This window comes from Setaria viridis, chromosome 9 (genome assembly GCF_005286985.2).
Source record: "Setaria viridis chromosome 9, Setaria_viridis_v4.0, whole genome shotgun sequence".
NCBI lineage: Eukaryota > Viridiplantae > Streptophyta > Magnoliopsida > Poales > Poaceae > Setaria > Setaria viridis.
The window spans coordinates 16532596-16593543 of record NC_048271.2 but is presented as its reverse complement, the minus strand read 5'-3'; the positions used below and the strand labels follow the sequence as shown (position 1 = coordinate 16593543).

Here is a 60948-nt window from a genome sequence, read left to right as displayed (position 1 = left end):
TGTATACGCGTGTATATGCAGGATTTCTATAGATGCCAGGAGGGGTTCGAGGCCAAGGCGAAGGCCGTCTGTGATGTAGCCGCCAAGAAGCTCATGAAGGACATGCATTACGAGGCGCGCATCCAGGCCATCATCAAATTCCACGCTCAATACAGACAGATGAAGGTTAGAAAAGAGGAGGCAAGAACGATGAACATGACTAAGGACCAATTCATGAGGGTAAGTAAAGAACGTTGATGCTTACTATTTAAGATTAATTAGGCTCATTTTCTTTTTCATATGTCACACACTTGATGATGTAGGTGCCTCCGTGGTGGTGTCGTGCGCATATGCCGTGCTGGGAGAGGATGGTCGACCTGTGGTTGGAGCCCGGGTGGTTGGAGAACCACCTTGCTTGCCAGCAGCGACGTTTGCAGATGCTGACTGCACCACACCATCAAGGTAGCCTAAGCCTTGATGAATATAGAGAAAAATGGGTACGCAACTTCAATTCTTTATTGTAATGTTCAGTTCTATATAATTCCTAATCATTTCGAATTTTTTGCCGCAGTCGGCGTCACATGATGGCCGACCTTGCTCCCAGCTCAAGGCATGGGTCCTCTCAGAAAAGGGCAAGGCGACGGCCGATATCGATTTCAACCCAGACGACCTGTCCGAGGCGTACAGCCACCCTAGCATACACAGCCGCGTCAGCGAGTATACAAAGATGGCTAGGGAGGTTCACGGGCCAGACTTCGATCCGAGCTCCGAGGACATTGATGGAGAAATCGTGATGAGGGTGGGAGGAGGCAAGAAGCATGGCCGATATTGGATTGGCGACAGTGTCATCGACACGGCCTCTACTCCCACTCTCTCCCAGATCCGAGCTAGGAGCACGGACTCGAGCCCGGCGATACGGCCACGACCCACCGCTGCACAGTTCCAGATGGAGGCTCTCCAAGTTCTTTCTCTTCCATTCATCGTTTGTTTGTTGTTATACTTTAGCTTTGCATTATAACATTGCAATGAAATATTGTAGGCCCAGGTGGAAGAAGCAAGGAAGAAATAGGAGGAGATGGCGGCGCAGATGGAGGAAATGCGGCGGAGGATGGAGGAGGAAAACCGGATTAGGATGGAGCAGATGTTCCAGTACATGCAGAACTTTGCTTCGAGCATGGGACAGTCTTTGCCTCCGCCACCGCCGATCATGTTCCCTTCGCCTCAGCCACCCACGACTACTCCTGTGAGTCACTTGACACATTGTGCTTAAGATTCAATACTTTAAATTTGACAACTTCAGATGTTAGCTCAGAATGTCCTATCCTATGTGCAGAATCAATCGACAGCTTCGAATAATGAAGATCAAGATTTGTCGCAGTGGTCTCCTTGGCCTCCACGGAAGTAGACTTGGTTGTGAACTTGGTTGAAACTAAATTGTGACTTGAACTTGGATTTATGTGCTTATGTTGAATTATGCCTGTGGTGTTTATGAATTATGCCTGTGGTTATGAATTATGCATGTGATTGTTTATTACAAATGCCTGTGATATGTGTATTGTGAATTGAGAGGGTTCCGTTATACGTAGCAAAATATGAAAAAAGGGGGGGTTCTGGGCACTTTGCCGAGCGTTACACTCGGCAAAGAGGGGTCTTTGCCGAGTGTTTTGACTTTAACACTTGGCAAAGGTGCATTTCCCAGGTGTAGGATAGCTTGTTTGCCGAGTGCCTTGTCCCTGGCGCGAGTGCCAGGCGCGAGGCACTCGGCAAAGGCCCTAATTCCCAGCTACCCGGGCAGGGTTGTTTGCCGAGTGCCCACCCTGACACTCGGCGAAGACACCATGTTTGCCGAGTGCCAAGGGCAAGGACACTCGGCAAACAAGCTGGCTTTGCCGAGTGTTGGCACTCGGCAAACGCCGGGTCTTTGCCGAGTGCCTCCCATCTGGCACTCGGCAAATCCGCCGTTACGCCCGACGCCGTCAGCGCGTATTTCGCCGAGTACATCTTTTCGCCGAGTGTTTTTTGGCCGTCGGCAAAATGTTTGTCGAGTGCTCGCGTTTTGACACTCGGCAAACTAGTCTTTGCCGACACAAAATTTGTCGTGTGCTGTTTGCCGAGTGTTACACTCGGCAAAGCCTTTGCCGAGTGTTTTTGGGGTTTCGCCGAGTGCCTGTGGCACTCGGCAAAGTTTCTAGTTCTCATAGTGAATACTCCCTCCATACTCGCAAAGGAAATCGTTTTGGACAAGGCTTGGGTCAAACATTGGGAATATAAATCATGAATAACTTTTAAGTTGTTGAGTTTGGAAATGTGAAAGCCATATAAATAGATTTGTCTTGAAAAATACTTTCATAAAAATATACATATATCACTTTTTAATAAATTTTTTTATAAAAATAAGGAGTCAAAGTAATACTTTGGAGACCATGTTGCTGTCCAAAACGACTTACTTTGCGAGTATGGAGGGAGTATTTCTCAAGCCGTCATGTTCAACTATTTGGCGTGCTCTTGTTAGTTTGAGCACATCTCTTTATTTCTCTCACGCACCCTCATGACAAATCATTTCTCATTAACTCTTTCTCGAAGATGCCAGACATCCAAAGGTATATATTTTCATGTGTAGGTCAAGCCTGGCTCTGTACATGCTGACCGGTGGTTGGACTTGGACGGCACAGCGCCCTTAATTGGCTTCTCTAGTCTTCTTGTATCCATCTCAGTTCACATAAGGGAAGAGTAATTTGAGCTTCTAGTTCTCTCAAGTTGATTTCTTTCAACAAAATAATTTAAGAGCTAATTAGGTGAATAATAACGTGTTTATAAAATTAAAGCACCACGTGTATTCAAAGATCCCAATAATATATATACAAGGAATTCATGGGAAGAGAAGCTATACCGACCCATTTTTTCATGGTTTCGTTTTTTTTCTTTTATCTTGGTAGTCATTTTCATTGTTAATCGCTATACATCACTTACAACCGGTAATGCTAAAAGTTACTGGACATAATAATATAGCTATACATGTGCTTATATATCATCGCTCTAGCTTGGTCCCTCCTGCATGCACGCGCTGGGGTTTGCGGCGAGCCACACGCTACTGATTCCTTCCGCGCGTGTTCATTCACGTTGCTAATCGCGTCCACGTCGATCCCCCGGTCGTTGATTGCGTGGCCGTCCGGGCTAACTGATCAAATCGTGGGCCAGAAGTTTGCGATTCGGCTGTTGGGGCCGCCGGAAAGCCGCGCGGCGGCTCCGCTTGATCACTCGACGGCTCGATCCGATGATCCCTCGGCTAGTAATATGTTTGACTGCCAATTGAGCATAGTTCAGTGATCGATAATGTTACTCGTAGTGGAATCTATCCAGCAGGGTCTAAGTTCTCGACTTAGGTACTTGTATTTTTATTGGATTTATTGGATTTACCTAGAGTTTAACTGATGCTACATAGATTATTTCAGTGGTAGACGACGTATTTCATTAATAACGAGGTGTGTTTGGTGACTTCATCAATCTCAAGTCTGCCAACAGTAGGGATGAGTGTATATGAACATCTACGTCTTTACTGTGTTTAGTAAAAAAATAATATATCCGATTAATTGCATGTCTCGTGACAAGTAACTACTTTCGCAGCAGTGCTGAGTGCTGATGGTCGTCGGTCGATGGTGGGATAGCGGAATCTGTAGTTTAATTAGCTCGTCACAAGCTGCATGCTGCCTGTGATCGGTGTGCGTGTTCGTTATGAGCACCATCAAGATCTCTGTCAGATCTTTTGCTTTTGTTTGTGTTTGGTTGTATAGTTTGCAAGCGGCCGGTGCGGTTGCTAGCTCGGAAAATCAAATAGTACTAGTAGCATTTAACGTGCTTCCCCGTGACTAGCTTGGTTGTCGCATGCAAACATTCTCTCACACGTAATAACTACCACCTTATAAATCTGAATATAAATTTGTATGATTTGGTCATCTGGCGTCACAGCCTTCCACGTAGAGGCAAAGGATTCTTGTTGTGGTCTAGTCACCTTCTCCATCCATGTCTCTGTACATGACTACTGCCTTGGCTAATCACTAGGTGCACACGTTCACTCGCACACGCCTACACATATGCTCCTACTACAACTCTAGCACTAACAGTGCAAGGATTATATATATTGATCGCGCGTAAAAAGAAATGTGACCTTGTAACCATCTCTAAACTCGTAAATTTTTGTGACCAAGTCTAATCTCATCTCGTCTTACTTGCTATGCATGCTCCAGACGGCACACCTTCATATCGAGAGGAACCCATACGTGGTTGTATGAGTGGAACTACTCCCTCCATTATAAAATATAAGAAATTTTAATTTTACTTTAATTAAGTCAGACTTCCCTCTTTTTGATTGAGTTTATAGAGCATCAATTTAGAAGTTTTAATAAACCTACCATTAAATAATTTATTTGGTATGTCAGATGTCGTTGTATTTTTCTATAAATAAATTTAATAAAGTTAGAGATTTGTAACTTAAGATAAAACTAAATTATTTTATATTTTAAAACTCAGGAAGAAGTATTTCCTCCCTCCCGAATTGTAAATCGTTTTGGCATTTTTAGATTCGTAATTTTCACTATGTATCTGGATAGTGTATATCTAGATGAATAGTGAAATCTGGGACGGAGTGAGTACTTAGTTTCCATAGTAAAGTTAATGGATCTTAAATGATCACTAGGATTGGATTCGTATCCTCCTTATCTTGTTTCTTTAAACGCCGGTCTAACGGCGGATGGACCCGAACTGTACTGTTCGATCGATCAAGGTGCAAAAAGGTACATCCATTATGTCTGTAGTCTTCGGTGGTCCATGCTCCTTGGTGCCCCGAAGCACAGGCAGTGTTGTGACCTTGTTGAGCTTTCTTGCCACAGTGGGCTTGTGAAACTTCTTCCAAACACAGCAGGGAAGCGTGAGGCGCTTAGCCTGAGCATGCATTATTATTTAAGCTCTGTATATCTCATGACGAGATAGGTGCCGAGTTGCCGACAGAGGACACATTTCATTCTCCTACGGTTCTACCCGTCCCAAAGTCACCAAGAAAATATAATCAATTTCTTTCGCAGAAGTAAAAAAAGAAATACAGTTAACTAACTCCACGTCATCTAACGACCTAGCTCTTCTCTTAGCGGTCTTAGCCATGTTGATTAATTAGCCAGCTTGGCATGGCGACCCGTGTGCTTCCTCCCTCTCCGGCTCTCCCTAGCTATATATGAGCCGCCACTACTTCGCCTCCTCGTTCATTCTTTACACTTGCCATTTTCACGAAATAAACCACCCAAAGAGCGGGGATCATATCGGAGGATTGGTAGATGGGGCTGAGGGAGATGGACTCGGCGCTGCCGCCGGGTTTCCGCTTCTACCCGAGCGACGAGGAGCTGGTGTGCTTCTACCTGCGCAACAAGGTGGCCAACCAGAGGGTCGCCTCGGGGACCTTGGTCGAGGTCGACCTCCATGCCCGTGAGCCATGGGAGCTTCCCGGTAATTAAGCTCCTTTAACTATATATAATCATCATTGCATTTTCTATCTTCACCGGCATCGTCTTCACTTTTTTGGCTCATATGTAAGAGGGCCACTCTACTTTGCTGAACATCATTTTACCGCCTGTCCTAAATTATGTGACCGTCTCTTGCATACTACTACTCCCTTTATCCCAAATTGTAGGTCGTTTTGGCATTTCTAGACTCATACATTTTGTTATTCATCTATATGTACACTATATCTAGATATATAACAAAAAACTGCGAATCTAAAAATCTCAAAACGACTTACAAGTAGACAGCACTATCTCTTCACAAGCGCTGTATATGATAAGGTTCTTGCCGTTTTACCCAAAAAAAAAACTCTAGAAAGCTTACTGTATGCATGTGTTAGTTGCATGATTGATGTGCCGGAAAACGGTTTCACCATGAGTGCCATAGAGAAGTGCACAAAGATACGTAAGTTACTAATTACTACTTCCTCGTTCCCAAATTACCATTCGCTTTGGCTTTTCTAGATGTATAACTTTTGCTATATATCTAGACATAATATATATCTAGATGTATAATAAAAGCTATGTATCTATAAAAACCAAAATGAATAGTAGTTTGGGACGGAGGGAGTAAACATATGATATTTAGACAAACAAGCTAATTAGTTCAAAAATAAACTAAACTATTGTTTGTCCTAAACGTCATAGAAGTATATGTATGTAGAATAACCAATTTATTCATGTGAAGAATGCATTATACAATAGTATATATGCATATGTAACATAACTAATTTCCTTAAAAATCAACATGTTCGTGCTTCATTTTTTTTTCTTTGAAGGCAATTCTAGTTTCTTGTTTCTCATCATCTTTGCTACCGGCTCCTGATTGATCACATCATCATTGGCAATCTTTCTACCCACTTACGCGCTTAGCTATACGTATAGTTGCTTTCTTGATTCTTAGAATCTCTCTGCGTACAAGTATAGTCACTTTAATTAGCCTTATTAAACAATATAGAGTCTATTCACTTTAGAAATTAAATGTATAATACATGTGTATCTCTCCTCTATGTACATGGGTGTATGATCTTCTAGCCTTAATTAATTCGAAGATACTGGGGAAATTTCTTCTGTTCATATGGTCTGATACAGACATATATGTATTATTCGGCTTACTCGGAGCACAAGTACTATCATGCGCGGTTGCTAGCTAGCTTGGCACCAATAATTTGTGATGGCGTCTCACAGAACTCCAGCACGCGAGGGACCAACGACGGAGTCCACTTCTAGGGCCATAACAGCGTCACTATATTCGCACTGTGCCAACTCATATGTGTGCATCCAATCACATCCTCTTATGCTTATAGGCGTTATTGTCAGCTATGTGCTTCTTCACTAGGGACACGATCATGTGACATGCTGTCAGCTCACAAACAATTAATTAATTAGAACATGATCAAGCTTTAATTTGAGCATATCCTAATAAAAAAAGAAATAAAAGAAAATAAAAAAATGTATGATATATATGAGAGGTGATTTTGACATGCAATATATGTTCTTGTAACAAAATTTCAGATGTGGCTAAGCTTACCGCAGAGGAGTGGTACTTCTTCAGCTTCCGGGACAGGAAGTACGCCACGGGCTCGCGAACGAACCGTGCAACCAAGACGGGTTACTGGAAGGCGACTGGCAAGGACCGCGTGGTCCATGAGCCGGCCACGCGCGAATTGGTTGGCATGAGGAAGACGCTGGTGTTCTACCGTGGCCGTGCTCCCAATGGGCAGAAGACCGGCTGGGTCATGCACGAGTTTCGCCTCGAAACACCTAACTCGCCACCAAAGGTACACAAAATATAACTTAATTTACCATAAGAGATATATCTTCGGCACTAAGATAGCTAGCAGCTTGGCTGGTAGCTTCCTCAGGACATATCACCCAAATGATGGCAAATAATACTCACTCCGTTTCAAATTGTTATAGTCGTTTTGGCTTTTTTAGGTTTATAGAGACATACACTTATATTTAGGTGCATAGCAAAAATTATGTACCTAGAAAACCAAAACAACCTACAATTTGGGACCAGAAAGATTAATAAGTAATGATCTCTAAAGTTCGTCAAGAAACAAAACTAAATAATATCGAGTGCGAGGCAATGTGCAAATAGTAATGTGTACCACGTATATATCTACAATTTTTATGGAATTCTTAAACTCTAACATGTTGGTTTAGCGTATTATCATGCTAATGGCACGCCTTAGACCCTTGGGTTAGCTTAAATCGTTTGTCTCTGACACAAAATTATAAAAGTATACTCCATTTTCTAGAGTGGTATTTTGTCCGTAGCGTCGGTGGAAAATGACCTGCAGAAAGGGTGGCAATATGCATGCATGTGTGTAAGCTCGGATTTGAAAAGTACTCCGAGCCAAAGATATACAAAACACATTTTTCAGTTGTGGCGGCTTCATCATGCACATATACATGAATAATGTTTATGCATAAAACAAACAAAGAAGAAATCGTCATCTGCCGTGTCCTACATGCAAACCTTATCCGCAGAAGCAGCTGCAAGCCAAGTGCATGGACCTGCCATTTCCTCACGTGCCAATTAATGTTATTGGACATTGGCATGCAGGAGGACTGGGTACTATGCAGGGTGTTCAACAAGATGAAACTCTCGTCAGAAGGCGAAGAGACAGGAAGCAGCGGGATCCACAACGGCCACACCGCCACCGTCTCTGCTGAGCCCTCCTCGCCGCCGCCGGCGTTCCTCGGCTCGCTACCCAACCCGGCGGCGGCTCCGGCGGACAGATTCTACCAGCAGCGCCAAGTAACCACGGGCAGCGGCAGCTCGTCTGGCACCCTGCTGATGAACCTGCAGGCGATGCTGCAGCAAGGCAGCAGCTGCTTCCTGGATTACTGCAGTCCGGTGGTGCACCATGGCGCGGCGGTAGGGGCGCCCCACAACGCCGGCTGCGGGGACGATGCCGCCGTGGCCATGGCGCTGGGGCACGTGGGGTTCGAGGAGCACGGCCTGGGGGAGATTGAGATGGAGTACGCGCAGGCGCAGGGTGGCTGCGGGCTCTACTTCTAGCTGGCTGAGAGAGTAGTGGTGCTATGAATTATTAAGTTTGTATGTACAGTTTAGTAGTTGCATTACATGCAGTGGAGAAATTGCAGTGTAGTTCAGAAGATTTGCTAGTTTGGGTTAGAGCGAGAAGGGAGTATCAAATTGTGATTGTGAATTTGTGTCTACATAGTTTCCAGAAATACAAATTAGTTATCTTCTTGTACTTAAAAAATGAAGTTGTAAGTGGATGGCTGGCTTATTCGGAAAATAAAAGTGGACGGCTGACTTCAGGGAGAGCGATTAGTTGGCATATTCATTTGATTAGCCCATTATTAAGACATTATCAATATAAGCTAGTAAAGGGAACCGAGCATAACTCAGCTGGTAAGATTTCTTGTGGTGGAACTTACCCATCAAAGTTTGAGTTCTCGACTCGGTACTGGTGCTCGCATTTTTTTCAGTGGTAGTCGACGTGCCTGTCGACAGCGAGGCGCCAGTGGTGACTTCATCAATCTCGAAAATTATCGGGTTTAATTTTTCGAAGGTGATCATAAGAATAAGGTTACGTGCGTATATTCGTAGGAGCAAGTATGCATGCATGTATGTGAGTGTCTACGTTTGTACGGTGTGCCAGGGAAAGATAAAACGATAACTCACATTTCATCTGGTGCGTGGCAGGCCGCCGACTGCCCGGCCCTGAATTTCACATCCTTTTTTACATTTGGCCCGCCCAAATTAAGAAGTGCGTCGATTCCAGCCTAGAGCGTAACCCAGAGCAGAAAATAAAATAAATTAAGTTAGTCGATTCCAGCCCAGAGCGAAAACTGGCCCACTCAAAACGAAAAAAGCCCAGAGCGAACATTGGCCCACTCAAATCCAGCGCAGAACAGAAAATGAAAAAAGCCCATACTTAATGAAAAATTGACGCTAGAAGGAGGGCTCGAACCTCCGACCTTGTGGTTAACAGCCACACGCTCTGGCCAACTGAGCTATTCCAGCTGTTTGATGTGGTGTCTTTGCTTATTTATTTGAATATAGAAACTGTTTCCATTCTCATCTCACCAACCGTGCTGTTGTAGCTGTTTGTTAACCATAAACTTTGTGCGCATGTTTGCACTGCAAGAGCATGTGCACTTTTCTCGTGCACACCTGTACAGCTACACCTTCCAATCTCCTGTGTTCTAAGCATCGAAGATGACAAATATGCAATGATAACAAGTAAACACAAGAAACTGGAAAAAAAAAATTGTGCCACACCGTAAAAGGAGGGGGTTTTGAAAATAAAATTTTGCTTCATATACGTAAGAGAGGAGAGGCAAGAGCAGTGCTCTTTTTGTTTGAGAAAATAGGGAAAATAACACCCTTTTATTTTTCTTAATGAAATAACACATACACAGTTACACACAGTTGATGTTTGAATGATTTCACCATGTCACTACCAAATTTGATTTTGCGACATGGCTTGTGAACCTTGCTCTTATTATCATATCATGAGGGGTTTACTGGTTGCTCAAGTCATTTTCTATTTGTTGTGGGAGAATTCATAAGTAGCAACAATACACTGATAAAAAGATCGAATTTTGTTGTATTAGCAGTTTGATGTTACCTGATTATTGTCGTAGTCCGCAACATATGCAGCATCCTATGCTCTCAACTAAAAGCAATGCTACGAGCTTATGATTTGTTTTCTTTTCTATAGGATGATTGAAAAAATGTTTTTGTGAGGAGATGAGCTCCATCACGAAAGTAGGTTTACAAGAAAAAGAAAAAGGTTTCATTATGCAGACTCAAGATGAAGACGAAGTTTTTTTTTTCAAGCCTCTCATCTGGGTACTGCTGTTCATACACACAAACACATCAACTCCTTACGCACGCACACTCCATTCACACCTCTTTTTTTTATGTTTTATATTTGTGAATGAATCTATCCTTACTATGCGCGATAACCTTCTATAAACCAGTGTATGTTGCTATTTTAAAATTCGTTGTATGTTTTCATGAATACATGTATAAGTTACAAAAGGAGTGTAAATGATTGGTTGGCAACAATCAATCACTATGCATACGCATGATTGAGAAAACATCTGTATATTTTATTCCTTTCATCACATAATCAACATCAGACATCACTTTTCATGATGCAACAAGAGTACCGAACAGCAAATCACCTCAAAATACCCCACAACCAGAAGGAACTCGATGAACAACCCCACACAACCAAATAAGCTCCAACCATTAGCTCAGAGCCGGGCCTACATGCATAGGCAGGACGACAGCTCACCCCCCAGCATCACAGCGAATGTTAACGCGCAAAAGCCAAACAAAAAAAAAGAAGAAAATTTAAACAAATCCGTCTGCATCTCCATCTGGACTAGTCGAATCCCGCACGGACGCGCAACACAAAGCACGGACGGGCTCGTCGGCTCCCTTTCTACTACTCACCCCGTTTCAAATTTTCCTCTGTTAAACCCTACCCACCCGAATCTCCCCGGGCAGATCCAGTCAGCTCGCCGGAGGAATCCGCCGGAAGATTGCATCAAGCGGCGGGGAGGGGAGGAGGAGGCGGAGGCGGCTTCGGGAGGGTTAGGGCTGGGCGGGGTCGTCGCCGCCATGGAGGCTCAGGCGACGGCGACGGTGAAGGAGGCGCTCGCCGCGCTGTACCACCACCCGGACGACAGCATCCGCACCGCCGCCGACCGTTGGCTCCAGGAGTTCCAGCACACGCTCGATGCCTGGCAGGTGCGTGCATGCTTCTCCATTCGATCCGCCGCTCCCTGTTGGTGCCCTGAGCTGGGTTGGGGTTGGTTCCTGTGTTGCGGCTATTCTGGGAGCTGGAGGCTGCGATTTTGAGTCTGCGCGGGGTGGGATTTGGGTGCTCTCGTCTGGATTCAGCCTCACTAGGGCGAATTTTATCAGTATTCGGAGCGGCTCTGTAACTCTAGTGTGTTATTATTAGGGCCGTAGGAGTGGGGGGATTGCGACTAGATTTCTCAGATTGGGATTTCGTTCTGATCCTCTGGTGACTGCACATTTTGGCTGCTGCATCGCGAGGCTGCTGGTGGGATGGGTAATGCAGGACAGTTTTGGTCTCTGTTGGTGTGCATTAGTTTGGAAAACTCAAAGACTGGGCTTTTAGGTAGTGTTTAATTTCTTAACCATGTCAGCTCCTTCTACAGTGTTTAATTTCTTAACCCTGTTAGCTCCTTCCACATTAGGTTACTACTTTCTAGTGAATGTTGCTGATGCAAATCTGCACATTAGCTTCATTCAATTGTATTTTATGACTTCTATGCAAGTTTTTTGGGATGGACATGCAGATGCCACTGACAGAATGAACTTAGTTCATCTCCTGTAATGGGCGGTTGTGATGTGTTGCTGTGGCTATCCAGGCATTTGGGCTGACTGCTGTTAGGAAGTGATTGAAGAAGATGGAGTTTAGAGTTTCGAATCGACAATGCATGCATTTGTCACTCGTGGGGAATTCACCAAAGTTGATGCTTGCTTCAGTGTTTTCTAATTTCTTGTTCTATTGTGGGGACATTGTGTATTTGTATAAAATTTAGAATTTCATTTTGGCTTGGATCCTATTCTGGATTATGTTAGATGATTTTTTCTTTTACATTTTAGCTAGTCATTACCATTTTATACGTGGTTGTCAACTCGATCATATTTGAATGTTTTTCCCATCCTCCACATGCAGATAGCTGACAGTTTACTTCATGATGAAAGCAGTAATTTGGAAACTCTCATCTTCTGTTCTCAGACTCTCAGAAGCAAGGTAAAAAGAAGGGGCATAGCTATAATTTGCATGAACTATTTAGGAATGTCAAACTTAACTTAGTTCTCCTGGTGATTCTTAGTAATCTTGAATACCATTCCATGATATTTGTAGGTACAAAGGGACTTTGAAGAGTTACCCTCTGGAGCTTTTCGATCATTACAAGATTCTTTATACGTAAGCACCGTCTTGTGAAATTTCTTTTACAGAGTATCAATGTTATGAATTGTGAAAAGCAGTTAGCTAGGCCACATTGTAGCTCTAATGTGGTTTGCAACCTTGAAAGTGGCTTAAAAATACCACTTGTGTTTTTTACAAAGTAAACCACATATAAGTATTTTTGTATCATATTATTTTTCATATCTTGAAATATTTTGGAAGTCCAGTCATTAGTTTGACTTTCAAAAGAAAACAATATAAGTGATTACAGACTGAAACAGTGAACAGAAATCTACAAAGACTCTATTTGCATCTAACCATGCTAATTTACAGCTACAGACTTCGAAACTAAAAACTATTTCTATTCCAAAGCCCTTAGTACTTTTGCTTGAATACGCAGGAGTGCTGCGTATCGTTGCATTAAGAAGAAGAAACACTGGACTACAACACACCCAAAGCACCCTCACATAAAACTAGACTAGAACACAAAAAACATATGCGCCTGTCACTCAAACACAACACAACCCAACCTGAAACAAGCATCCTGCCGATCACCTGACAGCGACCTCTAAATGAGCCCTTAGTAAATTAGTTATTTCCCTCACTCCCAGTAGGGGGCAACACCATTATTGATCATCAAGCCAAGACTTAGTGAATTAGTATCTACTACAAGGGCACATTTATTTTTTTGGGCAATGAACACCTTTCTATCACTTTAAGGCCTGCCAAACAGACAAACCTTGGAAGTCGACTGCTGTGCATATATCGAGGTAGACCTACCGCTACCTTGGGTGTGATCGCTAGAACAATGCAGGGTATAATTTGTACCTCTTTGTGTTGTGCTATCAAGTAGAATCAGCTTTTGAAGCTCCATTGCAATGTATAATTGTATACTATGTTCTCGTATCTTGGCCTCGCGATTTCTTTACCTTGTAAGATCTGGCTGACCTTTTCAAGAGATTTGCTACTTTCCATTTTAACTTGGTGTTTTTGCAGGTATTGCTCAAAAAGTTTAATAAGGGACCACCAAAAGTTAGAACACAGGTAAAAAGATAGAATTAAGCAGATATTGTTTATGCTAACACAATTGTTGTGACACTACCACTCTTTGGATCATCTTCAGATTTGTATTGCAATTGCTGCTCTGGCTGTTCATGTACCTGTTGAGGACTGGGGAGCTGGTGGAATTGTGAATTGGCTAAGCGATGAAATGAAAACTCATCCAGAATTTATTACTGGATTCCTTGAACTGCTGATAGTTTTGCCACAGGTCTGTAGATGTTCTTCATCTTTTTCTCAAACACGAACACTCTTATGCTACAGAATGGGGTTTAGCCACAACCCCCCAACCACCACTGCACCCATAAAAATGATTGTAGGGAAAGTAAAAATGGTGGCCCTTTTTTTTCTTGTTTTCTCACCATTTTACATACAAGGAGATTTAGTAAAGAAGAATCGATTTTTGCAAAGTCTTCTGGTTTAAAAACCACTGAAAGAATACTTCGATAACGTTTATACTGTTCCCGTCAAAATTAGCCTGCCCTCACTTCTGTCATCTCTTGCCATCTTTCCCTCCCGTCCTCTCCAAATCCCTACACTCTTCTTCCATCCTCTTTGACACTGCCATCTACCGCTTGCGACATGCTCTGCTCTAGACCAGGCTGCCACCACTGTACAGCTCCAGGGATCATGAGTCACGGAGATCCACAGATCTATGGCCACCCATGCCAATAGTGTGATCTGGGATGCACTTGCAACCAGTGCACACCCAAACTGGCACTGCCAGCCTTCTATCTTCCTGCATTTGAGCTTTGGTACCTTTCCAGCCACCTTACATGGATGGCTAGATCTGTTGTATCAATTCTGGGCTTTTGTGGAAGATAATCTTCTTGCTCATAGCATTATATTAAACGAAGGTTTATTCATGTAACTTTTAACTTACCTACAAAGACTCGTGCATAAGACTAATATTGTTATGTAGTGTGTTGGTCTTGATAAAACTGAACTTTCTCCATTGTTTGTGTTTACAGGAAACTTCTAGTTATAAAATCGCGGCTCGTCCTGAACGGCGCAGACAATTTGAGAGTGATCTTTGTTCATCTGCTAATGTTGCTATTAATTTATTAACTGCTTGCATGGCTATTGACCAGCTGAAAGAACAGGTTAATCTCCTCCTCTTCAACATTTCCTTATGATACTAAGCCCTTAGTTGTCTTCTCAAATACCTAAGCCCTTAGGTGTTATGCTGCATAAAGCAAGTTATGCTTGCACATTCAAATTTTTTAGTGAGAGCTTAGCTATTGATTTCCTACCTGCTCTCGTACATTCATCTACAGGGTGCTTCCATGATTTGGTCCTTTAGGGGCTAACCCTCCTTGCTTTCATGAATTAGTACTTGTCCTTCAGTTCCTTTGGTGGTTGTCTATGACAACCACCAAAGGAAGTCTCCCCTAGGAACTTGCAACCTCAATAACTTGGGAGCCATATTCTAGTTGCTGGTCCTTACTGTTTATATATATTCTGGCTGCACCACTAGAACTCTAGGAGACAGTGTCCAATCAAGAGGTAGTAACATAATGTGTTGTCCATTTATTTGTATGTGAATGTGATGCAACGATGTATATAAATTGAATGTGATGCAACGATGTATATAAACTAACTCAAATGTTAGTTTACAGACCTTTCTATGTTACATACAGCAAATACCACATGTTCATGTTATCTTTTGCGAGTTGCTGCATCCAATTTGGTATTTTAATGAGCTTTTTCAGGAACATAGAAGTAAACTAGCAATTCTGACATACATTTCAGCAGTGAGACGACAACCTGCATTTATAGTTTATCTTTGATTGTTCCTTTGCAGGTTTTGGAGGGTTTTTCTTCTTGGCTTCGTTTCTGTCATGGGTATGAAGTTTCTGGTGTTTTGATTATGACGATTCATTCCTGTAAAGTGTAGCTGTTGTAGTATGTTTCATTCTATTCTTACGCTACTGCTGGTTAGCAGTATTGGCTTCTGGAATTGATTAAAATCTCTTTTCTGCCAGGATCTCTGCTTCTGAACTTGCATCGCATCCTTTGGTCCATATGGCACTCTCTTCATTGAACTCTGATCAATTTTTGGAGGCAGCTGTAAATGGTATTGTTTTGCATATGCCTGTAATTTCTATTGTATCCTGGCTGTTCACCTTTTGTCCTCTTGCCACATTTCCAATTGAATTTTATACACAATTGACCATTTTCTGGTGTGCTCTTGGTGTCATTATTATACTTAATTCAGTTACTGAGAACATCAAAACCTGAGATATCTTTTAGGTTATATTCTTACTGTTTATTAATTATTTCACGATCAAGATTCTATGCACCAAAACATTGCAGTGCTCGTATAATTATTGTTCTTTTTGGTGCTCATATGTCCAAGTGCCATTGCAGACAGTGACAGTCTTTAAACTGCGACTTCGTAAATTTCAATATAATATACATAGACATCCTAATAAATTTACAATAATGTGAAAGTATTTTCAACTTTCAAGGTGAACCAACGCATGCCAGTTTCATATGGTGATTAGATATCTACTAGAGAATGTTGACCAGACCTGAAAAGATCTTTTTTGCGAAGCAAGCTTATGATAGTTTGTCTGCATTCAAGGACACCACCTCAACATTTTTTTGCTGCCTGGAGGGTGTATATGAATAGTCAAGTGCAAAAGGAATAGTCCTTTTTATTTGGATGCAACCACACAATAACCTATTCCGTAAAATTGCTATGTAACTTGTACCAGGTATCTGGTTCCAGATATTCCCCGTTTAAGCAGGATTCCTAGAGCAGGTTCCAAGTTCGTAGCCAAACCACTGCATGATGTGTTGGTTTCGTGTTTTAACATGAGTTCAATGAGGGTCCAAGCTTCCATAACCAAATCAACTTCAACATGTGTCTCAAGAGGGTGATAAAGCTGGGAAGGTTTTGGCGCAGGTTTCAGATATGCATAGTTAGATAGGGCTCAAAGGTGGTAGCCTGCTTCACATATTGGTTCAAGGTATTAGTGACCCATTGGTTGGACTGTCGCTGTGGCAGTGTGCATAAAACTAGTAGGGGTTCAGTGATGGAGCACACTTTAGATCCAGCTCGAGGATATACCGTGTCTGCCTGTGTGCACATACTCACCTTGTTGCATCGTCATGAGCCTTGACTTCTTGTCTGCTTCCTGTGCAATACTCTTCTTGCATATTGCTTTTTGCAACATCATGTCCTCCATGTTCTCACGAACATAAAGCTACGCAGCCTGGCACACCAAACCCTTGTCCGTCCTCCCTGTTACAGAGGTCACAGAGAACAACTTCCAGCTTGAGCTTCTCTATAGGCGTAGTTGGCTAAAACAGGCAGAACTTTTCTTACTTAGACGATACTGACAAACTGCACCCTTGGAGGTTCTACATGCTCCGTTTTTCTATTTTTGTTTCTATACAACATGGGACGTTAAGGCTACTGGTCATGTCGCCCTCATCGCTAGAATCAAAGATTGTGAGCAGCAGTCCTGCAGTTGCTGCTTGCCAATGAGTTGGTGGCTTCCCAGGGTTATGGAGTTGGTGTGCTCATTGGCAGTTGCCAAGATTGGATTCCACAAGCTGGTTTCTCCACGTGCCATTTTCGCAAAGACCTAATTCACCTCCCCTGCAGCTGCTTCAGTTATGAAGTATCCTGTTAGCACTGCTAGCATGCATATGATGTTTGGGATTTCTTCAGCTTGGTTCTTATGATTCTGTTGATGAGGTTCACTCAGATCATATTGAACTGGGGATGGTTAGTAATCTGCCTTTCTTTCTTAATAAAAGGTGGAAAAATGTCTGTTGCCTGCCCCAATTTGTGTGGGATTAAAGAGTCACTGTTATTTGCTCAGAATGCCTCCAAACAGCTTCTCAAGCTTATTTGTTTTGCTAGATTTTCTGGGCTTATAATGTAGTAAAAGCTGGTTTATGTGATAAGCTAAGCTTGGCCAAACCAACACTCGGAGCTGCTATAACTGTGAATGGCCTACTGGCCGTAGCTAGTGACTCCTAAAGATGACTAGTCAAGTAATTCTCATGTCTTTGGTTTTGTTGAAAGCTCATTAATATAGTTAACCTTCTAATTACCAGTTACATCTGAATTGATACATGCTACTGTATCTCATGGCTCTGGTACTACTGCTGAACAAATGCCGCTGATTCAAATTCTTGTCCCTCATATTATGGGTCTGAAAGAGCAGCTCAAAGATCCATCTAAGGTATGGCATATCTGACCATATTCTGCACAGATGATCGGTATATCTATTTGCCAAATTTCCCGTCATCATGTTTTGAGTTTTAATGTGTCTTCAATCTTCATACTTAATGCTTGTACCTATATTCAGTTGGACTAATGTACTTGCTTGGTGATTCAGGAAAATTCGAATTTTCTGTTAGCACTCTTATTTAAATTAGTAATGAGTTGCTCTAGCTCTCTTTTGGTTATCTTTCACTGGGATGTGCCACTTCGAATTAGCACACATAGAAAAAGTTAAAATGCTTTGTTGTTGTAACTGGGCTGATAAAGTTATTTTTCCTCCTTAATACACAGTTTCCTGTCTGAACCATACTGCTTTGCCGTGTTTCTTAGCTTCTACTTTTTATGACCCACTGGCTTATTTTCAGGATGAAGAAGATGTAAAAGCTATTGCACGTTTATATGCAGACATGGGTGAATCCTATGTTGACTTAATTGCAGCAGGTAAGTTTCATGAATATGCTGATTACCATTGATATTTGTCTCTTGCCACTGACCCATTTATTTTTATTGTTTGAGCTTTAACAGGTTCAGATGACTCCATTCACATTGTGAACGCACTGCTAGAAGTTACTTCTCATCTGGAATTTGACATCTCCTCTATGACATTTAATTTCTGGCACCGTCTTAAGCGTAACCTGATCAGGAGGTAGTTCACTATCCTCATCAAACATCATGTTCTTTACTTGAGAAATAATGTACTCAACGCTTCACATATTTTAGGGAGTCTTATGTATCTTTTGGATCTGAGGTGGCAATTGAAGCTGAGAGAAACAGAAGATTGCAAATATTCCGTCCTAAATTTGAAACTTTGGTGTCTCTGGTATGTGTTTGAGGACTGCGGATTGTTAGTGTAATGTTCTCCTTGTATAACGTGTCATGCAATGGAAGCAGCAATGTCCAGTTGTCCACTGAGTTATTTTAGTTCACATGCCTTATTTCATATATTGTTTTGATCTCTGGATCAGGTCAGTTCTCGAGTTGAATACCCCGAGGATTACCACACCTTTTCAGAGGAAGACCGCAGGGATTTCAGACATGTTAGATACGGTACAGTACCTGATTCGTTTAGCTGGTTTCATCAGTCATTTTGCCTATTTTGTGCAGCACAGATGTAAAACATAATTAGGACCATTTGTTTTCAGCTGTTAGTGATGTATTACTTGATGCAACCGATGTTCTGGGAGGTGACTCAACACTAAAAGTACTTTCCACGAAGCTAGCTCAGGTGACTTTATTTCTTTCTTTGTTAACTTTGCATTTTCCTATCTCAATGAATTTTGAAGTTTGTTTATTTTCTCGTTCTCGGTTACTTTGGCATCTTGTGCTCATTAGCACTATCAAGTTTCTTCTCTAGAAGATTTTTTTTGGGAACAATGGTGTTATTATGTCGCCATATCTAGTTTTGATAGAATGACTGTATTCCAACATAGGTTCCTCTGGCCTCTTTTTTGGGGTGGATATTGGGTTGGTGGACCTAATTGCTACTCAGTAGCGCTACAAGAGCTTGCAAATAAAAATTAGTATTTGTACCCCTCTGACATCTGATTTTAGATGTTAATAGTACATTGACCACACCATGCATGGGCTGCTTGAATGATGTCTAAGCATTTATCAACCATTCTATATCGTATACAGTTTCTATTCACCTATAAACATTTATAACTACATAATTCATGAAGGATGTTATGTAAATGAGTCTCTTCAATAAAGACCGACCCTTTCATAAGTATGTAAACTTATGCATCTCGTAAGTATGTAAGATCTGATATTAATTTTCTTATTCATTTTCAATCCAAGTGGCTGTAGTTTTAAATATTAATGGTCACATGCATACTGTGGATGCTGCATTTCTTTACTATCTTAAAATTTTGAATTGGTGGTGGTAGGCCCATCCCCCCTCCCTGCCATACTCTGCCGACAGGTGGGCACGCCCTCGCGCTCGGTGCTCTGTCCCCACGGCTCTCTCTCCCTCAATCTTTTTCCCCTTGGTCCTTCACTCTGTCCTCCTTGTATCTTTCTCTCACCCGCAGGGTCACTATAGAGCTAGAGGCCACCCACAAGCACTACAGTGAGAGCATGGTTACAGGTGCTTTTTCCGGTGGCTCTAGGCTTTTTACAAATATGGGAGGATCCATAGGTTCATGCAACTCCATGTCGATCCGATGACAGTCTTGTTACTCATGACACCCAGGAAGGCAATGGCTTTTGGCCTTCATTGGCCAGATCTGGCGGTGGATGTTGGATAATTGCTTAGCTCTTGTTTCACTCTTCCATTGACTATTGCCGTATATTAGCCTAATCTTTAAATTCTACTTTCTAAAATTTGTGGAATCTACTTTTTGCAATCCTTTTTATGTGAGTTCTGTAGTATGTCAGCTAGTAGGAGTCAATTTACAAGTAAAGAAGGAATTTCGATTTAGTTTCCTGAGCTAACTTTAGTTAAATGATGAAACGTTTGAATTAATTCCAACATTTATAATTTGTTCAACGCCACTCTTTCCTGTTCCTTGTTTTTTCATACTTGCCTAATTTTTAAGACTAGTAGCCTTACAGCTGTGTGCATGAGTGCATCATGTTAGTCACAGGAAATCATTATTTCTGGCACCTATATAATGCAGATAATGTGGAGTTTGTCCGTCCAGTTAATCTAATTTGGGATATAATGAATAAACATTACTTGGGGACACCTCTTGCTTGTGTTGTTGATATCGGACTCATACTCAGGAGAACATGCAATAACAAAACTTTTGGTCACTCGTCTTTTGTTCTTGAGTTTCAATGCATCTCTCCTTTCTGGATAGTAACAACATAAGGATTATATCCATTAACATCAGGCCTCAGTTGTCTTTCAAACTGACTACTGCCTGCCCAGATTTGTATAGAAAAAAAAAACTCTTAAGCTCTCAATAATAAAAGTTTTGCACTTCTGTATTTTAGGCATATGGAAGCTGCAGCAATGAGCAGAACCCCAAGTGGCAACCTGTAGAGGCTGCCCTGTTCTGTATACAAGCAATTGCGAAATCAGTCTCAGTTGAAGAGAGAGAAATTTTACCACAGGTATGGATAGCATATTGAGTGTTCCATAATGCTATTGGTTGGTGTTCTTTCTCAACTAGATTATGTACATCTTCCTGTGGAAAGCTACCTTCTTCCGTGCTTGGAACATGAACTTCCTGCTGTTGTTTGCACTGGATTCATATTTGGTGTTGACCTAGTGCTGTTATTGTTTTCTAAAGGTTATGTCACTGCTTCCCTGCCTTCCTCAGCATGAGCAGTTGCTGCAAACAGGTATCTTTTCACTCTGCAGATAGTTCAGAAATCCTTTATCTCACTATTTTTTATTTTATTTTATGCTGTGCCTGCCCTGTAGTTTTTTATTAAGATGCTAGTGTTTATTACAAGATAGGGCTGCTTGTTAATTTTTGTTACTGAGTTACTGGTTGTTAACTTTGACCCTACTAATTACCTGCTTTTGAATAATAACCATGCGAGAAATGGTTTGCATGAACTGCTTCTGAAATATACTTGCAGTCTGTTCGACCATTGGATCATTTTCAAAATGGATTGATGCTGCGCCAGCTGAAATATCCATTCTCCCACCTTTAGTTGATATTCTCAATAAGGGTATGAGTACATCAGAGGATACAGCTGCGGCTGCTTCTATGGCGTTCAAGTATATATGTGAAGGTATGTATCAGCATCTGCCGAGCAGTGTCTTTTCTTTGCGCATCTGTTTCAGAATCATCATCTTTATTAATAAGTCTAGCTTGGTATTGCCTGTTACTGTAGTAAAAATTGAGATGGGCCATTTTATTAATTGCCACTCATGATTTGTCACACCATCGCCTCACTGACTTGTGATCACATCTGAGGGCAGATCCTGAAGTGCCATTGAATAGTGTGGGGAGACCTAAAGTTTGTGCTTGTTCTGAAATTTTTCCCAGACTTGTGTTTTTATGCCATAAATTATTTACTGTTTTTTATTCATCCTTTTTTGGCAACAAGACTGTAGGAGAAAGTTCTCGGGATCCTTGGATGGCCTCTTCCAGATATACCATATTGCAATCAGTGGAGTTGGTGGTTATAAAGTTTCTTCAGAGGACTCGTTGCATTTGGTTGAAGCCCTAAGGTTATAATTCATCCAATCCACTTTAGCTATTTTGTAAACCTTTTTGGTTTTCTCAAGTACTCACGGTACATGCTATTGCATTTTGTTACATTTCGATCAGTGTGGTTATTACGACGCTTCCACAAGAATCTGCTAGAACGGCCCTGGAGTTAATCTGCCAGCCAGTAATCAATCCCTTGCAAGTAAGTAGAAAATTTTGATAGTCAATTGGCCCTGGCTAGTGTACCCATTCTAATTTGTTTACTTTGATAAAAGGAATTAATCCAGCAAGGTGATCAAGTTCTTCAACAAGTCCCTGCTCGGCAGTTAACTGTACATATAGACCGCTTATCAAGCATTTTCAGGTGGTGGCCTTCCATTTGTAAATTTCTTCCATCGAAAAATATGTTTGTTTACTAAATCCCCCAAATTGTTCCAGCAATGTGAAACATCCAGAAGTAGTTGCTGAAGCTGTAGATAGATATTGGCCAACACTCAAAAGTATCTTTGATCAGTAAGTATGGTACCATGGAGTTGTTGACAGAAGTTCCTATTACTGTTACATTCATGAATGATCTTGTCAACTCCTACTTTATCAAAATACTCTTTTGCACAGGCGAGCATGGGATACGCGCACCATGGAGTCAATATGCCGATCTTGCAAATTTGCTGTAAGTTTATAACTTATTTATGCATGGATATTAATTGTTTGATACAACTTCTGTTAAAATCTAATGCAAGTAGTATTAGGAATGTGTGATGGAAGTTATCTTTTATCAAACATGTAGTTTGAATAACTCTGGTTCCTAATGTTCCTTGATACCACATGTTATGAACCCTAGTTCATTAGGGTTAAACACCGCCAGGAAGATAGTTGGGTGGAGTTGGCTTGGGGGGAGACTAGACTATTAGGGGGCTCGGGATGATGAATTCTTCTTCATTGATTGATTGAAAGGAGATACAATCCCATCCTTATATAGATGATAACACTTGAACCTTAATAAACTATTCTCTAGAATCAAGGAAATAATCTGATCTAATCTAATATCTACGTGAGGGGTAGATGGGCTGGCCCTCCAGCCACCCATAACACTTAGCCTTACTAGTTTCAGTTTAACATGCCCAATGCACCAGGGTGCTTGTCATAAAGGTGTTTTATGTAGTTTGTATCATTTGAAATTCTGGGCTTTGTAGACTGCTGTTTCAGTTATTATTGCGCACTAATATAGCTGTGCCCATAATATTGGAGTAGGAGGAGATCACAAGCTTTTCACTTCTAGGAAGAGCACTAAAGCAGATCACAAATATCTCATGTGGTTACTTCAGTACCCTCCGGATATTCACTATGCACTGGCTAATGCTAACATGTTTTTTCTGGGTGAAGGTAAGGACATGCGGAAGGGCCATGGGAACGACGATCGGTGCAATGCTTGAAGAAATCCAAACTCTTTACCAACAACACAAGCAGTCTTGCTTCCTTTACCTGTCCAGTGAAGTTATCAAGGTTGATTTATTTTTTTAAAGAGTCAACTAATTAATTTGAACTGTATTTTCCCCTCTCTGACAATTCTTTCTTTGCAGATATTTGGGTCTGATCCATCTTGTGCGGGTTATCTTACTAGCTTGATACAAATACTTTTCAGCCATACAGTACAGCTTCTCAGAACAATTCAAGTAATTATTCTTGGTTTTCATTCCTAGGTCACAGTAACATATTGGCAACACAAAAGTTGACTTGAGTCGCATTATATATTTTCAGGATTTTACAGCTAGACCAGATATAGCTGATGATTGCTATCTGTTAGCATCAAGATGTATACGTTACTGTCCCAATCTATTTGTACCTACAGAAATGTTTCAAAGATTGATTGACTGTGCAATGGCTGGTATAACTATACAGCACAGGTAATGGCCTGAAGATAAAGTACATTTGAGGAAGACTAAAATGCTTGAGTTGGCTCAACTCTGAAATGCTCTATACATAAAGCAACAAGTCCCTTATTGTTACATATCAAAAACATTTCAGATTTGATCCATGTTTGAGCATCTAGCAGTCATGCTCAAATGCTTTATCTATGAAAATGATATTTATGTTCCCTGTGTTCTATTTTACTGCATTGAAGTCTAATATTGCCTAATTTTTATGTAACAGGGAAGCATGTAAATCGATATTGTCTTTTCTATCAGACGTCTTTGACCTTCCAAACTCATCTGATGGGGGGAATTACCGAGAATTTATTAACACAATCGTACTTCAGCGTGGTGCCACCCTTACTAGAATAATGATTGCTGCCTTAACAGGGGCATTGCCATCTGGTCGTTTGGAAGAGGTATGTTGTAAGATCGTGTGGTGTTTTCTTTTGCTATACCTTAAGGCTTCTGGAAACTTGCAAAGGCATGAACCAACAGTTTCCTGTATTATCAAATATTTTATAGTAAATTGATACAGAGGCAAATATAGCTCTCCTGTTTGAAGAAAGTATTGTCAAAACATATGTTTCTTATTTGGTCACAAAATCAAGGGGAAACCCTTCTAACCACGGCGCAACATTTTGGATCAAATCGTCAGTTCCTTGCTGAATTATCTCATCAGATTCTATTTAGTCACTATGTGTTCGTCATTATAAGAATATAGGAAAAAAATGAGTGTACAAGCAACCCATGAAGGCCTTCCTGCTAGACTGGTTTACTACTTTACATGCAGTTTGTGTTTATTTCTATACTATTATAGTGATTTTTGCATTCGTGCCACCCAGTTGTAAATAAGTTGCATTACTTTTACTTTCCGTCATGACATTTTTTAAAAGAAATTTCATTCCAAAATGTGTACACTCTACTGACTTGGTCAGTCTGTCCAAATGTCAGAGTTGTACTGCAGGAAAAAGTCTTGGTCAAGGCCTGGCCATGAAATCACTAACTGCACTATGGCATGCAAGCGACCATTGTGCATAAAATTGACATGCAAATACCAATTGTAATGGCCTTGAACTCAACCGCACCATGGACCTTACTATTCTGATATTGGTTTGTTAGAACTTGCCTTGATTATTTTTCTTTTGCCAAAGTTAGGCATTTGTTCGCCCTGCCATGAGTAAGTGGCCGTAGTTAGGTAGTTTCTTGTATCCCTGCTAAAAAACTCAGAGCAAAGCAAGGTAACACGATGATAATTGATGAATGGATTTATATCTTTTTTCATGGAATTTTGCAGGTATCTTATGTTCTGCTGTCACTTAGCAGAGCGTTTGGTGAGAACATGCTGAATTGGGCAAGGGAAAGTATTAATCTTATACCACCACAAGCCCTAACAGATGCAGAACGCTTGCGTTTCTTGAACATTATATCTGATGCTGCATCTGGGTCTAGTCTTCATACCATAACAGACAGATTTGGGGAAATCTCTGATGTTTGTAGACGAAACAAGACTGTGCAAGACCTAGTTCAAAGTGCCTTGCGGCCTCATGAGTTGACCTTCATGGTGGTTCCACAACAGCTGTCATAACTGGATATCTCTGCAAGGCAGGTTCAGAATGCCGCTTCATGCATGTTTTCAGTTGAGAAAGCCACTTTGATTCGGTGTTGATGCAAGACTCACACATCATCTCGGGATTTTTTTTCCAAGTTCATACAGGTTTGAGTTGCGGCACCATACAGTTGAGATTTGTTCAGAGCATAGATAGGTCAGTAGCCATTGTAATTCTTTCGTGTTCCGCCTTTGTACATGTGCCGTACATTGTGTATGCGGGGGATAGAGGTCGTGTTGTATTATCTCGAAAGCAGTGTTATACTGGGTGTAACAGGCAGATCACGCAGAATGGTGATCTTCCGTGGGCCTGATTTTACGTTGGCCGGTCAGCTTCTTTTTTGTAAAGTGAGGTGGCCATCAATTTTATTATGTATACTTATACCGACTGTTGAAGGGTGTCAGGAAAGAGCATGTTTCCATTCTCTTGATCGCTGGAGATCTTTATGGGCCCAAATGTGATGGCCTTCTGGCTTGATGAATACGTAAACACACCGGGATTCAGTGTCAATTTAAGAAATTTCTGCGGTGGCCTTGAACCAAGGGCAGATGTTTGAACTAATTAGCAACCTGGCAGTGCAGCATGTTATGCCCAAAGGATCAAACGATAACTACCTAAGCAAAGCCTCTCGCCTTCAAATTGAGCTGCAGCGCTTCATGGTCAAGTGGCCCAAGAAAAGCCCGTTGTCTGAAACGAGCCGGCCGTGGCTCTCCTGTTTTCATTCTTTTTTATTTTTTCTTTGAAAATTTGCCGTGACTCGAACCAAGCACAGGGCCACGCATCTGGAGGTCGACGGCAAAGAGTGCAGGGCTACGCCTACGCATCACCATTCAACAGCTTCGGATCCTGTATCGCTGGAGATCTGGTACCTTGTAAGAACGGACATGGCGAACTCAACGAACAATCACTCGATCAGTTCAAGGAACCAGACAGGCAGGGCCGCAAACAGGCGCACGTGCTACCTAGCAGTAGAAGCAAGCAGCCTACGATCGAATCCTGACTGGCTGACCCTCTAAACCGGGCGAATAGAGAAACAGCCGTCCATGCTCCCCTCCCCTCATGTTTTTTTTTAATTTTTTTTTATAGAATCAACGGGGCAAGAAGCCCATAACTTTTCGTTACACAAAATGGACAAGTCAGAATTCCACGAGCGGATTGGTGCTCGGAGATAGAAGAACATGGGGAGGGAGGAAGAGAGAATAAGCTTGGAGGGGTTCTACATCCAGGCGGCTTGGAGCATGGCAGATCCAAAGCTTGACGTGTTCGCAGAGCTGCCTGGCGATGTCGCGCGGCGAGAGGCGGTGGGCATAAAAAATCATCTTGTTGCGGGCCTTCCAAGTCACCCAAAGCACGGCGAGCGCCGCAGTGTGTCCGATCGGCGGCGGCGAAGTGCTGAAGATCTGGGTGATCGATTCTGCGGTCTCGAGCGGAGACGTTGGGGGAGCGTGCGAGGGCAGAACCGCTGCCCACAAAGGCGCCAGAGACGAGGACATGCGGCGAACAGGTAATCGGTGTCCTCCGGTATTCTAGTGCATAACGGGCAGTCTGGCGAGTCAAGGGCGCCATGGCAATGCAGGAACGCGCGGGTGCGCGTGCGTCCATGTCGGAGGATTTAGAAGAAGATCTGCACTTTCTTCGGCGCGAAGGTGTCCCAGTCGAATTCTGTCATGGGCGGAGCTCCAACCGGGGTGCGGATGGCGTTGTAGAAGTCCGTTGCTCGGGGTGTTCGCAATCACGCTCCGGGCACCCATCGGCCGTCTAGCCGTTGCTGCAGCTCCAATTCAGCGATGGCGCCGGTGAGAAGCCCAAGCTCCGTGCTGATGGCAGACGTGAGCCGGGGCTGCGGGCGACAGGGATCCCGCCCGCCGCGGCCACCTCCGCCACGGTGATGTCGACGTCGAGGCAGTGTGAGTAGGGCGGGGAGAGCGTTGCGGAGCACACCGATCTCAGCCCAGTGGTCATGCCAGAAGGAGGTCGTCGCTCCATCCCCCACCGATACCATGGTGAGGGCACGGTACCGAGGATCAACGCTTTGATCGCGCCCCAGCACGGCGTCTCTTCGTCAGCATACCCGCCGTCCGTCGTACCAGAGGCGCATCCAATCCGTCTACGGTTACTTTCTCCAGCGAAGAGCCTGTGGACGTGCTTCATTAGGAGGCTCCTGTTGAGGGTCGTCAGATCCTTCAGCCCCAGGCCGCCGTCTTGGATTGGAACGCACTCCTAAAACCAAGACGCAGGCGCATGGTGCCAGAAGAGAGACGACGCTGTTGCAGCACAGGAGGACGGTCACGCTCCATCCATCCATCCACGCAGACATGTCGTGCGTTACGCCAGAAAAGATTTGTTTGTGCTGTCACGTTAAAATGAGTGGGCTGGAGGGTGGAATTGGTACCTACCAGCACAAAGGTGTTACTGGTGCTCGCCAGCACACATGCCGTCCAGATAAAGCTGTGAACAGCTTCTTCCCCAGCCAACCTTCCATTTGGAGAGCTTGCGTGAGAGGAGCTCAGAAAAAGCTTCAAAAATACCTAATCTAAGGGGGAAGATTTTTCTCCTGTTTTCTTTGGAGGAGGTGGCTACAAAAGGTAAGTTTGTGCCATTCCAACCTTCTTTTTCAACTTCTATCCATCATTTCTAACTTCATTAGGTTGTCATCTAGATCTAGACCTAGAAGAGAGAGGAGGAAGAGAGAGAAAATAACTAGAGATGGATTATTTTTTAAATAAAATTCTATGATCATATTATAACCATTACAACGCTATGTTTGTCATTTTAATGTAATATAGAATTGAGTTTGATTATATTCATTAATTATTACATCCATAGTTTTAATTAATGAGTTTGATTGAGTTTAATATATAATTGAGTTTAATTTTTTTCTTCTACTTATTAGTTATTACATCCATGCTTTAATTGAGTTTCATTTAGGATAATATAGAATTATTTTTTATTATATTTCTTCCTACTTATTAGTTACTACATTCATAATTTAATTGAGTTTATAGAATTGCGACCCATAGCTCATTAAATTAGTTAATATAATATAGAATTGTTGTCATAGGTTGTTAAAGATGGATTATAGAGTATGGATGTATGGCATATGGAGACATTCGCATACATTCATGTCAGAGGTATCAAAGTTTGTGGAGGCTGTGGAGAAGCATGCTCGCATTTGCAAGACAAAGCAAATACATTGTCCGTATTTTGACTGTAGCAACAATATTGTATGGGAGGATACTGATGTCATCAAGAGGCATTTGATAAAGCGAGATTTTATGGATGGATACACAATTTGGTCCCAACATGGTGAGGTAGGAGATACTTTCAACAACATAGACATCGATACTGGCTCTGATGAAGTGGGTGGTGATGATGTAAACGAAAATGATCATGTTATGATGGATGGTGATTATGACTATGGAGATCAAAATAGTGATCAAACAGATGCGCGTGTGGGACCACAAGTGGATGAGGAACGTGATATTGATATGGAGGACATGTTACGCCACATTGAACCGGAAGTGTTGCTAGGGAGTGCTAAAGGGTTAGAGAATTTCGAGACACTCAAGAAGGTAGCAAAGAACTGTATGTATGAGGATGTGGGAAGGAGTGGACAGTGTTACATTTCGTCCTTCATTTTTTGATCCTGAAGGCTAAATTCGGCTGGTCAGACAATAGTTTCAATGATTTCCTTAATCTGCTTTGCAAGTTGCTCCCGAAGCCTAACTTTGTGTCAAAAAACACATGCGAAGCAAAGAAGATTATCAATCCATTGAAGATGCGTGTGCAAAGAATACACGCGTGCAGGAACCACTACATATTGTACCGTGGTGAGTACGCAACATTGGAAAAGTATCCAAATTGCGATGCTAGCCGTTACAAAAGTAATGCCGATTTCTGTGAGGACCGTGCCGGTTCCTCCATCGGGAATAAGAGGAAGAAGGGTGCAAAGAAAAGTGTTGGTGCTCAAGTGGAGGACGAGTCCTGTATAGGTAGTGACACAATGACTTAGCGCAAAGTCCCTGCCTTGGTGATGTGGTACGTGCCGGTGGTGGATCGTTTGAAACATTTGTTCTCAAACATAAAAACCGCTGAAATAATGACTTGGCATGTTGATCGCCCAGTAAAGGCTGACAGAAAGGTTCAACATCCTTTCGATGCTCACCAGTGGAGGACCTTCGATGCCAATCATCCAGTGTTTTCAGATGAAAAAAGAAATGCACGGTTCACGTTGAGTACAGACGGCATGAATCCGTTTGGTGAAAGAAGCAGCACGCACAACACATGGCCAGTGCTGATGACCATATACAACCTTCCCCCATGGCTATGTCACAAGAGAAAGTTTCTTTTGCTAATCTTTCTCATACAATGCCCGAAGGAACCTGGCATCGACATAAATGTTTTCCTTGAGCCATTGATGCAAGATATGCAGAAGCTTTGGGAAGATGGGGTTCGGATGTGGGATGAGTACGGATAGGAGCACTTCACACTAAAGGTCATTATCTTTGTTACCGTCAATGATTATCCCACCCTATTTGCCTTGATAGGTCAAAAGATAAGACAACATGCGTAGTTTGCTTGGATGGAACATCATATGTGTACCTTAAGGGATCTATGAAGACAGTGTTCATGTGGCATAAGCGCTTCTCATTGAAGACACACAAATATCGCAGGATGAATGACTTTTTTTATGGCACAATGAGAATGATTTTGCTCCAAAACCAGCTACGGGTAAAATAGTATTTGAAATGTATGAGAAGGTCAAGTTCAAAATCGGTAAGAAGTCATTAGGTGGTGCTGGAAATTCATAAAGGGGAAGGAAGTAGGCTGAAACTACATACGTCACAAACGTGCCGTTTAAGAAGATGTCTATCTTCTTTAAGCATTTGCCATACTGGCAAGAGCTGGTGGTGCGCCATGCAATTGATGGGATGCATCTTCAAAAGAATGTGTTGATAGCACCATTAGATTCCTTGGCTTATCAGGTAAGGCAAAGGATGAACTAAAATCACGTAAGGATCTAGTTGACCTTCAAATGAGGCCAGAGCTCCACCCGCAAGAACTTCCTAATGGTAAGCAATACCTTCCACCGGCTAGCTACAACTTAACACCAGATGAGAGATTGACTATGTGCAAGTGCTTGCGCGGGTTGAAAGTGCCGACCGGATTCTCATCAAACATCCGGTCAATAATCTCATTGAAGGACATGACGCTTGCCGGCCATAACTCTTATGATTGCCATGTGAGAATCATAGTTTTTCTTGCTATTGTGATCCGGGCAATCAAACTAGTATTCGTAAAGATGGTTATCACACGAATGTGTTACTTCTTCAATGTGATTTCGCAGAAAGTAATCGATTGTGTCGAGTTGGCTAGGCTTCAGCTATTTGTGTTGGAAACTCAGGCCCAGCTCGAGATGTACTTCCCTCCGTCCTTTTTTGATATCATGGAACATCTCATGGTCTAGCAAATAACTGAACTAGATCCTATGTACTTCTATCAGATGTAGACATACGGACGGTCCATGTTGACTCTCAATGGATACATGAGAAACAAGACCTTTCCAGAGGGTAGCATGATCAAGAGCTACCTTATAGAAGAGAGTGTTGATTGCTGCATAGATTACATAAAAGATAAGAGAGCTATTGGTTTACCGGAATCTCGACACGAGGGCAGATTGTCCAGGAGAGGTACCATTGGAATGAAAAGATTCGTCGACAAGGACAAGCAACAATTGGAGAAAGCGCATTCAAGCGTTCTACAACAACTTGAGGAAGAGGCGGCGCTAGGGGAGGTGGCCCGGCGGGGACAAGGAGGCTCGGCAGGGATAAGAGGCGGCTCGGCAGGGAGCAGGTGGCGCTCGGGAGGAGGCCGGCGGCGCTTGGGGGCCACGGCGGAGTCGAGCAGCCTAACAGCGTAATTTCCGTTCACAACGCCAGGACTTAGAAAATTTCAGGTGCTCCCCCACCTTTGTAGGGAGGCATCAATGCTAGCGCTCCTCTGTGCTGGCGGGTGACATTAGCACCCGCCAGCACAGACGATCTGTGCTAGCGAGTGGCATTAAGTACCTGCCAGCACAAAGTTTTCACCAAATTTCAAACAATTTAAATACTTGCTAAATAAGTTCAAAATTGTTTCAAACTTCTACACCTGGACATAAATGTTGTATAGTGAATGTAAAAAATATATTTTCATACATAACACAAATGTTTTGACTAGTTAGTTCACATGTCACTATAGGTTGAAACACCTCATGAGTTATAGGGTGATTATGACTTGGATATCCATTTGGGAAGGACGCTTGATCCATGTTGGTGCACTGGTAAAGTGGTTACATGCCAATTATCATGATTATTCAACAAATTTATATTTTATTAAAATTAAATTAAACCTAGATGGAATGGTATAATCCACCTTCCCCTTTGGATTTGGTATTTTCTGGTAAAGATTCATTTTAGTTTTTATCTCAAATCATGGAATTTTCTTAAATATGGAACTGTTTAAAAGGTTTAACATGAAATCCATTTACTTTTCTATTTAACTAAATTTTAATAAAATATAATTTGATCCAACAATCATGATATTTGGCATGTAACCACTTTACCAGTGCACCAACATGGACCAAAAATAATAAGACAATTTTAAGATAGTATAACAGTACGTCCTTCCAAATGGATATCTAAGTTATAATCACCCTGTAACTCACGAGGAGTCTCAACCTATAGTGACATGTGAACTAACTACTCAAAAACTTTTGTGTTATTTATGAAAATATAATTTTTACAAGCACTATAAAACATTTATGTTCAGGTGTAGAAGTTTCAAATAATTTTGAACTTACTTAGCAAGTATTCAAAATGTTTGAAATTTGCTGAAAAATCTTTGCTGGCGGGTGCTTAATGACACCCGCCATCACAAAAAAGCTGTGCTGGTGGGCGCTAACGCTGCCCTCCAGTGTAGATCTCTCCTATATGACGCGCGATTAGGGCACCTTGCCGCCGCCGCCGCTGACCCATGTGCCACCGCGCCTCCCGGAGCGCCGCCGCAGCCGCCTCCTTGTGCGCCGCCGCGTCCCTTGTCCAGAAGTGCCGCCACCCTCCTCCCGTGTGACACCGCGGCCCCCTTCCCGATATTGATGTGTATAAATGTTTAAATTGATGATATTGATATGTATAAATCTATAAATAGTTTTTACTTGCAAGTATTACAATTTTGTGTATTAACAGCGATGGACCACAATGAGAACAGTGTTGAATCCTCTGAGAAAGATTCAGATTCTGACAACGATTGTGGATCGTATTCTACTCCACCTGAGTATGAACCAAGCCCACCTAGGTCTCGCAGGCGTCCAGATGTAGATGACCCTGAATACGATCCAACCGCGGATCATCAGGTACCTGCATGCACATTCATATACTAGCTAGTGTTATGTTTGTTGTTGACATGAAGATGATAAACTCCAACTATTATTTTCTCTATAGAACAATGACCAATTCCTGGTGCATTCCCCGCCGTGACATCGTAGAACATCTACTCTGCATGAAGAGAAGGTAGCTGCCTCTGCACCACAACCTTCGGCTACTACTACTTCTAGTAGTAATCCAAAAAGGAAATGTGGGCAACGAAGCCGAAACCAGATCCCTGAATAAGGCAGTCTCGTAATAGAAGAGCTTGGCACCAAAGGTGAGCCCATATTACTTGAGGGGATATCTGCTAGGTTTCAAAACATATGTGGAGCTATTATTAGGGATAAATTGCAGACCTGGATCACGACTAGTAAGTGGAAGAAGGTGCCTACCACTACAAAGGATGTATTGTGGGCCACAGTAAAAGAAATGTTCACTTTTCCTGAAAGTCAAGAGAAATTTGCAAGAAACTTTGCCGAGGGCCTCCTTGGGAGATATTTCAGGAATTGGAGGTCTACTCTTAATAAAGAAAGAATGCTAATTTCAATAAGATTTCTTTGGAAATGTGGGAAAAGTTCAAACAACAGAAGAACATGCCGGAAGCAAAAGCCCTGAGCGAATGAAATACCGTGAAGGCTATGAAAGCCACCGAGAACCCCCATCACTTGGGTGTGGGAGGGTATGCTGCTAAGATTGCTAAATGGAGGAATGAGGAAGAAGAACGAGGAGAGCTGGTTTACCGGATATGTTTGCAGGCTTGGATGAGCGCAACAGGAATTGGGTACTAGCTCGAATTCCAACTGTAACACCTGACATCAAGGTTAAATTCAAACACCCCTCAACAGAGCTAATTTACGAGAGGTTGGAATAGCTTGCCGAGGCGCAAAACAAAAGTTTTTTCAGGCCCGACAGGGAGAAAGATCAGCTAACCGCCGTGATCGGAACTTCGGAGCACTTTGGGCGTGTTCGAGGGATGTCATCAACATTGCCCTGGGGTAAAGCATTCCCCAATGACCAAGCAAGCTACTGGAAGCGCGACTGTTATAAGAAAAACCTTGAAGAGAAGAGGAGAGAAATCGCCAAGTAGGATCTCTTAGAGTTCTTGGTCAACCATGCGACGAGCCAAACGATGGCTGACTTGACAATATTCGATGGTCAATGACAGGCAGAACCAACCATGCTACTTGCCCAGACAAGATTCATTGCTCTGAGTAGTGCTGGCTCCATTGCAAACATGAGGTATCCCATTGATGACATACAAGTGGATACACCATGCAAGTTGGTTATACCTTATGGAAGTAAATAAAATATGTTTCGAGAGGTCGCAACCGGCATGGCAGTAACGGGTCATGTGTTCCCAAAGGCAACCCTGCCAGAATACGCCTGGGTGCAAGTTGTTGCGGCATTGGATGAGTCGTGCGAGATAGACATCCCTACTGATGAAGGATTGAGGTTCTCGGTGATACGATGAACCAGTACATACTATGGCATCGCTGAGATAGCATTTTGTATGCATCGTCTGAAACCTCACGGCCGAGCCAAGAACTATCCCTTTCAGATTCAAATGTTGACACGGAGCAACCGACATTGTCACATGTGCAGGGAGCTAACAATGAGGATGAGCAGCCAATGCTATCACCTGTCCTAGAACCTCTTAATGAGGATGATGGGACATCAACACTAGAAGGCGATGAACGGGTAGATGATTTAGAAGTTAATGATCCAACATCGCCTTCGCCAGCATCTCCACCTCCCAAGAGGCCAGCAGTACCTTGTATGGTCAGCACATATGAAAAGGCTCCATTAGCAGATGTCGACAAGTTTTTAAACGTATTGAAGAAGGAGGCTTTATCTTTCGGTGAAAAATCTGTAACTCGTAGCGCCTCTAGGCAAAAGGAAAATGCTCAAAGCCTCAATTTCTTTGTGTCAGATGATGTCCCAATGGATTATGAGCATGGCAAACCATTCTTGTATCGGTGGGATCTCTTGAAGGGCCCATGGAAACTGAATAAACTGCATGGATGGATCATGAATGCAATGAAGCAAGGCATTCGAGCAATCACCGCGCATGTCCCAACTAAGGTTTTCCTTGGCGTTCTACCGTACTAGATTGTGATCGATTTCGAGGATTTGCACAGACTTAACCGTCGATGACATCTCGACGTGAATCTCAATTCCGTATTGTGCTCGTAAGTCCATATGTACCACATACACGAGTTTTAAATATATACATATTTTTATGTCAGGTACCTGAGCAACCTATTCTGCAGAATGCAATGGTGGGAGGAAGAATTGACACACGGTAGGTTTAAGGTAGCGTACGAATAAGAGAGTCAGAGCACATGCTCAAAATGATGAAAACAATCAAAGCACAAATAGAAGTAGTAGAGACACAAATGGAAAAAGATGCTATAAAAAAAGGTCCAGAGAGAAGAAATGCACAAAGTGTCCGTATACATTGCAAAAGTAATGAAGAAAAAGACTAACAAGGATTATATCATAGCTCCTTACGGTTTTGAGTAAGCTAATTTTAATTACTATATATATACTAGTGCTATTTAATGTCGTCTATAATTTAAATTATTTTAATATAATGTAAAGACCACTGGATTTGCATCATTATTTTACCCAAGCTAGGAGAAGCAGTGGTTCTTGACTCAACCAGCTATCGGTACAAGGATTTTGTAGGCATTATACAAAAGTAAGATATTTCTCGACAGTACTTAAATGCATGTTGACATTCTATGCACCTAAGTTGTATTACTAACTCTTGTCTTTATATCTTCAAAGTACGTACAAGCTTTACATACTAAAAGGCGGGGTCCACAATCCAAAAGGGATGAAATCTATGAAAATAATGTATCATAGATTCATGAGAACATAAAATTTTGGTTTTTTATATAATGTAGACTTGTTATTAATAACAACTCATCATTTTTCTATTTGTGTGCAGTGCCACAAGCAACCTTCCGGCTTCTTACTATGCGGATATTATGTGTGCGAGTTCATCAGAAATTAATAATGGGAGGTACCGGATGAACCCTGAAGACGGAAGTCTCTTATACACTGCCATGTGCTAACTTCCTAATGGTAATACATCCTAATCTTTATTTATTATATACATGCAGACGCCTACCATTGAAAGTAACTATAGCAAGATCGAAAACAAACAAATCGATAACATTTGTACAAACATGGCGAGGTTTATCCTACACGAGATTTGTCACGAGGATGGAGCATTCTTTGATAAAGATGGCATGTTGATGGCGGATGAGTGCACAAATCTTCGTAGATGGGCGTAGTAGTTGTAATATTAGCATAGCAAAGAACAGCTCTATTCCAAATGTTGGATTTTTAATAATGTGAATTATATATTATGTATGATGCAGTTTTTAATAATGTGAATTATTTATTATTCAAGTTTGTTATTATGTGGTTGGAGAAACATATTTCAATTTGATAGCTAAAAACTGATGAGAAATATAAATAATAAATAATTCATGGAAAATAATATATTGAATGGGAAAATACATATTCGTAGCAGCTGCCAGTACAGAAACCATCTGTGCTAGCGGGTGGCTAACATCGCCCACCAAAAGAGTGATCTGTGCTAGCGACCGAGCACCCGCTAGTACAGATGGTATTTTTGGTGGCCCAAGATTCCTGGCAGGTGCGAGCAACAGACATGTTCTAGCCACTGGCACCAAATTTTTCTGACGAAGCGGCGAACAATCAGGCCGGCTGGCCGGCGGGCAAGACGACGCCGCCGGGATCCGTCCGTCGCCAGCAGCACACGCGCCGGCACTTCTCGGACGGGCCGGCCGGGGACGCATCGCGCACGCGCGGTCTCTGGAGGCAGCCCGGTCGGGTCACACGCGGGTCAGGTCAAGCAAGCGTCAGTACCACGAGGACGTCGTACCCGTGCATGCATGGCACGTACGTGCTTTGGCGTCGGTCGGCTCGCCGCGGTGTTAGACCCGGCCCCATCACTGCGAGGGAACTGTGGGGCGTGAGCGTGACTCGTTTCTTGCGCTCATTTGCTCGTGCGACTCGCGGAGTCGGCGTTGGAAAGCGCGTGTCGGCTGCTGTCGGATTCTTGTGATTCTAGCGCGCGTCCTCTAGCTCCATGCTGAGGCCGGTAGCGGATAGAAGTGGTGGTTTTCTCGCGTTTCTCGGATGAGATGCGAGGAAGAGGAAGGGCCAAACGCACGATGATAAAATGGGATGTGATTCCGGGAATCTTACCTCCAAATATTCACATGTTTTTCACATTCCATTTCTTAGATAAGAAGCCTAAAATTTTTTCGAACACGGCTCCAGAATTCCAAAGTGGAATGTGTTCTTAAGTCGATTGTGGCAGAACGAGCAATCAAACAAATTCGTATTGCTTGGGCTTTGAGTCCAACCGCCAAAGTAACTATTCATCCTTGTTATATGACATTGGCCGGATCCACGTCAGTAATATCCACTGTTAGAGCTTTAGAGGGTATTTATATAACCGATCATCTCCGTTTGTATCCACTTGTAGCAGATATTTCTTCCATTTTGAATCGTAAATTGTTTTGGGGCAGGTTAGCGTAACAGCGGAAGTGAATAATTTCAGCAAGCACATTATGTCAACCTATTCACAAAAGGCAACATATGCACCACATATATTTGGAGGAAATTGCAGTAGGGATATATCAGCAATTGCAACTGGATACCGTCAGCCATTGCAGCTGAAATATCATCAACACCAGATTTAACGGACACCAGGTTTAACCAGATTTAACGTGGAAAACCCCAAATCGGGGAAAAACCACGGGACCAAATCAGCTAAATCTTCTTCTACTACATGCTTGTGAGAATACAATAAATTCTTCTCTAGATAGCACTAGAGGTTCACATTCATTAAGATGTCACCATCTTGGACAACAACAACAAGATTTGAGGACTACAAGTTAGGGTATGAAAAACCTCACCAAAGAGTGGTGGAACAACAGATTGAAGGCACTAAGAATGATGCTCTGCCGCTTCTCTCTCTTGCTCTGTTGCAAGTTTTCCTCTCCAATCTCCCTTCTTCTCCTTCTCTTTGTTCTTCTCCTTGTGGAGGCTCTGTACTGATTTTCGTGGATCTCCCTTCTCGAAGGCAGCACACTTAGTGCTAAAGTTATCCAAAGTTGATCCACACCTTAATTAAATTTTGTTTTCCTTGCATGTGGGGCTGCTCCTCACTAGGATTAATTACTCTTCTTATTTGCGGATTTCCTAATATATATATATATAAATATATATAAATTTTACGACGTAGATCTCTAGACCGAGGCGACTTGAAACAGAGTGAGCAGTGCATTTAAGCTACAGAAGTGCAGTGCACCGACAGTGACACAGAAGGCCGCCTATCACATGCAAGGCGGCAGCATATATATGGCAACATGTAAAGCCAGGCGCGTGCGTACAGGCGGCCCCTTGTTATAGTAGCAAGCCGTACGGCGGGACGGAGCAATTCGGAGGGTACGTACTCCGCTGGTCATTTCGGGAGGCCTTGGATTCTTGCGTTGAGATTTGTGCGGGAAATTAATTATTGGATGTCAATGCACTACGGAGAAACTGGTAGTTCGAGGGTCCTAGTACCGGTTGAAATAAACCTTACTAAATGGAACTCTCTAATACCAGTCGAGGAGATCAATCGGTCTTATTTTCTTTTCTGTTTCTTTATTTTGTATTCATATTTCATATTTGTTTTCTTTACGTATACTAGTTTTAATACACTAATATATATAAAGGTGTATTTATATTTAATATTACATTTAAGATACTATTATATATATACACATACATATTGTGCATACACATATATGAATAATATTACATTGCCTCAACTTTCCATGTTCAACATTTCGTATCTACTATTCTGAACCCGAGTCCTTACGGTGATGTAGATTTGATCCATCATTATGAAACTCCCCGCTAGATTTACTAACTCGTCCAGAAGAAATCCACAGAGTTGTTCTTGAACTGCTCTGATGCAGTCCGTGTCCAGGACTCTTTGCTTCCTGTACATCATCTGTGTCATGGAAAAGGTTATTATATATAGTAGATCAATAGGTTTGCACAATTAGAACTAATTTATTGTTATGAATTTTATATACGTACGGTTAACTCACGGTCGGTCATACGCTTCGGACCTACAAAGCTATGGATGAACTCACATACATAGTATCAGCATAAATTGTTACCCGGCTCCTATCTTCAACACTATATATATGGAAAAAATTTATGAAATATTTGTTGTGTTTAAGGAAGTGTCACGAGATGTGAAAATTCAACACATACTGGGAAATTAGTCTTCTAATAAAGTTCCTCCTTAAATTTATCCACGTGATTTTGACGGAATCGAGCCTATGCTTTGTTCAGAACGTCTATGAGGTCTTTGTATTCAACTTTTGGTTTCCTCAAAGAGTCCAAGACATATACGAAGCTCGTATCAGGCACGAAAACAATGAGTATCCAATGGAAGTTGTACAACCAAATTAAAGCTAGTTAATCTTATGTTTAACTGCTAGTTCGAAAAAGAAAGAGATGGAAAACACGCTCACTTGAAGTTGTACAGTAGTAGTATGTACTCTTGTAATGTTGCTTGTTGAGGAACTTATATATATTCTTCAATGTCCGATTTGGTTTATCTCTTAGAGTTGACTTGTATATAACATCGGGATCCATGAATCCTACGTCATATTATCCTTTCCTCCAACAAGTTAGAATCTCCATCCTGCATGATACGAAATCGAATAGGAGTTAAGACATCGCACAATGACTAGAGCGGGGATTTTGAAGTTAGAGCAAATTAAAGACTTACAGAACCTAGGAACTGATGAGTGACTTGTCAAGTGCATATTAATTGTATAGGTAATACAGTTCCTCCAGTGGTACATTTATGATGTCTTCCCCACGAAAATAATGTTGATCTCCAATCCGAACTTCGAGCACGAAAAAACTATTGGCTGAAGCCTCCATGTACCATTGGTGCAACTTGTACATCTTCGTTGGGAGATGGTCCACCAACTGAGGCCACACAAGCAGTTTCCCATACTCATATTTTCATTTAGCAGATCCAGGGTGCTTTGGGATGTCATCCTCCCCTCGAAGTTGAGCTGCGATGAGAATTGTATCTTTGGCGAATTGTAGTAGATTCTTATCAAACTTAGAAAGCACTTGAATTGGGGCAACCGATTGGTTGGATTGGGTTCCGAGTTGTGGAATAGTTGAACCACTTTTCTTCCTCTTCTGAGAAGCTTTTGTTATTTGTCTATCGTAGTCAGATAGAGGTGGTTTCTCTTGCTGTTTCCTTTGCTCCACCTCCATGCTTCTGATGAAAGCCTAGATTTTACCCTTATCAACTGGTGGATCTTCCTTTGGCTTCTCCCTTGTGAAGAAATCTTTTACCTCAGTATCCACTATTGCGCGGAGTTCCTCATCTGTCATATCACATGGATACTTGGGCTCTGGTTGCTTCTCCTTCTACCTTTTCTTCTTCTTCATAGCCGCAGTAGATGGAACTGGAGGTGTCTTTCGTCGTGTAGCCATGCTCATAGCAGGGGGAGGTGGACTCATGCTAGGATCCCTGTCTGGTAGTGGACTCATACTAGGATTCCTGTCTGGTAGTGGAGAGGGTGCCTTGGAAGATGGCGTATATGATATTGCCCTTAAGCCTTGAGGAGATGATCCCAAGGTCAGGGGGATTTGGTTGCACAATCCTTATGTAACACTTGGGCCATAGAATCCAACCATGGATGGCTTCTTCTAGATTCTTTTCTCGTCACCTCTAGGGATCTCCAGTTCCAGGTTGTCCCAACCATTGACCACTCGATCCACCCCAACTTTGGCGTAATCGTGAGCTGGAATCTCCACGCCATGAAGTGTTTGGCCTTACGTCGGTTGCTCAGCCACACCATAAGCCACCACGATGAGCTTATTTTTCACGGGAGTAACAAGCTCACAAGGAGCTCTCCCAATGATGTCGTCCATGGGGTGGTGTTGGTTGTCCTCAAGTATGTCACAAGATCCTCGAGCTGGAGCTTCCGTGGAAGCGACACTGCTTCGACGCTGAGAGGAGCTTACGTCGATATGTGCCCCTGATGCTACAGCAGCTGCTTGTTCACTAGCTTGTTAGCTAAGAGGTAGCACAACACGTTGGTCGATTGCTTCCTCCATTCTTGTCTCTGTCAAAGCTACATGTTCTTGCAACTCTCGCAGCTGTCGTGCGTGTTCGGCCTTACGTCTTTAGGGACTTCTGTATGAATCAATATGCTCATGAAAGGCAAACTTCCATGAAATTACTCCTTTGCCTCGACAACATCCAGTATGTTTGGGATTACCAAGTGCCATAGTCAGCTCGTCCTTCTCTCGATCAAGCACAAAAGATCCATCGGCCATTGCCTTTATTAAGTCAACAAACCTCGTAGCCGCTTCTCTTAATTCTTGGCCGAACACAAATGATCCATCTTTGGGATTGAGCGTGCCGCCATGAGCATAATACCAATTCTTTGCTCGCTTCGATCATTCGAGAGTCTATTGTACTATTCCCCTGGCAATTATATCATCTTCCATCCTCTGCCATTTCATGATCCCCGACTAGTAACCTCCTGTCCCAAGATGATGAAAGTATTTCTTCTTGTGAGTATTGTCAGTATTGGTCTGAGCTGTCTTAGTGCTCTTTTCCGACTGCTTGAACTGTACAAAGGAATCCCAGTGATCTCTTAACTTTGGATGCTTCGTGAAATCAGGTTTAAGCCCCTTCTTTATGTACTATTTGTTCAGGTTTTTCTTGTACATCTGAAAAGCAATTGCACCCTTCTTGAAGCCCCAATCTTTCACTTTGTCTTCATCTACACCTTCGAATGTGAAGTTTTCTTTTAACTGTTCCCATATCATTTCCTTCTCTCGGTTAGGTACCGTGCTTATGCGGACCATGCTTGTGGAAGCAATGCTATCATTGATTTCAAGGCTTTTCCAATTCTGAAAGTTTATTGAGATGTTATCTCTGACAAGAAACCCAATTTGATTCACCAATTTAGTCTTAGCATTGGCAGGAGCAATTGGTTCACCATCTTCAGCAATTTTCGTGATGATGATATGGCCCTCTAACTTCTTCTTCTTTCCTCATTTCCGTTTAGGCCTGCTGCTCGATCCAGATAGCTCAAAAACGACAAGCACTACTAATTCCGAGTAATCTTGATAAGTAGAGAATTCAAATAATGTTTATGTATAATAATTGCTATACCTCACCTTGTTTCCCATTATTGCCTCCCTCGGCATTTTTTTCCTCCTCATTGCCTTCCTTGGCAATTAGTTGCTCCTCATTGCCATCACCAAACATGTTGAGGTAGGTGTCACTCTGGCTATGATCGACCTCTTCATTTGGTTGATCATTTTTGCCACCTTCAGCAATCAACTGCATTATGTATTCCCCGGCCATTCAGGCCTGCTCATCCTCTGATCGTGCCATTGTAACTAGTATAATATAAAAGGAATTATTCTAAGAAATAGTAGAATTTAATCTAAGAATGACTAAAACTTATACAATTTTGTTACAATAAATGACTATCAAAATGAATGACTAATACTTAAACATTTCAAAAAGAATGAAACACTTATACAATTGCTAATATTTATACATTTGGTGACTATAAATGACTATACTTATACAATTTATTACAATATAAACGACTAATATAATATAAAAGGAATTATTCTAAGAAATAGTAGGATTTATTCTAAGAATGGCTAGAACTTATACAATTTGTTAGAATAAATGACTACCAACAGTATTTACTGTCAAATGCTATAAAATGACAAAAAAAATAATGAAACACTTATACGAAAATTGGCTACAAAAATATATGGTTCAGGATGCCAACACTAATAGAACTACAAATATTTGATCCATCATAGGCAACTACAGTTTTGTTAAAATAAATAACTACCAATAATATTTACAGTGAATTGCTAGAAAATAGCAACAAAAATAGAATGAAACACTTATACAATAATTGACTACAAAAATATTTACAGCTAATTGCAAATTTCTAAAAGTATCAAAGTAATTTTCACTTATTTTTATACATTTTTAAGATTTAACAGGACTTTCTATAATTTCTAGCTACCTCAATAATTTTTCTATATTTTCTAGCTAATTAAATAATTTTTTCTACAATTTCTAGCTATTTTCTAATACTGGAGAAATAAAAAGAAAAAATGGCATAATTATATTACTTTTTTAAGTTATATATTGACATGATTTTTTCTAAATTAACATGATTTCGAACACTGATACAAATGTCCTACAGTTTCTAGATAATTTCCTACAAATTTCCTACAATGTCTAATGCAGCAGAATTTTTTTTTAAAAAAATGACAGTACGGCCGGCCGCGGGTCTTGTCGCGCTCATGCAGGGGCCGGGGAGGCGCGGCACTAGAGGGGCCGAGGGTGGCGGTCGACGATGGGGCCGAGCGCAGCAACGACGTGCGGGGGCAGCAATGGCGAGGGCAGAGATGTGCAAGGGTGGCGACGTACGGGGTCGGCGGCGTCGGGGGCCGGGCGGCGGCAGGGTCGACGAGGGGGCAACGCGGCAGGATGAGGCAACAAGATGGCGGTGGCGGATCGAGCGAGGAGGACGTGCTGTGTGGGAAATGCGCCTAAGTGTTGAGGGAGAAGAAGGGGCGCCGGCCTTAACCCCCCTAGTACCGGGCAAAAAGGGACTCGGTACTAAAGGGCCTTTAGTACCGAGTGCGGGAAACACCCAGTACTAAAGGCCCCCCTTTAGTACCGGGTGTTTCCCCCACCTGGTACTAAAGGATGTTCCACGCACGTGAAACGAAAAGACCCCAGTACTAAAGGGGTTGCATAGTCCTGTTTCGGTTTTCTGCCAAACATGTTTTTTTTTTTTTTTTTTTGACAATTGCTATTGTATTAATTTATTGCATAGTAAATCAAATAACACTCATAAAAATTGGAAAAAACAATTGGTAGCTTCATGTTTATTAGATATACACTATAAACATATCATATGCGGTCAAATATCAAACTTGTTAAGTTATTAATTTTAACTTAGTAATAGGTTATAATGGTCATAATACTTATGTTTAACTTTAAAATTTGAAAAAACAGGTATTTTGACCATGCAAAAATTTAGAAGAATAGTGCCTGTAGTGTTATTAACATGTTTACCATGACTTAATTATGTACTTGTTTAATTGTACGTAAATTTATTGTTTAATATTTAATGGTGCTTAAAAAATTGAAATATTTAATATTTTAACCATGCAAAAAATCAGTTCTTGTTTAATAGGGTGAGATTTTTGCAAATAGTATTATTAATAAACCCAACGAATACATGACATATCATTATAATGCATTATTATATTAATCCCTTTGTTGATAACTAAATACACAACATAATGGTTCAAATACATTACGCAACATCATCTAATGGAACGTTAACCTCTTGACGAACGTCCCTTGGTTGTGATCGTGGCGTAAGTATGGAGCGTCCTTTTTGGCTAATATGATGTTTGGGTCAACCTTGACTGAAAATGGAGGAAGATCATCGAACTGATCATAATGTTCTGAAATATCAGACTTGTCCTTAACTCCAATGGTTTTTCTTTTCCCTGGAAGAACTATGTGACGCTTTGGCTAGTCATCTGACTTGTTAGCACCCTTCCTTATTGGTTTGCTTGACATGTCCTTCACGTAGAAAACTTGAGTCACATCATTGGCTAGGATGAATGATTCGTCTCTATATACAATCTTGTTGAGGTCCACTATTGTCATCCCATAGTTGTCTGTCGTTACGCCTCCTCCAGTAAGTTTCACCCATTGGCACCGAAACAGAGGGTCGAGTTCCCAGATCTCCTCAATGACACCATAGTATCTGCCTTTTTTTTTCCATTGTTATCTATTGCATCTATACGAACACCACTATTTTGGTTTGTGCTCTTTTGGTCTTGGGTTCTAATATTAAATGTGTACCCATTTATCCTGTATTCTTGGAATGTAGATACTGAGATAGATGAACCTTAGCCAACCATGCTAGTTGTTCTTCAATCGTGTCATCACCCATCAGTCATCACCGCACCCAAGAGGCGAAAGTGTCAATGTGATGACGTGTAATCTAGGCCTTAGTCTTCCCTTAGTTTGAGGACCGTACAATAGCCCTATGCTCCTCCATATATGGAGCGACCAGGGGTGATTGTTGCAGGACCATGAAGTGTGCTTTACGAAATGTATCATCATCAATGTCCATCCAAGCTTTCCTCCCTAGTGTGCCCTTACCCTTCAGTCTCCCCTCATGGCATGATACAGGGACTCCAATCAAACTCAGGTCGTCAATAAAGTCAACACAAAACTCAATGACCTCCTTTGTTCCATATCCCTTTGCGATGCTTCCTTTTGGATGGGCACAATTACGAACATACTTCTTCAGAACTGCCATAAATATCTCAAAAGGGAACATATTTTGTAGAAATACAGGACCGGGAACAAAATCTCTTCAGCAAGGTGGACTAGAAGGTGGGTCATGATATTAAAGAAGGAAGGTGGAAAGACCATCTCAAAACTGACTAGGCATTGCACCACATCATTTTGCAGCTTTAGTAGATTGCTCGGATGGATTGCCTTTTGAGAAATCATGTTGAGGAATGCACATAGCTTCATGATTGCCATTCTCACATTCTCTGGTAGAATACCCCTCAGTGCAATAGGCAGCAATTGTATCATCAGCAATTGTGTCATCAAGACATGGCAGTCATGGGCGTTTAGATTTCTGAATTTCTTCTATTTAAAATTTATTATTGCCTGTATATTTGAGGAGTAGCCCGATGGGATCTTGATACTATTCAAGCACTCAAACATGCTTTCTTTCTCTTCCTTACTGAGAGTGTAACTGGCAGGATGCAAGTAATGACCATCATCTCTCTTTTTCGAGTGTAGGCCATCTTGTTGTTTCATACGTTTTAGGTACCGACGTGCTTCAATTGTATCCTTTGCCTTTCCATATATACCCAAAAAGTCAAGCACGTTCACGCAAAGATTGTTCATCAGGTGCATCACATCAATTGCATTATGGACCTAAAGGACTTCCCAATAAGGTAGCTCCTAAAATATAGACTTCTTCCACATGGGTGCATGTCCGTCCTCGTCATTCAGAACAGGTTGGCTACTAGAGCCCTTGCCAAATACTACCCTCACATCCTTTATCATAGAAAATACACATTTACCATTACGGTGAACAGGCTTAGTATGTTTTTGTTCCTCCCCTTCAAAATGCTTCCCTTTCTTTCTTAACGGGTGCTTAGCAGGAAGAAATCGACGATGGCTCGTATGCACAACCTTCCTATAGCATTTCAAATACATGCTGCAAGTATCATCGAAACAATGCGTGTAGGCTCAAAATCCCTTATTTGACTGTCCGGACAGATTACCAAGCGCCGACCAATCATTGATGGTTATGAACAACAATGCTCGTAGATTAAAAGCCTCCTCTTTGTCCTCATCCCACACACGTACACATTCTTCCTTCCATAACAGTAGAAGTTCAACCAACGGTCTTAGGTAAACATCAGTGTCATTGCCAGGTTGTTTTGACCTTGGATATTTATCGGCATCATAATGAACTTCCGCTTCATGCACATCCACGGCGGAAGGTTGAACATAAATAAGGTCACAGGCCAAGTGCTACGACCACTACTGAACTCACCGAATAGATTGAATCCATCTGTACTTAAACCAAACCGTATGTTCCTTGCATCCTTTTCAAACTCGGGAACTTCTCTATCAACTGTTCTCCACTAGGACCCATCAGCGGGGGCGTCTGATCATTTCATCTTGCTTATGTTTCTTCTTTTTGCCAACTCATCAACTTTGCATGTGCCTTGTTTCTGAACAAACGCTTCAACCGTGATACTACAGGAAAATACGACATTACCTTCGCAGGAACTTTCTTCTTGATGGCCTGCTCCTCAACATCACCGGGGTCATCTCGCGTGATCTTATAACGCAGCGCTTTGCACACAAGATAAGCCTCCAATTTCTCGTATTCCTCACCGTGATAGAGGATATAGTCAATAGGACATGCATGTATCTTTTGTACCTCCAAACCCAGAGGGCAAACAAACTTTTTTACTTCGTACGTTGAGGACAGCAATTCGTTCCCCTCGGGAAGCATATTCTTTATAATTTTTTAACTCAACAAAACCCTGGTCAGAAACTCTATTTTTTGCCTTCCATTGTAGCATTTCTAGTATGGTACCCAACTTTTTGTGTCTTCGTTTGCAATCTGGGTACAACAATTTATTATGATCATCTAACATACGCTCGAACTTTTTTGACTCATTTACATTCTCACAGTCTTCCTTTGCATCTCGCAACACCTGATCTAGATCTTCGATAGGACCTTCTGTCTCGCCCATCTCTTCTTCAGCCTTGCCCATTGGAGCATCTGCAAAGGCACCTTCTTGAATCCAGTCAGGAATGTTATCGTCTTCTTCATCATCATCATCATCCATCATAACTCCTCTTTCCCCGTGCTTGGTCCAAACAAAATAATTTAGGCATTAATCTATAACTGTATCCAAACAAAATAATTTAGGCATGAATCCATAACCGTATATGTGGGCATGAATAGTCTTTTTGGATGAGTAATCAATCTCATTTTTGCAATTTTTGTATGGACAATAAATGAAACCAGACGGCGATTTGTTGGATTCTACCTAATCAAGAAAACCACGCAAGCTATTAATGTATTCCATGGAACGTTTGTCTGCATTGTACATCCATTGCCGATCCATCTACAAAATATTACCCAACCAAAGATATTCTAATCATCCTTACAATTATAAATGAAACATAAAAAATATGAAACAAATACCATTAAAGTTTATATAGAAAAATGTTGAATTAGCTAGAGAATATAGAAATTTTTTTGGATTAGTGAGAAATTAACATTATTTCCTACAATTTGATGACGTAATTGCTTATTAACATGATGTAATTTTTACTTATTTTTATACATTTCTAAGAATTAACATGATTTTATATAAATTCTAGCTAGTTCAAGAATTTCTTTCTAAGTTAATAGTATTTGCTACAACTTGTGCCTCTTGCAACGGTAGTACTATGTGTTAACCTATGCAACTAGCCTACTAGGAGGAGGGTAGTGTTCCCAGTGCACAGCTGGCCGGATCGAAGCCGATCGCGGCGAGATTTCAAACCTTGGACTGCGGCCGCGTCAAGCATCGTCTCGCCGCGGATGCGCAAGCGTGACCGTTTGGCCCGTCACATCCAGGTAAGCTTGCTCGCGTCGCGCAGCACCCCGTGCTTGGCTGCCACCATGGTGGCGCGCCTCCGTTCCTCTATCTCTTGCCACCTTGTTCTCCTCCCCACCACCAACTCTCTTGGCGTGCGTGCGGTGCGCGGAGGGGTGCGGCCCCGTGTCTCCCGCGTCGACCACCGGGTTGGTGGTGGTTCCTTGGTTCGCGCGTTCCCTCCTCCATGTCGCCTCGTCTCCTCATCTGTACACGCGTGCTGCCTCATGGTCTCGTGTCGCCGACGGCGGAGGAGGAGTACTAAGTTAACATTATTTCCTAGAATTTCCTATAATTTTATACAAAATGGTGCATATATTTAAAAAAATCACAAATATGAGCTCTAAATAACGCATTCATATAAATAAAAATTTTCTCCATTGTACCTTATTCTAAAAATCACAAATTACTCTAACTCTAAAGCATAAAACTTACTATACTAACCATGTATCAAGGGAGGATGAAGTTTCTAACCTTTAGAACACTTGAATGAGTGAAATCTCCAATAAATGGTCTTCAATCCGGCAGCATCTCCCGTATGGCGCCATGGATAGGGTGAAGCTCAAGCCGTGATGAATGGCTCGAGCAGGAGGAAGAAGGAGGCGGATTTATAGGAGAAAATTTAGTACCGGTTGGTGGCACCCACATTAGTACCGGTTGGTACCCCCACCCGGTATTAAAGTGGGGTGGCACATTAGTATCGGGTTGCGGCCTCAACCGGTACTAATGTGCCCCACATTAGTACCGGTTGGTACCCTGAACCTACTAAAGGGGTGGTGGCACATTAGTACCGGTTGGGGGCACCAACCGGTACTAATGTGGACCCTTTAGTACCGGTTGTTGAAGGGCTTCACGGGCGACTCCTTGTGAACTATCCGTTGGCCCGGTAATAATGCTCACATTAGTACCGGGTCAAAATGCAACCGGTACTGAGACTCGGGACAAATAATCAGTTTTTCCAGTAGTGATGAGTTAATAGACGTGCTTTAGACACGAAGTAGTAATAGTATAAGTGGACCAAGGAACCCCTCTCATTTCCAGCCTGTGGGACCGTGGAACTTTAACTTTTCATTTAGAAAATAGGAAAAAGTCAATTTTACTCCTCCCAGTTGTTAGCTTTGTCCGCTTAACCCTTGATCAAAATTTAGGCTACTTCACTCCCCTAACTATTTCATTTGGTCCAATCTAAATTTGACGGGCATTTTTTATGATACCCAAATTCTTTAGAAAATCAGAGAGAACACAACAAAAAATCCATGAGATGCGGAGCTCGTCGGCGTGATGCTTGCCGGCAGTTGTTCGCCGTGGGAAGCTTGGGGAAGGCACCAAGTCCTGGCAGATGTCGAGGACCCTCGCACCCGCAGTCACTGGAAGGCAACTGTGGGGAAGGATGCGGATGCATCGTTTGCATACCACACCTGCCATGGATTCACCAATCACCATGTCGCGGAATGTTGGGGAAGGGCGTGGATCCAACAAGCGCTGTCACAAACCCGCCGCCGCCGGTCTTCACGAGCGCCGTCGCCTTTCGGACCCTGTCGCTGTCAGCAGGCCCGTACACTAGCAGGTGCAACATGGGCGACGGTTCAGGGTCTCCAAATCTCTAATTAGTACTAACTGACAAAGCTTAATCAAATATAAAAAAGACTGCACATGCACGTATGAAAGCCCAGCAACTTGAAAGCCTAATAGCCAATACACACGCATGAATAATGCCCTTGAGGCCCCTGACACTAGTTGATTGATTTTGCTGGTTTGTTAGTTGATTGATTTTGCTGGTTTGAGTTTTTTCGTTGCACACCATCACACGGTTGCATCTGCTGCTTACGAGCTACCATCACACAAGAAAGACTCATTGCATTAGCGATAATTGCACTTGAAAATGATATCTTAGAGAAAATTAAGTATGAAGATATAACTGAGGATTTCACTTCACGAATACCAAAAGAATGATGCTTTTCGGTAGAACATGAGGTTAGTTAATTAGTTGCTTGAGTACTACCTTTACTTTTTTGCATTAATATTTGATATGCATCCCCGTCTTTTGCAGTAATACCAAAATTAAGTATCTTAAGAAATAAAATTTATAGTGTTTTTATACTTAAAGTGAAACAATTCTTTAGTTTTGCCACATTTTCAATATTTAGGGTCTCCCTACGGGTTTCATTATAGGGCCTCCAACTTGTAGGTACGGGCCTAGCTGTCAGGATCCGGCGGGGAGGAGCACGGATATGCATCCCCGTCTTTCTACGGAGGCAGGCTACTGGCCGCTCTGGAGTTCAAAGAAGGCTATGCTCACCTTGACCTGCTAATTCCATGGTGGCGCCGGGGAAGTCGAAGGAGTGCCGGGCAAATTGCAGAAGCTCGTCTTTACGGATCCGGCCACCGCCGAGAATCCCCCCGTGCGCCGGCGCCGGACTTGATCGATCCGAAGGGATCCGTCGATCGTCTTTCGCTGCCACCGCCGGATCCAGGTTCTTTCTCCGAGAGGAAGTAGAGAGAGAAAAGGGAAGATGAAACGACAGAGACAACAGAGAGAGAACCGGCGTGGTCGTGTGGACGTGCGGTAGAAAAAAATAGGCAAGCAGGTGATTAGAGAACTAATAATCTCTTTCCTAATCTCTCTACTCTGTCTTATATTGTTTCCATCGATCTCAGATCTAATGGTGGGGGCATACCACCTCCCCGGTACACAACCGCCGAATCGAATTTTCGCGTACGGCGTCGAGTCTCGCGTCGCAGGCGTCATGGGCGGCGGCCCTTTGGCACGTCCATCGGCCAGGCCGGGTCAGCCGCGCAACACGACCGGCCACCGCGGGCCGCCCCGGCCCCGGCCTTACGCTTTTCCTCACGTTGACCGGTCGCCGCTGTCGCTGGTGCCGCACTGTCGCTGTGCGGACACTCAGATGTCAGAGATATGCACGCGGCACGAGATCGACCCGGCCGCGGCTCCCATTTCTCGTGCTCCGAATTCAACATGTTTGCTCGGTTTGCTTGCTCTTTCACTGCAGCAAACGTGAAAAGGTGGTCGGCTGTCCTTTTTTTTCCCTTTCGAAACTTGTTTGGGCAAGCGTTTCATTTGCGAAGGAGAGTGTTTTACGATACAAGCATATAATCGGGAACGACCAACACACCTAAGCAGATGATAAGAATTAATTACGTGATAGCAGAGGAAATAACAAACTATAACCTGGCATCAGAATATACTGCTTGTTTCGTTCCAAAATAAACTTACTCCTAAGGAACTTTGACCATATTTATTAATTTAACGCAATAATAAGATATATTCTAATGATTGGTATGACGTTGTGGATGCTGGTACCTAATCAATTGTGCTGAGGTAGAAAAGTTTAAACAACTTATATTTTGAAACATAGTATAGAGGTAGCAGCCGTTGGAATCAACAACGAATGGCCAATCCATTGTGCTGCGGCCATCCCCATCCGCAATAGCGCTTGCATTGCTCTCGACTATTTGCTTAATGAGAGGGCACTGACCCATCCCATCTGATAGTAAATCAGGTCGAGAGGAAGATGATGATCTATTTAGGGTAGAAGCAATGTATATGAACCGACCGATCTATATGGGTGGGTCCAAGAGAAATAGTCTATAGAGCTATTCTGATCCTCACAATGTTTTGCCCACAAACAACAGTAATGGTTCCTCTCGCCCCACTCATTCTTCCCGCAACAAAAAAAAATGCAGCCCACGGAAACACCGCTTCCTCCCCTCCCCTCCTCCCCCTGTTCTTCCCCTTCGGCCGCACACCGCTGCACCACCCTATCTCACCCCCTCTAGCAAAATCGAGTTAAAAGTCCATTTACCTTGCAAGATTTTGCCTTCCCGAGCTTGAGGTTACCACATCCATGGTGGCTTGACTCCCCTTCAAGTTGTCTTCCCCAAGCTTGATCAGGGAGGGCGCCACCAGCGTTGAGCTAAGCAGTGATAGGAAGGGCGGAGGGGGCGACGCCGGTGGCTTGGGCCTTCTCTCCGAGCTCACGAACGGTGAATCCGGTGGCTGCAGGCCTGTCATACATACATCTATGGGCCCACTAGAAGGTTTGGATAGTCCTAGATATAGGGCTAGACACCAAGACGTGTCAGGCATGGATACTACAGTGCAGGTTGGCGTTGTCTACGTGGCACGATAGGAACTAGTCGATGATTAGGAAACTACTCGTAGCAATTAGAGTAGGGCTTGTCTAGTCAAATCCGACCAGTATTCTTGTAAACAACCGACCTATAACCCTGCCCTCGGCAATATAAGGTGAGGCAGGGACCCCCTCCAAAGTAATTCAATACAACCAACACACAGGACGTAGGGTGTTATGCAATCTAGCAGCCCGAACCTGTCTAAATCGTGTCTTCGAGTTCCTGATCTCAGCGAGCCCCACGCACTAAACACTACCTCGAGCACCCCCCTCGGTAGGTTGCCGGGTGTTGGCGCTAGAAATCGGTCAACCGAATCCCAGCGACCGACACACGACCCGGGAGAATCTGCTTAGCTCTTGTTCGGGTGAATGCCCTGGTGCGGTTCGCGCGGCGTGCCAGCCAATCTGACCTGTTGATTGGCAAGGAAGAACACGTGTCAGGTTCAGAAACTACGATCGGCTAAGTTTCCGATCGAGAGAGCTTATCGGCGAATCGGCCGATTTACTGTGATAATGAAATCGGCTATAAGACAGCACGATCCCTGTAGCCTTGTAGACAGAAAAATACTAAAGTAATCGGTACAAAGCTTGTGATAACAGCACTAGGAAAAGATCTAATCGGCAATGAATGGATCTAACGACAGAAAATAATGAAAGCCGATACTACCGATTCCTAGCGGGATAATTGGTGATAAAAACTAGGAAAACAGGTAAAAACCTATGAATCTAGTTGATATCGATAACTGATGAATAAATCTAAACGAAACAACAGCGATGCGCCGGAAGTTAAAGCTTAGATATTACTCGATAAACGGAACTTACAGAATCGGCCGGAGATCAAGATGATGCAGCCCTGCCAACCCGCACGAACTCGTGAGAAGAAAAAGTAACGGCGAAGTCGCCTGCTCGAAAGTAAGTATGAAGAAGAAAGTAACTTGTTGTATTGATTGATTGTGTGTTTACAGATTTACAAAGGTAGCTATTTATAGCCCCGTACAGATAACTTCTTAACCGACTAGAACTTTATCTCTAATTCAAACAGAAAACAAATATCTACAAGCACAATTCGTGCTACGCTAGTTACACCACGCTTCGTGGGCTGACCTCCACCTTATCCTTCCATCCCTTTCCAAGCCCATACAGGCCCAAGTAGTCCATCTTCCTGATCGGCCGATTTCTCATCGGCAAAGGATTACCGATTGGGATTCTGGTGCATTCACCCTGAAGCGAGGCAAAAGTTGCCAGCCGATTCCTCATTATAGCACCATTTGACCGATTCCCGACTGTACTTCTCCGACTTCTTTTCTTCTTGGCGCCCATTCTACTGGTGACGAAATCCGGCGTCAACACATGCCCCCCAGTTTCGGAGTAAAACACAGTCTTTTACTTCGAAATTCTTTATAACCTCCCCTCCGAAACGGCCGCAGTGAAAATATCCTTCCGTTTCGCGGTCTCCCGGCTGATCATTGCAATTTTTTGAAACGGGCGCCCACGACAGCCACTACCCCGAAAAACTCGAAGCGCCGGCGCGGTGAAAATTCCATCTTTACCCTCTCTTCAGGCATCCTATAAATAGCGTTTCACCGCAGCTCATCTTCAAGCTCACGTCTCTTTTCCCAACGCACGCGCATCCTTCTTTTTCAACACTTTCCCTTGCCATCGAAGTTTTCTAGTCCCAGTTCCTGTTTCTTCTTCCCTTCAATGGCGACTCCGTCCGGCAACTCCCCCGCACGCAATGCTCCAGAAACAGCACCTCCGGTGGTGGTGGCGACGACCGTCACTTCATCCACAGATGAAGAAGCTCCATCAGAAATCCCAACGGCGATCCCTATCACGACCCCGTCATCCACACCCGTATCGGCGACCACACCGACTACTCAGAACTTCATCCCGGAGGTAAATACCGAATCCTTCCCCCATCGGCAACGTATTTATCTTAGATCTACTTCTTACATTCCCATACGCATTTTCCTTTTTTTTTTAGGCGGTAAGGCATAGAATCACTATTCATCTTACGGGAAGTCCTGGCCTTGTTTGCCTCGGTCCTATGGGAGACCCAGATCCGGTAGATCTTATAAACTTGGAAACCGACCGGATACCTTTCAAACAATCCGATATGAACTTAGATCAATGGGCAAGCACTTTCAGATCTTGGCCGAATGAAACCCCGGGTTGGAGGGAATGGTACCAACGGGTGGCCACGTCCAGGAGCGTCTCGTGGGACGAGCTCAAAATCGGCCAATATATCAACCTCTCCCTGTCTCAAATGGAGAAGAACGAACCGTTAGTGATGGCGGCTTCCTATTTTTGGTCTGACGCACTTAATGCGTTCTTATTTGGACACGGTCCTATGACCCCCACTCTGGCCGATGTGGTCCTCTTGACCGGCCTGGACATATCTTCCCCTGACACACCCTTCCACCTTTTGACCACAACGTCGCATCGGCTGGACACAATAGGAATCGGCGGCTGGAAGGGCTTTATCAATAGTAACAAGAAGACCGGTACTGTTGAGAACAGGGAGCACACAGCTTTTCTGATGATGTGGCTAGAAAAACACCTCTTTTGTGGAAGAGCCGCCGGCCCAACAACCAACACCCAATCCTTAGCTGAAGCACTGTCCAGAGGAAGCCATATTCCTCTCGGGAAACATCTTCTGGGTGCCGTGTACCACATGCTCCATCAAATCGGCACAAAACTTTCCAAGGGAGAACCAATCGGCAACCCAGGTGGGCCTTGGTGGTTCGTCAATCTATGGCTGAACCTTTACATGAGCAGAATCACCCGGCAGCCAGTGGACCATATGATGTTTCCCAATATCGAATCGGCGGAGGACCCTACCGAGCGTCGCCGATGCATGTCTTTTGGTGAAGCAGCGTCAGCTTTTCCAGGTTGTGCGTATTCTGCTACATAGGTAGCCGAGTACTTTCGGTGCTTTTATAATGGATTTAATGAGGACGCGACCATCTGGTTTCCATACCAGCGAGACATTCCAGTCTTTGAGCTCCCCTCCTGCTTCGATTCAACCTCTGGCCGGTTTGATGAAGATCTTTATGAAGAACTGATCAAACCAGGGCTCCTACCGGCCAACTTCTTTTCGGGAAAAGATGCCCCTACATACGAATTCTACAACCCGTCTACTGCCGCATGACAATTCGGCATGGGTCAATTGCCGATACAAGTGTATTTTGCTGGCCGAATCAAATTCAGAGATGTGCTCACAACTGGCCTGGATTACTGTCGGCTGCGAGACCGAATTCCGGACTCTAGTACGATTAATTTGAATGATTGGCTATTATTTCCATTTGCCGTCCATCCGTTCAAACTTTGGTGGGCCGAATGGAAGAAATTTCTATTCTGCAACTCAGCATCGGCATACTGCAACCTTCTAGACCCAACCAACATTGATCCAAACGCCGAGGTATTTCTGATCGCCGATTTTTATTCTTCCCAACATGATTGAGCACTAATGATTTCACTGTTTCTTTAGGCCGAGAATCAGACCCCTCCAACGCACAGCCGCAGCGGTCGGCTAATAGAGAACTATCCATACACCACCTATCCACTCATCGGCTACGACGCTCCGTCAGTTGACATAATCGCTGGCCGATCGAAGAAGGTTCATAAGAAGGTCGTCAAGAAAATCAGTCGCCGAGTCCGGGCTCGTACGGAATCGGAGGATCCTCCTGTGCTCGTATCGGCAGAAACTTTGACTGCACCACCTTCCCAGGTCGCACAAAGTGCCGATACTCAAGCCATCACACAAGCCGGAGTGGCTGCCGCGTCATTATTGTTGAAAGCTATGCAGGTAAGTCCGAATTTTGCCATCTCCGATCGTTATTTAAATATTAACTTTTCTTAACTCTGTATTTCCCAGAGCACCTCTATGGAAATACCACAATCGGCGACAACTCGATCGGATGCCAATGCGCCCCTGCCCTCATCCATTGAGGTACGGTACTTACCTTACGGATTTCCTTCGGGTATCCGCGTAATGTATTTAACTGATTCTTTGTCGCAGGCCATCAGCACACCGGGCGCTTCCCGACAACCGATTTCTTCTCAGGGAGCTGGTCCAAGCACCGCGCCGATTGTCGTGGAATCCTCTTCATCAGATGAACCCATGGCACAGGCCACTAAGCAAGTTACGACGGCTTTACAAGCGCAGCATGAAGAAATTCGCTTTAAAATGGTAAGTTCCTAAACCAGCTTTCAACCAGCCGATTCGCTCTGTTTCCCCGCCGATTCACCCCTTTTTTCTTATTTTCTTAGGAACAAGACTCCCCCGACAACAGCCTCTTCTCCTTCGTAGTCGCTCTCTCTGATGACGAGGAAGTCGCATCCCGTCAAGTTGCTCTAAGCTCTGTTCCTGACGACGTCCGAGCTAAACTTACCAACATCCGATCCCTCCTACAGGGGGACATCGGCCGATTGGTAGAAGATGCTTTGCCGATTCGGCAGCTCTTCAGTGACGTCAGCGGACGAGTACCAGAGGAAGCGGAAGAGGCCTTGGCACCGGCGGCCTTCATCGAGTCCATGAGGATCCCGGTCTTTAGGGCCCTTCGTCACATGGCCGATCGCGCGAAACTGGCCAAGACTCGTGAAGATGAAGACGCTTTTAAGCGTCAGGCTCAAGAAGCGCATCGGCGTATCCATGTCCTAGAAGCCTCACGTCCGGCGATCATTAGTGAAATAGACCGCCTCAAACGTCGGAGGGCGGAACTTGCCAAAGAGATAGAGCAAGTGACCAAGGCAATCAGCGCCGAAGAGAACAAACTTCAAGAGTTACCCTCTGCTATTGCCGATTTGACACGGAAGAGGCAGCGTTTTGCTCAAGAGGCTCTGAGACTCCATCGCAGCGCATCGGAGGTCCCCGGATCGGCGGAAGAAGACCAACGGGTTCTTGACTCTGCCGATCAGATCCGGCGCCGCGCTATCACGGCTATCGATACCCTTTTGGGTAATCTGTAAAACACTGACCGTTTTTGTACGAACATTTACTATCTTCTTTGACCGACCCTTCGCGACGCCCTCTCTATTTACTGCCTTCCTTATTACCGATGGGACGTGGCCTTACCAGATTTCCACGTATTTTTCCCATAAATATCGACCTCGGTGCCTACTCCCGATAGCATCGACTCGGCTCCCATTTCACTTTTCTTCTTCTTCTCATCAGCGCGACTATTTCGTCATGGCCTCATTGTCATCCTCTTCTGTCAACCAGGTGAAGTCCTGACCTCTCTTCTTAGATCTTAGGAAACGAATGCTTCACCTTATTCCTTCTTTGTTTCAGCCCCAACGCCTTGGTCCAGAGCTCGTGCGCGCCATCGAGTGCATCCACTCCGAAGACCCGTTGACCTCGGAGGACAAGGCTCTGATTCTGGCCCACCAAGAGGAGCTCCAAGACCACATTACTGCAGAGGCTCGTGCAGTCTTGGATGCCGTGGTGAATGAAAGCCGTCGCCGATCTCCAGTCATGAGGGGTCGTCGTCGTGACGTTCCTGGAGATGACGTCACTTTGACAGCCCGCACGATCCTGGACTACATGGAGAGGAACGGCGGCCAGCGGTTTCCCACCGATAGGGTCCGTCTACTTCCTCGGCCCGTCATCCTGGCGGCGGCAGAGGCCTCGCGCCTTCGTGCTTTGGAGCGGAATGGGAGGTCACCTCAGAAGAAGAACAATTAGTTTGTTTTTGTAATTTTTTTGTTCTAAGGGCGACTAATGTTCTGTCGGCCATGTAGTCTGTCGCCCGTACCGAATGAATGTAATCGGCCACTCCGGTCGACTTTATGTGCTTCTTAAACCGACTCGTATCGGCTATGTATGATTGTGTTATGGTTGATTTCTTAGGCTCCAACCCATATACTTGGGTAATATCTTTTTAAGTACCTTCCATTCAGAGCTCTAGTGAATTCTTCTCCTTCTATTGTTTCCAAAATGTAGGCATTCCCTGGAGCGCATCTGCCGATTTTATACGGCCCTTCCCAGGTAGGAGACCATTTGCCGAATTTAGGATCTTTCGACCCGATCGGTAGTACCAACTTCCATACCAAGTCTCCGGGGGAGAACTGCTTGACTTTGACCTTCTTATCATACCACCTGGCCACTCTCTTTTTATTCTCTTCGATACTTATCAGAGCCCTTAGTCGTTGGCCGGCCAAATCATCAAGTTCTCCTTTCATCAGAGATGAGTAATCATCGGCTGACAACTGGTCCTGAAGTGAAATGCGCCTTGATCCTGCCCTCGATTCCCATGGCAGTACTGCATCGTGACCGTATACCAACTGATAGGGAGATAACTTGGTAGCCCCATGACAGGCCATTCTGTATGCCCACAGGGCTTCGGTCAAACATAGGTGCCACTTCTTCGGGTATTCTTCAATCTTCCTTTTGATCAACTTGATTATTCCTTTGTTGGAAGATTCTGCTTGGCCATTGGTTTGAGCGTAATACGGAGAAGAATTTAACAACTTGATGCCCATATCGGTCGTAAATTCCTCAAATTCCCCCGATGTGAACATTGTTCCTTGATCGGTTGTTATAGTTTGAGGGATACCGAATCGGTAGACGATATGGTCCCTTACGAAATCGGCCATGATAGCCGAAGTCACAGTCCTTAATGGGATTGCCTCCACCCATTTGGTGAAGTAATCAGTAGCCACCAGAATAAACTTGTGCCCCTTGCTCGATGGTGGATAAATTTGGCCGATAAGGTCTATTCCCCACCCTCTGAACGGCCATGGTTTGATGATGGGATTCATGGCCGACGCGGGTGCACGTTGGACATTTCCAAACTTTTGACACTCCTGACAACCCTTATAATATTTGAAACAGTCTTCGAGGATCGTAGGCCAATAGTACCCGTTGTTTCTGATCATCCACTTCATCTTATGTGCCGATTGGTGAGCTCCGCATACCCCTTCATGGATTTCTCCCATTAGAGTCTTGGCTTCTTCGGTCCCAAGGCATTTAAGAAGAACACCGTCGATCGTTCGGTAGAACAGATCATCTTCGAGCAATACGTACTTGGTAGCGTGAAAGCGTACTCGTCGCTCCACCTTTTTAGACGGATCCTTCAGGTAATCGGAAATTTCTTTACGCCAGTCGTCGGCTGCAAGTTCTAAGGCCATGGCGCCCAGAATCGGCCGATACCCAGATGCATGCTGAGCGAGTTTGTTTGCTTCCTCGTTGCGGTCTCTTGGAACATGCTCGATTACTGCCGATCGGAATCCTTTTAAAAGCTGTAAGCAATCTTCGTGATAAATTCGTAATATGTCATCTTTGCACTCAGCCCTTCCGGTTAGTTGATCCACAATTAGCATAGAATCTCCGAAGATCTCAACAGAATCGGCCTTGACTTCTCTCAATAATTGTAAGCCTTTCAATACAGCTCTGTACTCCGCTTGATTGTTCATGGCGGCGGTTTCTATCGGCAGAGAAAAATCATAGCTTGCCCCCCGAGGCGATATGAGAACGATGCCGATTCCTGATCCGACCCCGCATGATGACCCATCGAAAAATAATTGCCAAGGCGCTAGTTCCACGAAGGCGATCTCCGGTCCACAGTGCTGGGCGACGAAATCGGCCATGACTTGACCCTTGACGGCTTTTGCCGATTCATACCGTAGGTCAAATTCTGATAAAGCTAAGATCCATTTACCGATTCGTCCTTTCAATATCGGCAGTGACAGCATGTATTTCACTACATCATCTTTGCATACGACTACACATTCTGCCGACAGTAGATAGTGCCTGAGTTTGGTGCACGAGAAGTAAAGACACAAACACAAACGCTCCACCGGAGGATATCTTGTTTCGGCATCCAGGAGTCTCCTACTGACATAATAAATTACCCGCTCTTTACCTTCAAACTCTTGGACTAGAGCCGACCCAATAGCTTTTTCATCGGCTGATAAATACAGTTTAAACAGCTTACCAATTTGAGGGGGAACCAAGACTGGGGGTGAGACCAAGTATCGCTTGATATCTTCTAACGCCTTGCGCTGTTCTTCTCCCCATATAAATTCCTGGTCTGGCTTCAACTTCAGAAGTGGCGTGAACGCCTGAATTCATCCAGATAGATTAGATATAAACCTTCTGATGAAGTTTACCTTGCCGATTAGAGACTGTAGCTCAGTTTTGTTCTTTGGGGCGACGACTTTGTTGATGGCCGCTATGGTCTTCTGATTGACTTCTATACCTCGTTCGTGCACCATGAATCCTAAGAACTGTCCGGCGGAGACGCCGAAAGCGCATTTGTTAGGATTCATCTTAAGACCATGCTTTTTAGTACACTCTAGCACCCTTCGCAAATCGGCTAGGTGTTCCTCGTGGCTTTTGGACTTGACCACAACATCATCGATGTAGAACTCCACCAGGAGGCCAATGAGTTTGTGAAAAATGTAGTTCATGGCCCTCTGATATGTAGCGCCAGCATTCTTCAAGCCGAAAGTCATCACTACCCACTCGAATAAACCAAGATGTCCCGGACATCTGAAAGCCGTTTTGGGTATGTCCTCTTCGGCCATAAGTATTTGATTGTATCCGGCGTTTCCATCCATGAAACTAATAATTTTGTGTCCCGCGGCAGCGTCGATTAACACATCGGCCGTAGGCATGGGGTAACCATCCATAGGTGTGGCCTG

General features: G+C 43.3%; 2 protein-coding genes, 1 long non-coding RNA gene and 1 other non-coding gene across 4 annotated transcripts; 2 read left to right on the top strand and 2 right to left on the bottom strand.

The window, feature by feature from the left end:
* The first annotated feature begins 5149 nt into the window (after window positions 1–5149).
* LOC117837506 (protein CUP-SHAPED COTYLEDON 3) lies at window positions 5150–8826 on the top strand. The gene is made up of 3 exons (XM_034717155.2): window positions 5150–5472; window positions 7041–7306; window positions 8098–8826. The coding sequence occupies exons 1-3, from the start codon at window positions 5304–5306 to the stop codon at window positions 8554–8556; spliced, it is 894 nt and encodes a 297-aa protein (XP_034573046.1). The 5' UTR covers window positions 5150–5303; the 3' UTR covers window positions 8557–8826.
* Window positions 8827–9457: 631 nt separating this feature from the next.
* On the bottom strand, window positions 9458–9531 carry TRNAN-GUU (transfer RNA asparagine (anticodon GUU)). The gene has a single exon. It is a non-coding gene; the product is annotated as a tRNA-Asn (tRNA).
* A 1362-nt stretch (window positions 9532–10893) lies between these two features.
* LOC117837505 (transportin MOS14) lies at window positions 10894–25830 on the top strand. The gene is made up of 27 exons (XM_034717154.2): window positions 10894–11271; window positions 12233–12310; window positions 12425–12487; window positions 13466–13513; window positions 13593–13739; window positions 14500–14631; window positions 15333–15373; window positions 15514–15605; window positions 17603–17730; window positions 18137–18212; window positions 18297–18417; window positions 18492–18591; window positions 18737–18818; window positions 18914–18996; window positions 20709–20828; window positions 21008–21059; window positions 21303–21458; window positions 21777–21900; window positions 22001–22082; window positions 22156–22244; window positions 22319–22393; window positions 22496–22550; window positions 23264–23383; window positions 23461–23553; window positions 23639–23784; window positions 24032–24209; window positions 25088–25830. The coding sequence occupies exons 1-27, from the start codon at window positions 11143–11145 to the stop codon at window positions 25376–25378; spliced, it is 2901 nt and encodes a 966-aa protein (XP_034573045.1). The 5' UTR covers window positions 10894–11142; the 3' UTR covers window positions 25379–25830.
* A 23368-nt stretch (window positions 25831–49198) lies between these two features.
* LOC117836916 (uncharacterized) lies at window positions 49199–51093 on the bottom strand. Its single transcript, XR_004636201.2, has 2 exons — window positions 50451–51093; window positions 49199–49711 (listed from the first exon to the last, which is right to left on the bottom strand). It is a non-coding gene; the product is annotated as an uncharacterized lncRNA (long non-coding RNA).
* Between the last annotated feature and the right edge of the window lie 9855 nt (window positions 51094–60948).

Coding starts and splice junctions, on each gene's coding strand:
- LOC117837506 (XM_034717155.2), top strand. CDS start 5,304: ATGGGGCTGAGGGAGATGGACTCGGCGCTGCCGCCGGGTTTCCGCTTC. Junction 5,473..7,040: donor TGAGCCATGGGAGCTTCCCG/GTAATTAAGCTC, acceptor ACAAAATTTCAG/ATGTGGCTAAGCTTACCGCA. Junction 7,307..8,097: donor CACCTAACTCGCCACCAAAG/GTACACAAAATA, acceptor ATTGGCATGCAG/GAGGACTGGGTACTATGCAG.
- LOC117837505 (XM_034717154.2), top strand. CDS start 11,143: ATGGAGGCTCAGGCGACGGCGACGGTGAAGGAGGCGCTCGCCGCGCTG. Junction 13,740..14,499: donor TGCTGATAGTTTTGCCACAG/GTCTGTAGATGT, acceptor TTGTGTTTACAG/GAAACTTCTAGTTATAAAAT. Junction 18,997..20,708: donor TTTCCACGAAGCTAGCTCAG/GTGACTTTATTT, acceptor TCTGTATTTTAG/GCATATGGAAGCTGCAGCAA.